This window comes from Nelumbo lutea, chromosome 5, assembly GCF_056320005.1.
Source record: "Nelumbo lutea isolate HS-2025 chromosome 5, American lotus-T2T, whole genome shotgun sequence".
Lineage (NCBI taxonomy): Eukaryota > Viridiplantae > Streptophyta > Magnoliopsida > Proteales > Nelumbonaceae > Nelumbo > Nelumbo lutea.
In genome coordinates, this window is record NC_142688.1 from 37,482,141 (window position 1) to 37,547,816 (window position 65,676).

Sequence of the window (65,676 nt, forward strand, 5' to 3'; positions counted from 1 at the left end):
TGGTACTATTTGGTTGTTCATTTCTTCTGGAATGAGATTCTTTTATTTGAAGGAATGGTCATTTATTCATTGCTCTTTTTTTTGGAAATGAAAATCAATTTCTACTGATTTCAATTCCTATTTTCATTCCTGTCTAAAACAAATAGATTATAGGAATAAATTATTTCGATTCCAATTCCAATTGCGGATGGAAACCAAATGGACCTTTAATATATTTATCTATTGTAACAGGAAGAACCCCAGTTCTCTATTCTTCATCCTGAGAAAGGCTGAAGTCGTTGCAACATTATTGTGCTGTAAATTCACTGCAATCTTCACGTATTGATGCCGCTGCAAGCAATCGATGACTTGAAATACAGCTCCGGAGCAAGATGATCATGTGTCTGTAATTATAGAAATAGGGAATAGTAGACTAGATATGATCTAACATTTGAGTTCCATTTGTTTGCTATGTAAAATTCATCTACAATGTACAACAGTATAAAGTGCAAATTCTAGTTCATTTTTGCTATTTTTGTTTTCCATTTTGTTTAATTTAACTTCAAGCTTTGCACAAGTTAAAAATCAAACCAGACCTTGAGATTTGCACTCACGCTAGTCTTCTGAGTTTTGCCGTGGCAACAAGCAATGGCCCCAAACGTAAATATCGAACTGGAGCCCTAAAACCGAGTCTATGCCATTTAGCATTGCAACATTCTTATAAGTCAATTAATCATGGTTTTCAAAACCGGACCAGACTGGACCAGATGATCGGACTGGAAAAACCAGGAATTGGTCAGGTGATTGATTCTGTTTTACCCTAGAACCGTTATTTTGTCAAAAACTATTGATTTGGTCAGTAAACTATTGACCCAGGCAGTTAAATTATCTAAACCGTTTGAACCGTCCAATGGTTTTGGCCATTTTTTTATTCTTTTTTGTTAGAACGGTTCATCCGTTTGGTTTGAATGGTTGGACCACTCGACCTGGGAATCAGACCCCTGACTGGTTCGTTATCCAGTTCGGTTTTAAAAACCTTACTATTTAGAACATCCATTGAATAGGCAACCTCTTTTTTTAGGGAGAATGACGGTTCAGCCTAGGATCAGAATTTATAGGCCCAAAGTACTGTTGGGGTAGGTGTCAGCTCGGAATTGATGCCAATTCATAGGGGGTGTTGGTGCATAGAGTGTGGATTATTGACATTTTGAATGTTTATAGCTCTACAGTAAAAATCAGAAATCTGCATTCTCCAATTTTTTTTTATGCCCAGGTTGAAGGTAGAAAATGTAACAGCAAGAAAGAGAAACCAACAATTGTAAAAGCATTCTAACATGATAAGACTAAAACAGATAACTAAGAACACCGGAGAAAACAACTCAAGAAATCTATGCAAAGGGCACAAATTCAAGAAATGTCAAAGGGTCAGCTAAATGCCTCCAACAGAGATGAATTCAGCAAGTGTAACTCACTATTATGCGGGACCTAACCAAACAATGCATAGCCCACAAAAGAGGGATAGAGGACAAGGGTGCCATGGCACCCCTAATCCATGCGAAAAAAAAAAGACAAGCAATCAGAATAAATGTGAATGCTGAGAGATCCAAGAGCTTCTCCTACAAACACAATGGATATGCCCAATTTGCTCGAAATCCACATAACATTCTATAGAGATCACATCCCCACCCCATATTTCATCTCTGCCGTATTGGGAACATTTTCCGATAATGACATCATCGATTCTGATGCATAATTAGGAGATATTCCCAATACATGAGGGGATGTGCTGTGAGGCATTGTGGGGGTGGCCCCTTGTAGGGCGGAAATGTGATCTCCATTCTATAACCCGCCAAACATTTAAGGAATGGGCTTCACAAAAGCAAGAAATCTGGATAACACTTCGTAACTGTAGGGGCACAAAACACTCTGTAACTACCAAAGCCATTGTAGAAACCGAAACAGTTGGAATATGGACATTGCCGGAGAGAACTCGAAGGTTGCTTGTAATGGTGGAGAACAGTAGCATCATGTGCGGAGAACAACTCCGGAAATGCCTCAATCCAACTCACTAAAAGCCAAGACATTGGAGAAAAAATAACATCGTCCTCTGTGTTCAACATCAAGAGTAAAGAACCATCCAATAAGCCTGGAAGACGAGAAGCAAACACATTAAAAGGGCAAACCACTTCAAAGAAAAACATATCTAGACCATCTCTAAAATAACGTTTGAAGTGTTGAACGGAAAAACAAACAGATATTGAACAAAGTTGATGAGGAGTAGAACCAGAGATCTGAAATCTTTTTCATGGGCTTGGATCAAAACTGTTGTTGATTGGACAATCGGACCATTCTGTCCAAAATCATCACAGATAAGTGGTTCCGTTTCACCTTTAACCTGTATTTTGGTCAGTAACTCATTGATTTTGGTAGTCAAACTGTTGACCACTTGACTTGTTTGACCCAAACAATAGTTTTTTATCATTTTTATTTTTTATGTTTATAAATTTGAATGGACAGTCCATTCAAATTGGACAGTTAAACTACTGACCCAGAAAGCAGTCCAAAGAGGTTTTGGTTTCGGATCTGTTTTTAAAATATCGGCCTTTTTAGTAGAAAAATAGATTCGTTAAAAAAACAAAAAGATACGGTCATACAATGCAAAGCTAAAAGCAAACAAAACAACAAATTATTGCAATTTCTAAGTCACAAAGGAAACAAAATCATGACGAGGCTGGATCTGCTCCTCACACCTGGTGCCTCACACGCACATCCTGTCACAATCATGACTAGCCAACAAGTGAGATGTTCTCAATGCACGGTGGTTGTGACGGGATCTGCTCCTCATAAATGGGCACCTCACAGGCATATCCACCGTGCATTGAGAACATCTCCTGTGAATAATAATAAATTAGTAGGGGATGTGCATGTGAGGAGCAGATCCGGTCTCAATGGTACCAAACATAACTGATTTTACAACGTATTATTCTTTCATTCATGAGATGGACTTCAGTTTTGGCCCATCTCTCTACCCCATTTAATCTATAAGCTTCAGAGGGGGATTGGGCCATGGGCTTGAGCTTTGGTTTGATCATGAAGGATTTCACTTTTAGAAGTAGAAGTTACGAGGTGCAACTTGGATGGGCGTAGGTTGGAAATTTGTATGGGCCTGACCCAAAATATGGGGCGCAATGCAATGTAAATTCTTCAAATCAAGTACACAATTTACACCCCAGACACAGATGAAAAATAGGGGCTTGTCTGTTCCACATAGTGTGTTAAGACCAAACCAACACTATTGTATAGAAAATTGTGAGAAATATAATCGGATTCGGAGAAGAAATAAAACCATTTTAGCCATTACCAAATGATGATGGCTCAGTTGGTAAGACCTCTGACTCATAGCAGAGACCTGAAATCAAATCCGTTGCCACCAGGATTTGGGTGAGGGTGGGGTTATGTGGATGGGGTATGGACTACCCTAGAGAAGATGTTCAAACAGCGCCCACTGTATTATGGCATATAATATTGATAAATTTAAAAGGCAAAACATTTCCCTAAGTCTAGGGTGGTGTTAAATAGGGTGTATTGAAAAGTGCAAGGCAAAGCATTTTTCTAAGTATGGTGTTTAGTTGGAACTTGGCAGGTTGATTTTATTTTTACATGGTTTTAAATAGGCAAAGAAGCTAAATTCATGTATACTTTCACCGTTCTAGAACCACAATCAAAGGTCACCTCCTTTCTAAAAAATACTTTTCTTTTTGAAAACCAGTAAATTGGTCCTCTCTCAAGAGGCTCAATCAAAAAAAAAAAAAAAAAAAGGCATTCTCTTTCAAAAATGAAATATTTTGCTTTTTAGAAAAAGAGGGGCCCTGCTTTTTCAAAATAACCACACCCACCAACCAAGCACGCCTTGTCACATCTTAGTTGGTAAACACGATTATGGATATGGGCCATATATAGCACTGAACAGAACAGAATGGCAATTTCTTAATCGAATTCATGCAATGATAATGTTGATGGTGGTGATGATGGTAATTGGTAAAGAGGCAATAGTGAAAAATATATTTATATCAAACATTTTCTTTTAATTAGGGATAATGATATAGGTGAATTTATTATGTTATGATAGAGTTTGAGATTGACTAAAATAGACTATATAGAGGTTTAGACAGTGTTTAAGAATTCAAAATTTGAATAGGTTTGATCTGTCTTAATCTATAAACATGATGTAATTAATTATTATATTAAAAATGAAAATAATCACCCTTTCTCTGAAATCTATTACCTTTGTATTTGTATAGAATATCTTGACTATAATGCCTCTTGGACTTGTCTTAACAATAAAGAGGGTTTTTCCAATGTGAATTATTTTTCTCAATTGAGTTGGTTTAAAAACAAATCAAAATCACCGGGTTTCAAAATAAATTGGTGCATAAAAGTAAAACAAAAGATGTTCTTGTTATTTTATTGCTTCCAAAACTGAAACCCAAAGGATATTGTAAGGTTATAGCAGTGTTACAAAGATAACAAGTTAGCAGGAAGGGGCCTTATGGGACATTGTATTTTTAATTAGAACCAGAGATACTCAAGAAGATGACATTTTATCCTTGGTTGATACATGTTTTTCAGAAGAGGACTTTTCAGCTATTTGGAGATAGTGATGCAATTTAAAACATGGGTTTCCAGCCATTGATGCCTTAATAGCTCGTAGGAGCTTGCAGTGTTGGTTTTCAGGATTTGACCAATAATTCTTTCTCTTGTGGAGTAAAACACACTGTTCAATTAAGTTGGTGAGCGTAGAAGAATCAGTTGTTGTAATTGGTCATCACGCAGTTCTTTTTATGGAAATTTACAGCCTCACACAACAAAGAGTATTTGTTTTGAAACAATCACATAGTGAATAGTGGAAATAGATTTCCCACCTGTAAAGATGATACATTGTGGATTAAGCTAGCCTTGTCAAAAGACTGAAAACCATAAAAGGAACACCTAGTCTCATGGAACGGAATTCCAAACATTGAGAAGCTTGTGGTTTAAAACTATTTGTTAGAATCAGTTAGCCCTCTTTGTTTATGAATTAAGTGATGCAGCATTTATAGTGAGTTGGAGGGATTTGTGGTTGGGTAGTAGCATTCTATAAATTCTAGCTCATGCGTCACCCTTCCTTATATTTTACTTTTGTCAGTTGTATTAGCTTTTGGGTGTTATTTATCGCATTTTCTTTGAAAATTTTCCTTCTTTTCTCCTTTTCCTGAAAAGCACGATTTGATTAAGTAGGAAGAATAAAATAAAACCGAACAATCAAAGGCTGACACAGGAAAAACATGATGATCTCTTATATAATTAGGGCCAACGTTTATCGGAACTCACGGTGCACGATCTGATAAGACAGTTCGGACAACGAGGTAGTGAGGCCGTTTAGTCAAATTGCAAGATAAGTATGTGAGAGTGTTCGGGATTTTTTACCCCGTATGAGCATTCTGATAAGGTTTAGATTGTAAAAGAAATGAGAGAGCTGGGTCACATGTGCCTTATGAGATTGGAGGCAAGGCCTTTATATAGGCAAACAGTCATGGGCCTTACGATGTGTATTCAAGATCCTCAACCCATCTAGTCTGGAGTTGGTTTTACACCTGAAGATGGACTCCGTGCAAATTGATAAGGTTTATCCATGTTCGTACAAATCGGGCGGGAAAAGATGAACTCCACTTATGTGATGCTATGATCTTGAGGAGATCAAAGACAACTAACTTGCTTCTAAATTGAAGTTATGTGGCACCTCAGCAGGTTAGTGCATATAGTTGAGCTATTCACACTTCAGTATAGCTAGATGAATCAAGGTGCGCGAGGTGATTCACTGACTGAGATTGCTAAGGTCATCGAGGTCGCTGAGATGTCATCACATCATTCTGTCACTCATGTATTGTCACATCATTTGATGGGCCAAATTATCTCTGATCAAGAACCAATACCAATTGGCCACCGGTTTTTGGATCAACAGTTTAAACGTCTGATTTAAACAGATCATCCTGTAGTAATTAAAAAAATTAAAATAAAAAATAGACAAAAAATCATTGTCCAAATTGATGGTTTAACCGCCCAGATTAACAAGTCATTGACCAAATCAATGATTTGGGGTTAAAACCAAACTGGTATCCTGATTTATTTATGAGCCAAAACGGTCCAGTACGGACAACTAGTTGGATCTTGCTGGACATGACATTTTGATCGTTTAATCACCAGGCAAACCACCCAGTTGAATCATTAAACCGGCCACCTAGTAGATCTAACATGCATTAATGTGAATTAATTTGCCCAGCCTACTTCAATCTAAGTATGCATATATTGGGCTTTCTCATGCTAAGTTTGGTCTTATAAACTCAACCAGACCTAATCAGAAGTTGGTGGACTTGGATTGAGATCTTTGCCTACCCAACTCAAATATGTTCCTTCAATTGGAGCGCCAATTGTCACCTTGGAAAATTCTGAGTTCGATATTAATAACTACAGTCTACAATTTTTTTCCCAACATATAATATTATATCCTAATCAAATGGACTCAAATCTAGCTCAACCTCGACCCAACAGGCTGAACCCATGTGTCTAGAGTTCACATCACCGCCCCACAACGTTCTACAGCATATCTCTGGCGTGTATGAAGAACATCTCTCAATGATAGTATAAAAAATGATGATGTTATCATTGAGAATGTTCTCAAATACACAACAGGGATATGCTTTGAGATATTGTGGGGTGACCCTTTGTCGGGAGGAGATGTGAACTCATGTGTATGGATTGCATCCATCGTTGGGTTGATGTTGGAATCAAATTACATTCCTGATAAGATTAAACGGGTGTTTGATAATATGAATGGTTTTAGAAAAAACAAAAACAATTGTTGCATCAGAGAACAGTCTAAAGAAAAAATTCTGAGGTATTTTTGTATGGGTACATATTGTTTCTTTCCAACCCAAATTACTTTGTGGAGAGCCATGAACGAGGTCTAGATTGTAGAAAGTAATTTTGTCAGACGATCACTGAGGCAACAATACTTATTAATTTAATACATTTATTTAGAGTATTGTTCGATTGCATCAGCATTTCTAGGTAATAGGACAATCAAAAAACAACTTTACGCTGCATTTGGCATTCTTTATTTTAAGGTTTTATCTTTTTTTTTTGCAGTTAAAATACCTTTATGAATACTGAAGTCTTAACTGAAAAAAAAAAAAAAAAAGAGTAAATCCTTAAAATAAAGAATACCAAATGCAGCCCTAGTTGCCACTTCCCAATTGAAATCAGTCCAATTAATCATCCGAAACCCTTTTTATGTTATTGTAATTTTGATGTCATTTGTGAAGGACGGGCCCATGATGCTTGCTGAAGTAAGACAAATGGAATCTCTCTCTCTCTCTCTGTGTAATGGCCTATAGAAAATTATCAAATACAGTAAAAGGTAAAAAGGAAAGCTGTTTCTTCTTTTTCTTTTTTCTACTAGGACTCCAAATAGACATATTCTCATTGGAGAAGGAATTGACCTACTTGCTTCTCATAAATTATATATTTACTAGGAAATAACAAAACCCAGCCATCAGTTGTTATCTCAACACCCTTGAAGTGGCGGGGTCTTTATTTATTATTAAAAGTCAATGAATTTAAGAAAATAAAAACAATAAATAAATGACAAAAAAGCGACATCCCAAACCCTAATATTTGTAAAACTAAAGTACTCAAAAGAACCTCAGCAAGTTAATTTAAGCATCCAAAAAATTAATTTTGAGATGGCTACGTCCATAACTAGTCTGCATACATATATGATCTGCATTCTAGTGAAGGTTTGGCAGAGGAAAGAAGACAATTTATTTGTCAAATAATTAAAAAAAAAAATCTTTTATTAATGATTTTTTTCCTGATCTAGATAGGTTGGTGGCCTGGTGGGTCCTCGGTCTCTTTGCCTTTACGGAGAACGCATTATGGAAACTTATTGGGATGATCGGTCCCAGCACTTGGTCAAAACCAAATCAAGGATGCTATTTACATTTGATCCTTTTCATACTTGCGCCAACAACTCATTTTGTTCAAACTTGCACCCACAGAATGGTCAGAACCAGCATTGACTCATTTACATGCAGGATACAAAACAACAGGCTGAAGGGGTTACAGGACTAAAAATCGAGAGAGAGAGAGAGAGAGAGAGAGATTACAGGACTAAAAATGGGGCCTCGCGCGGATTGGATCAAATTGGACAGCCCCATCTCATTGACCTTATAGAACTCGTCCAGACTGAAGTATATAAAGCAATGGTGGGAACTGAAGCAAGATGGATCTTTACCAACTAGATTCCTGGTAGAATTTTGGTCTCTCTAATTTAAAACTTTTGAATTAACATTTGGATAATGCTCAACTAATCTGACCCCAGTGATTATTATAAACTTGTGTGCTGATTAGAATTGAGCTCACTTTGGTTCTTTAAGCCTTTCTTCTTGATTAAGATCGGATACAAATTATTTGGCATTCGAAGTTGAAATTCACAAAGAAACAACTCCCAAAAGTCATGGATAACCATGACATCCAGTACTGGACACTAGATAGAGATTAACAATCTGTTTCAAGTTTTCTTTGGGCTCCTATTATCATGGGTGAAGATATCCAGATTGACCTAACTAATAACATGCAAAGTTCTGACTTAAAACCAAGATGACCTCCATCAGCGCAAGATGGATCTTATGGGTTTGATAGTCAACCCTTTACTTCTATCCCGCATAAATAACGCAAAATGAAAATAACAATCTAAGTTATTTTTCTGCAATTTTTAATTTAGGAGTTGTACGCTGATAGGTCTGATTTCATTCTTTGAAAACAAAAAACGATTGTTATGTTAGAAAAAAAAAAACAATATGGTTTTGCTGATGTGGCAATTGCATTTTTTTCAAAAAATGAAATCATATATATTGGCATTTTGCTGATGTGGTAGTTATTTTTGTTTTGAAAGCAAAACCATATATATCTAATTTGGCGAATACCCCCTTAATCTTGTGGGATTTGAGTCAAATTCCTTAACAAATAAAATTAAAAATAGGTTTTTGACATATGGTATGGACAAGAAATTAGTTTTTGTGAGTTCCTTTATGATGTTTCCAAATATGTCAACCCCTTGAAAAAAATATATTAACTTTTCTCAAGAAAAGCTTTTTTTTTTTGAAAAATAAAAGCTTTATCAAATAATCATGAAAAGATTTAGTTATTTTTCTTATTTAAAGCAAATATATATTACATAAAATATAATAAAGTGTTTACTCTTTCATTGAGTAGGGAGATTTCTTACGCAAGCTACATGCCATGCATGCAGAGGGATGATGTGGCATATCAAAACCATCAACTGGACGTGACGGACCATCTAGATTGGCCAGTGATTCTGTCCTTCTGTTCACATCAGACCTATATACGTTTGGATCCGGTGTAAAACACAATCAGTGTATATATGGGTAACCGTTACATTTTGAAAATTATGATAAAAATAGTGTAAAGTTTTACATTAATAAAATCGATGTAATATTTATATGGATTATTGATATAAAACTTTATACTTGATGAGATTTTACATTGATTCACAATATAAAACTATCATCTCCATCCAAACGCCAACAAATCTAAATTGGAATAGAGTTTTATGTTAACCAAAATTACACATTTCTTCCAAATGCCTATAAAACCGAGCTGATATAAATGCAACCTTAAGGGGGACCCAATTTGCATGCTTTTAGATTTTTAATATTATACCTAGTCCTTGACGAAGGGCTTACTGAGTTACTGTGGATGTTTTTTATGGAAAAATTTTGGCTGTCTGTAATCTGTATTACCAACCACTGTGCTCTCTCTTGCATCCATGGCATGTTAATCCATATAAACTCCATGAAACAGTAAAGATGTTAGAGACAAGGCCGTATGAACAAATTAATATATTTCAATTATATGATTAGTTCTACACTAATTTGTATTTGATCAATTCAAAACATTTCAGGTAGAAATAATAATCTTATCAAACACAACCTTAATTTCAATATAGAACACAAGGTTTAAAATATGCCGGTATGGATGTATTGGGCAAATCGATACTGTTTCTTTTTTTAGTTTTTTTTTCTGCAACTAGTTCAGGGGGGGGGGGGTTAGGTATCTTCCATCCCCTGAATTGGTCAGACCCCCGATACACCCACTATAGAGGCATATCAGAGGAGTCCCGGAATAATACATATTAGCCGATACTGATCGCCAATACATATCGATACTTTGAACCTCAATAGAACATTCTTACCATATTTTGAAGTTCATTAAAATAGACCAAATAGGAGGGTTGCAATTACGTGAATTTTTTCTGCACCTCCATATTCAAAGGGATGCCAAGTAACCATCTCAGCTAGTGCGTCATGAACTCTTACAAGCCAAGCCTCTTATTATTATGGGCATGTTAGTAGGAATTTTTATAGGGCTGCTATCTATGGCTAATGTCCTTGAATGCAACAAATTTGTTTTTTTTTTTTTTTGTTTTTTTTCTATATCCATATCCCTTTCCATAGAGCTCAATGTTTATCCATTCATTAATCTATCTATTTATTTGTTTATTGTGGAAGTATTCAAAACATGTTTTTCCTCTCCTAGTAATGGTGGATCCATTCTTTTTAGGTTTTACAAAGTTTGGTTCTATGGGATAGAAACTGAATTAAACAACTTAGTGCTTTGTCTTTTAATTGATAAAATAATTAGACAATAAAATATTATTTCAAGGGATACATAAATCGTGATGGATTTCCTAGAGGTTAAGAGCAAAACCTCCACACACTTTGCAAGTATGGGAATACTGTTGCAGATTGAAAACATTTTCCATGAATTTAATATACATTTACGGAAGATATTTTCAATTAATATACAGCTGACTGATATATGCAAAGAATTTTTGCTTGCAAGAGATCTGGGCTCATACTAATCTATCTAATTTGGACATCAGATCTGCTACCCTCTTTTTTTGGTACGCAAATGGGCCGACTACACAAGATGAGCACCTAGAGACTTTACCAAACCCTTACCCCCACCCCTACCCTCAAACCCTGTAGAAGGTGGGACTCAACACAGTTCTTCATTACAACGAACTTGAGACTTTACCACCAAGTTAAGCTGGCACCTTCCCCAAATGACACTAAAGCCATACAAAAGAAAATATTTATATGCTGTTGTTCATGGGAAATATTCTCAGTGTGCCACTGTCATGTGGGTAGCAGATTCACACTCCCCAACCTTCAGCCCTTAAGGAGTCGATATCAAACGGCCCATGACTGGTATTTATTACATTAAATGTCCCATATATTAGGAGTCCGGATCTGCTCCTCACACTAACCTCACAGCATATCTTTATCGCACATCTCCCATCCGCACTATATGAGGTGCAGATATATAAATTATTTTTAAGGATTTTCATTAAATAATCAAATTTTTCCTAACATTAAATGCTCCCATAAGAGGCAGTCCTCATAAGAGTCATTCCATAAAAACAGACCGCACAGTAAACAATCACCCCAACTACTCCACTAAGAAAAAAAAACATATCATGAGACGAGGTCCAATGATATTTGATTACAGCACCTAGGAAAGTGGAAAGAAAAGGGTCCATCAACTGTAAATTGTGAAGTCCAATAAAACCCAGCCTAGCCATCCTCCAATAGCTTAGGACTAAGAATAATTTACTAGGATAATGAAGGCGCTTTTAACCATTTGATTGGTGCCACGTGGACTCATGCCACCATAATGTGGGGTATGGGTGTTAAGTAGACTCCAATCAGAAAATATCAACTTGGATATATCAAAATAATCTTCACAGTTACAATGCCATTTCATGGCCTTGATTCTTAAGGGCACATTTACATATGGAATCATATGTTATAAGTCATCTATCAAGCCTTACATAAAGGTAGCCCCCAAACCCCAACTTACCCACCTAGGTCATGTCCAGTATCTGGTCAGTTTTGCGTTCGGCATGGTTTTAGAATGAATAATGAGAACTTTCTTCTTATTTTGAACTAGTCAATTCATCTTATTTATTTACCAAAATATGGTCTGCTGATACAAGCTTGACATCACATGATCCAATATTGATCTCCGCACAAGCAACATATAGTCATTAATTATTGATTATTGAATTTTTTTCTCAAATTTCAAAATTAAAACCCCTATTTTCAGGTTCAAAACCCAACCAACAAATGGGTTAGAGAATGTATTGCATGGTCTAAGAATCTGATTAAATTTCATTTTTCAAACCATTAAAACCCAATTTTTCAACAGGCTCATGGATCTTCCAAATCACAAACCAAACACCACCTAAACAAAAACAAGAGGAATGAGCTTATCTTATTTTGTAAAATCCTTTTATTGCTATTTTCTCTCCTAGCGTCTGTTTGGCATCGATGCCGTTGCTCCAAAAAATGGCAATACATTAGTGCCACGTCGGAAAAAGTGGTGCTCCAGGAATCACTTATTTGTTTGGAACCGTTTTTCCATAAAAAAGGTGTTCTAAGCCACGTTTTGGAAATCAGGAAGACGTAGCTTGGAGCAACGCCGAATTCAGTATTTCCTGGAGTTGCAACTCGTTGCTGCCAACTGGGACATGACGTGGCTTGGAGCAACGCCGAATTCAGTATTTCCTGGAGTTGCAACTCATTGCTGCCAACTGGGACATGGTGTGGCACTGGATAATAGGTACCAGTGCTAAAAACGTTTCCTAGAGCATTGGTACCAAACAAAAAAAAACGCTATTGTTGCTCTAGAAAATGTTGTACTTGGCAGTAATGTTTCCAAAAAAAAAAGACACAAGAAAACGATGCTTCCAACCCATACATGCATTGGTACCAAACAGAAAACGCTGTTGTTGCTCTAAGAAATGTCGTACTTTGTAGCAATGTTTCCAAACAAAAAACAAAAAAGACACCAGAAAACAGTGCTTCCAACCCACATATCAACAGCACCATTTTCTGAGAAAATAGTGTTGTATCTATAGCATCTATGCTAAACAAATACTTGGCATCTGTTTGGCATCGATGTCGTTACTCCAGAAAAACGGCGACACATCAGTGCCACATTAGAAGGTGTTCCAAGAAATGGCTATTTGTTTGGAACAGTTTTTCGATAAAAAACAGTATTTCAAGCCATGCCTTGGAAACCGAGAAGGCATGGCTTAGAGCAACACCAAATTTAGCATTTTTTGGAACTACAAGTAGTTGCTGCCAACAGGGACATGAGGTGGCAGTGACAAGAACATGATGTGACACTGGATAATAGATACCAATACTAAAAACATTTCTAAAACATACCAATACTGAAGCATTGATATCAAACAGAAAACGTTAATATTGCTTAGAAAATATCCTATCTAACAGCAACTTTTCTAAAGAAAAAAAAAAAAAGACACCATCTTCTCATAAAACCATCCTTGCAATCCACACATCAATCACCAGCATCGATGACAAACAGACAGTTAATTTGAAGTCCATTAACCTGTGTACTGGATAAGGTAGAGATGTCAACTGAGTTGGGATTAACAATAGACAACTTGGACTTCTTGTGTATTTCCAACTCATGCCATTCAGTGCAGAAGGCACTCGAGAATCAAGCGAGTTAGTGCACGATCTCACCACTGAAATTGACTTCATTACTCATCTGATTCTCTTTATCACAGGTTAGGTACAACCATACTTACCCACAATTGTCAAGGTTTCGTTTGCCATTTCACAGCCACAACCACAGGGAGTTGATACGCGGAAATATTTAATAAGCGATCATTGACTTTTTAATAAACAGTCATGATTCCCAGTTGAGAAAAATGGACAAAAAGAGCTCGCCATTGATGCTTGATGCAATGTGTTCGCACCATGTTTGTTTCCCGGACCCTTCATCCAAAGCCACACATATTTCCCCAACAAGACCCATCAGATGACACGGTCTGACTGACTGAACGGTTTGGATTTTGATACTGAAACAGTCAGCTGCCTCCAAGGTCACTTAACTTCCTTCCTGTAATTGTGCATACATCTGCTGTTGTTTGTTTATGTGCCATCAACAGCATCAGAGACGAGTGGGTATAAACGTGAAGACAATAGGGAGTTGATAACTTGGTGGGGAAAACTGGAAAAGACAAAGAGAAAAGTAAAACTAGGGGCAGAGGGTAAGGGGATGAATAAGGAACGCAGGAGATGGAAAAAGTGGGTTTGATTTGTGAAGCTCAGAAGGTTCTTTGAAAGGGATTGTTGGTGAGTTCTTTTCTTCATATACCCAGAAGATTGGGTTTTCCTGGAGTAGGCTCTTGGTTACGGGTTTTGGAAATTTGATCTGTTCAGATTCTTGAATTGGGTTCTGAGACTCTCCAACAAGGAACTCACAATTTTCTTTTCATTTTACTCTTTTATATTTTCTTATAGCGTTTAAAGCGTGTGGTCTTTTGATTTCTTCATATTTGTTCTTCATCCGCCCATTGTTTTGCTCTTCATATGTGGCGTTTCCTTTTTTAACCACTCAAATCTGCAATTTTTAATGTAAAAGGTTCCTTAAAGGTGCTTTCTTGCTTTAACTTTTTTGCTTATTCTTGTGATTCCATGGTCAAAACCCAAATTTTGTCTTCCCTCCGCCCATTTTTTAGGCTTTTCTTCCATCTGGGTATTTCACGTTTCGGGATTTGATTGCTGATACGATCTCAATCTTGATGTCTTCCTTCTGTACCAGGTAATCTACCATGGTTTTCTTGGATTAGCTTCAATATTTTCACTTTTTTGTTTCCCGTCTCGTGCTTGTAGCTTCTCCTCTCATTTTTCTTTTGTTGGGGAGAGGGGGCGTGTTTGGATCTATTCTTTTCAGATGCATCTGAAGGATCTAAATTGTTAATTTGACGTAATTCTACAAAATTCACATGATAATAAGTTTCTTTGCTTATTCCTAGATCGCTATGTTAGATATTGATTCACTTCTGAACAACTTTCGACTAATTTATTCCTTGGTAGCACCTTTCCTTTGAGCTTTTTACTTCTCTTTAACCTGCTTATTTCTTATAAACTTTGTTAGTTTTCCTTTATTTTACATCATTTTTTGTGGTATGTTTGTTGGCTTCAAGAAATCTTTTTTCCTCTATCTAAAAAGTCAGCTAGATCTAATTAGTTATTGCTTTCAGCTTCAATTTTCTTAGTTTTGGGCCACATAGCTACGCATGTTTCAACTTTCAAGAGAACATAATCAGTTAAAAAAAATCAGTGATAATTTTAGAATAAATTTCATGCTTTTGGTAAATTAAGTAGAGCTTTGAATCTCAAGCGAATTTAATAGATGTCCATCTTGATGGCACTTGCTAGCTATATGAAAATTATGAGGTGTTCTTAGAGGCTATATTTGGATTTGTGATTGTCCTGTTTTGCATGCATAGAAAATAATATAAAATATACTGGTCTACATGAACCATTCTTGTGAAATTTTTTCCTCATTTGTCAAAAAGAGTCCCCTCACCTTCTATTGCCTTGATTTTTCATTACTAAATTGCATTCCATTTTCTCAAAGAAATTAGTGGATTAACAATGTTTCACCTGTTTGCATGATATCAAGAAGTAGCTTCTAAGGTTGTACAAGAACCTTGAAGAGGTATCCTGTAACAAAAGGAAAATCACAAAATTTAACCAGCCCGCATCGTTTCTGCATTGTTTTACATGATTAAATTTGAACTCTCCATGTACTTGATCACACAATATAAACTTATAAAATGTATGTATTTTAGTGTTGTGAATCTGGACATGCTATACAGTTTATATATGAAAACTTGTGGGTCTAGGAGCCATGTCCCAAATATCTTAAACCAAAATTTACAATGAAGATCAAAGGTCATAATCATGATAGAGAAGAAACTCCTATTCCAGTGCTGAAGTGGTGGTGATAATGAGAGACACCTGTAGTGGCCAATTGACCATAGTGATTTTGGTTGGGGAACAATGGCAGAAGTACAATTGCACAAGAGGCAATAATTAAGGAAAGAGTTAAGTACAAATCAGTCACAATTGCATGACTGATTTGAAGAAAAATGAAATTGAAAATGGAAAAAATAATCAAAACTTTCATTTGTTTTGGTCTTTTCATAATATAGGATTATACACGTGCCTAACAAATGCCATTTGATGTGGAGTGAAGAAATAACATACTACGGTTCCAGAGCAGGAACCTTATTCCACTCAGCATCTAAATAATATCTTTTCATCCTATACTTCCTTACCCATTGGCCATGTTTATGAACATCTGCAGTACTGATATTTCTATTAATGGTTTGCACATGCTGTTATAGTTTGCTGAACTAGCATTCTAACCCATCATTTCTTTTGTTTGAGTCCAGGCACCTTAGTGGCTCCAGAGGATTCTGGGACCATATATAACCATTTCTACAGACTTGCTGATATTTTAGCCAGCTTGAAGAAAAGAGGAGACCCATTTTGTTCTTTCTGCCCATTGGACTCAGATTCTTTATTCTACAAAAATCTTTCCCAATACTTGTGAGTGGTTTAAAGGGATGCATGTCTTTAGTTAGATATCAGATCCATTGCTACTTCATACAGCGAAGAAAAACTCTACAAACTCGAAGGCAGAAGCAATAACTCCAGTTTATACCCTCAAACATTTAGTTCAGCCAAGCAAAAGTTCAAGTAGAACCCAGTTCCTATAGCTGTGAGAGTTATAACCAATCAAACCTCACCAGCTCTCCTAGAGAAGAATTTCTTGCTTCACAGATGGAGTTTCTCCGTCCTGCTAAGTCTGCCATTCCAGGAGCTATGTTCCGTCCTCAAGGTGGCTCTTCTTACCAGCTTATGACCACATCAAGTTCTTCTGTCAGTACACAGAACTCATTTAATTCCTCTTTCACATCCATGAGACATCCTGTTGCCTATCAATCTCATTCTTTGTCAGAATACTTAGATGAGCAGAGCCCAGATAATGGAACACTAGATTATGATGATGATAATGAGGTTAGGTTAAAGCTCCAAGAACTGGAAAGAACACTCCTCAATGATAATGATGCTGATGATTATGTGTTTGGTATGGACCAAAACATGGATATTGATTGTGAGTGGATTGAATCTATCAAGAATCTCTTACTCCCCAATTCACCAAAGGAATCTTCATCCTCAGACTCTAATATCAGTAGCTCCAGCAGCAGCAAGGAGTCACCAGAGACCCCTACGATACCTCCTGTTTCCTCCCCCCACTCTTCTAGAATCCTAACCCCTAAACAGTTGCTTTTTGACTGTGCTGCTTCAATTTCAGAAGGCAACATGGAGGAAGCATCATCTATGATAACTGAGCTTCGGCAGATGGTCTCAATTCAAGGAGATCCTCCCCAGAGGATAGCAGCATATATGGTAGAAGGGCTTGCAGCCCGGATGGCCGCATCAGGAAAAGGATTATATAAGGCTCTGAAATGCAAAGAACCACCCTCTTCTGATCGGCTTTCAGCCATGCAAGTCCTCTTTGAAGTCTGCCCCTATTTTAAGTTTGGGGTCATGGCAGCCAATGCCGCAATAGCAGAAGCTGTCAAGGATGAATCAAGGGTCCACATTATTGATTTTGACATAAACCAAGGAAGCCAGTACATTCCACTGATACAAGCTCTTGCTACTCAACAAGGCAAGCCACCACACATTAAAGTAACTGCAGTAGATGATCCGGAGTCTATACAACGTGCAGTTGGTGGCCTGATGATCATTGGACAGAGGCTTGAGAATCTTGCAGAGGCTCTTGGAATGCCTTTTGAATTCCAAGCATTAGCATCCAAAATTGCAGATGTTACCCCATCAATGTTGAATTGCCAGCCTAATGAGGCAGTCATTGTCAATTTTGCCTTCCAACTCCACCACATGCCTGATGAGAGTGTATCAACAGTAAACCAAAGGGATCAGCTCCTTCGCATGGTCAAGAGCTTGAATCCAAAGCTAGTGACAGTGGTTGAACAAGATATGAATGCCAACACCGCCCCATTCTTTACAAGGTTTGTTGAGGCATATAACTACTACTCAGCTGTATATGATTCACTTGATGCAACACTTCCAAGGGAGAGCCCAGACAGGATGAATGTTGAAAGACAGTGCCTTGCACGAGACATAGTCAACATCGTGGCATGCGAAGGCGAAGAGAGGATAGAAAGATATGAGGTTGCAGGGAAATGGAGGGCAAGGATGATGATGGCTGGCTTCACATCATGTCCTATGAGCACTTATGTCAATGAGACAATCCAAAAACTACTGAAGCAATATTGTGATAGGTACTCGGTGAAGGAAGAGAAAGGGGCACTACTTTTTGGATGGGAGGAAAAATACTTGATCGTGTCTTCTGCATGGAGATGACCGGTTTTGATCGTTTTAGGTATTTGTTGCAACGTCCAGCGCAAATACCTTACATTTCTTACTATAATCATATTATATTATCATTGTATATATATTATATATGCATCAGCATCACATCTATAAGCTAAGTTAGGTTAGAACTTGGTAGGAAATAATAAATATTTTCTTTTTTTTTTCCCTTTTCTTTCCTCTTTTCCTGTTTTGTTGAAGACCTTGTAGAATGACCATAGATGCCAAACTAATTTAGTGCATTTGACAGCTAAATATATTATATCATGTTTGTTGCTTCATGTGTAACAGTTCAACTTCATGATGAGTTCAACCTTCCAACTTGTCTTCTCTATGTTTGACTATCCAAATTCAAGATGCCATCTGATTCCTGGAAGATGCATTAGACCTTTCAACTTTGATGGCCGCGTCGCAAAGGATAAGTCAAGACCCAAGTAGAATGAAATTCTGAGATAGTTGGGGAACTTTAGAATTCAAATTTCAAATATGGATGGGCATAAGAGAGTGGCACCATCTCCATTCTCCAGCATTAGAAATTATTCCATACTGCCTCCATCCGTGCATGCAATTAGAGCACTCGAATTTCTGGTCCTGGATTTGTAACATCGCTAGCTTCAGGATACCACTGTGTTGAGTCTGTTGACTACGCGAATTGCAGACCCTACATAGTACGGCCAGCCGCCAGTGGACCTAACGTGCACCAACGCCACCAACCATTACCGACCAACTGAAGTCTGACCCAACAGTTGTAAATATGTAATACTCGATTTTAGCAAGAAAACTCGGTGCTTGAACATTATTTCACTGCATCAGACGGCCATCCACTCGATTTCAGGATCAGTTTGATTCACAGTCAAAATCTCTCAGATTTACCTTCCCCCTTCACCTGTTTGGTTTAGACAGAAATCGATATCAGATTTCATAAGATTTGCAGTCTCAGAGATTCTCATTTGATTTAGATAAAATTGCCTCTCATCTCCCCTCACCTGTTTTTACCTTCCCCCTTCACCTGTTTTTAAGTCACTTGTTTTTGTCCAGTTGAAATGAGATTCTCGTTGCTAAAGGGAGAGGCCAGAATGGCCATTCCCTCAGATGGGGATGTCACCCAACCAAACTGCTGTGCTGAAATCAGATTGACCCATTCCAGACACCTTTTACTCTGTTCGCAAAAGAACCATGAATTAATATACCCTCCGGAGCAAATGAAGTGTATTGATCCAAATTATCTCCACCTAATTATTTAATTATTAAGCCAACAACGTCGGAGTGGAATCAAGAGTAACGGAATGTATAGTATCACGGTTCTTTGGGGATTATAGGTCCAACCTCTTCTGCCATGTTTTTAGAATTGGGTGCTAAATGCTAGTAAACGTGATCGTTCCTGATGGAATTCTGTATGGCCATGTTTTTAGAATATTGGAGACGCAGCAACACAAAAAACAATTTCATCATTAGCACCGTAATCAATACATATTATCACCTCATGGGTAGCCTCAAATTGTGAGGACCCTATGCATCTGTTTTCTAATGGAATTAGCTGCTTGCATGATGAATAGAATAAACAATACTATGATACAAAGCATCTTCCCACATTAGAATAACCGAGCAAAGAATTCGAACTGTCCAAAAACGTTTATCAATGCTTGATACTTGCAAAACACAGAGCTACTTCAGCCTGGGCTTGGAGCTCTTCTAATACCTTCACAAATTTTTCGCGGCATGTTATGGACTCACTCTGTTCCACAAGCATTTTCCTCAACCTTCATGCCATGCACAAGCAATCAGCAGCAACATGTACAACAAGAATAATGGACAAAATGGAGATTAGAAAAAAGCAATTACATAACGTACTTCTATCTTATCTGCAATTGGCTCAACAAGCATGTTATGTCTTTTTTTTCATACAAAAATCATTACCAAACTACAAATCTTAAATGTAGTGGTTATGACTGTCAGTCTGTGACAGTCAACTTTCCTAAAGCCATGCTACTAAGTTCTGATATCATCTAAACACCAAATCATTTCTTACTACTTCAAACCATGTCCACCAACTGAGGGCTGGCTCATTGGTGTATTCGCTGGTATGTTCCAGCTTCAACACCGAATCAAATCCTGCAACCAGCACTTTGGGGGGAAAAGGGGTGAAAGGGGAAGTTATGTATGGTGCAGGGCACCGAATATTCAACTAGTAACAGTTCATTTATTCCTAAGAGTGCTGTAAATGGTCTTCTCTGCATATGACCAAACCATGTCAGTTTATTCTCTCATTTTATTACTTATTGGAGCTACTACTAGGTTCCTTTGTATGACTTCATTTCTCTGACCCTGTCTTTTCTAGTTTTTCCACTCAACCATCTCAGCATTTGTTGTTCTGCTTCTGCTACACTTTTTTTCTTTGAAATGTTTCTTAGTTTCTCGATTGCCCAAAACTCTGCTCCGTACAACACTGTTGGTCTTACAACCATTTTATAAGCTTTTCCTTTTGACTTTAAGTAGTACTCTCCTACCACATAACACTCCAGATCATAGTTTTCAAGGCGTCAAGGCAAGGCTAGGCGACTGAAGGGCGCCTTGTTGCCTAGTCAGGCACCTAGGTGTCGCCTAGGCAATGGTTTTTTTTTATGTTAAAAACATAAATCCTAGGGTAGTTCCCTAGGTACCATAACCATATTTCATTAATAATTATTCATGATTTTCAGAAAAGTATAAATTTCATATTAAAGTATAGATAATCAGCATATTCATGAGAAGAAAAGGAAGAAGAAAAATAAAATTCAAAAAATATAGGGGTTGAACCCTTATTTTTGTTATAGGAAAAGAAGAAAATAAAAGTATTGGTAGTAGTAGTAGTAGTAGTAGTAGAAGAAGAAGAAGAAGAAGAAGAATATACGGAAGAGGAAAATGTGCTGATTATAGAAAATTTTAAGTTCTTCCTTATTGGTTCAGGTTTTTATGTTTTTGAGGGTTCAATATAGCATTTAGCAATGTTTGTGTTGATTAAACCCTAATAAATAAGAAAATAATAAAAAGAAATTAGTATATAAACACACAAAATGATTATTTTAGTTTAATAATGTCTATTTTATAATTATAATCTCAAAAAAGAATGGATAAAAAAGTATTTTATAGTAGAAAGTAGAAAACTGCTTGGCAATTAGGTGAGGCGAACCTCAAAGGGCGCCCTCTTGACAACTGTGCTCCCGATGCACCTCTCCATTTTGCCCAATAATTCCATAAGATGGATAGCTTCCTAAGAAAGCATTGTGAAGCTAAATACAGATAGCGTCATGTGGTAATTATGGTCTATGCAGGGGAAAGGGATATTTCATATTCAGCTTCTGCCTTTTTTCATGTAACATTTACTAATGTAGTGGTGGGAAGGTCATAGATTTACAGCTGGAGGAGCTTAGAACAAGCAGGTACCTTTTAGAACACCTAGATACCAGTATAGGTTAGAATTTAGAAGTCTACAGAAATTTGGCCGCGCTTGGCTTCAAAAACCAATTTTAGATCAGATATCTATATCATATCCATGTACTGGGTCTTGGTAAATGGATTCAAACCCCCTTTCCTGTATCCAAATCTATGTCAGTATCTGCATGTGGGTATCATATTAAGGCAAACAATGGTGGTGATTCTTCACTGGAGGTAAAAATTATTGCATAAGCTATAGAACACCATGTTGGCTTTGATGCTGGTGGAGTATTTTTAGAGATACCTTAGAGGAGCATGTTTAATCATTTGGAGACAAGGACTTGGTCAAGGAAAGAGGCTAGAAGATGTTCTAGTGAACCTAGAAGCTACCTATGAAGGAAGAAAGAATTCATATCTAGAAGTCTTATAGGGGAATGTCCAAGATTAAAGATCATTATAAAGTTGTGTCTGTCAACTTTTTTGCGGCAATTCTTTTTCTTTTATTTCTTTTAGGGTTAATAATTGAGTTCCTTCTTGTGGCAAACCCCCCATATGGTCATGATTACACTATAGGGAACTCGATTTTGTAGGGATCAGGTTACACCATCCTGTCCCAATTGCCCAAAAAACCCAAGAATATCTTTGTATTGGTATGTGCTATGATGCTGTGAGCTGGAGAATAGTCTCAAAGTAAGGCATTCTTTTCAAGTCCCTCTTACCTAAGTCTAGTTTTAATTAACAATAAGAAAAATAAAAGGTAAAGCATGAAAAATATACAAGAAATGTGAAGCAGTAGAACCAATATGATAGGTATAACCAAAATTTACCTTTGGACAATTGATGTATCTCCATGACCAGTACATACAATAAACATAGTATTAATAGGTAGCATATCATAGAGGCTTTGAATTCGAGAATCCATGCAAGTTAGTATGTCCTTCAGTTCAGAGGTCAGACTGCACTTGATGCCTTTCCTCTTTGTAGAGGTGTTATGACATGTAAGCAATGACATCATCTCTGCAATTTTTGCATTCAATTTCTCTGTGTCCTCTGCTTGTCCCTTTAAATAGGAATTCAACTCTGAAAATTGAGTCCAGATGAAGTGTACCTTATCATTCTTCACCTAAAATCACAAATAAAAACAGATTTAAAGAAATATTTCTCAATTGTTTCCACTTAAGCTACAAAGACAAACGTTTCCAAGTAGATAATTTATATTGAAATTTGTATACAATTATAACATCAACCTCCTTTTTAGCCTTCAAAAGAGCTTCATCATCTGAACATATAGGAAATGAATGGCATGAACCAGCATCATATCTTTTCACTATGGAAACATCATCAATAAAAGAACAAGTTTTGCCATTCTCACTCAAAACGGTAACCAGTTTCTTCCGCATGAATGTTGGAGGTGAACCATATTCAGGCCCTAATGCCAAAGCAAGAGTGACCAAGCAACACATTAGTAGATCTTCTACTACATGAGAAATTAGAACACAAATAACAAATTTAAGAAAATAGAAAAGGACTTCAGTTGCAGTTACAAGGACAAAGTTGGGCTTTTTTTATCAATAACAAAGGATTTAATTGATCAATAAAAAGAGTACAAAGGGAGGAGATAACCTCTCTTATCTCCCCCAAACAAGAAAAAAAGAAAAACAGATTACAATTGAGTCCAAAACAAATTCCCCCTATTCACCCCTTGCTTTGCTATCCCATCAACAAGGGAGTTAGCACATCTCTTAACCCAAACCACTTAAAGAGAACAAAGTGGGTCATATTTTCTTTCTGCTTCAGAAGTTATGATACAAGACAAGCTATCTTGTATGAAAACTAACATGCTAGATCATATGATACAAGCACATGGCAATTTTTTTTCTTTGATTGGTAACTGTGAACTTTACTAATTGTAGTTCATACAAGCCTGCCAAGCGGCCCTCTGTTTAGGCTAACAACTGCAATCTAACCCTCTCTTTGGCTGTTCATAGTTGATTTTACTACAGTCCCTACAAAAATTCACCTCTATTGACCCCATTCTTGGCTAATGAATTTGCCAATTAATTAGCTGCTCTATATACCCAAGAAACAGTGGTCATCATTCCCCTTTCCAAGCTTCTTATTTCGTTAAGTTCCAACACTGCCATGGTTCATTGTTGTTTCCTTTTAACCATCCTACTACCACCCTTCAACCCCCCTCCCCCCCTTTTGATCAATAACAGTAAATTATATTAAAGGATTGAGAAAATTACAGAATGAGGGAGCTAAACACTCTTAACTCCCGAATACAGCCATGATACACCCAAAATATACAAGCAATTACAACAGAGCCCAAAAAATAGAGTTTCTGTTCACCCCTTGCCTAGCTAGACCATCCCACCAATGAAATTGCACTTCTCTTTACCCATGTACATTGAACTTCAAGGTCCTTAGTCAGCCACTTAAATTTCCTCTTTTCATTGCTGTAATTTCAAAGCCTAGAGTTGTCCTCTTTTAGCCAGTTCACCACAATTTCAGAATCTCCTTCTATGATCAGTTTATTGATATTCATGTCTTTAGCCCTTTGTACCCCTTCAAGAGCTGCTAGTATCCCAGCCCTCAAGGAATCTCCCACCCCAATTGCACCAGAATACATGGCTAACAGGTTCCCTTTTTCTTCTCTTATAACTCCCCCCATACCGGAGAGCCCTGGATTGCCCATACTGCTGCCAATCCTTAGGTCATGCAAGACTGTCTCAATGCCCTCAAGGAATCCCCATGTTCCATAGGTCTTGAATATATGGCAAGCATTGTCCACACACCATTTCTAAAAGTATATCCTATTGCCCAAGCTGCATCCATCAAACTGATGGTTCCCAGAGATCCATGATTACAGCCTATATGTAGGGGAGGATGCTAATAATTACCATACTTTAAGATTGTGATCCACAGAAGAGGGGGAAAAATGTCCAGTGTCTTTACCCAATTGACCACTTCAATAGAAACATTTTCAATGAGAGCTTCCTTGTCCAGAGGATTGCAGCCCTTCTGCCCTAGTACTTCTTTATAAGGTTCTCCCCCTCTTCCTTGGTGAAATAAGAAATGAAACTTTGAAGAGGCTCTTCACATCTGCAGGAGGGATCTGCCTGCTACAGCTTTGAAGAGGCATTCAAAACTTCTCCCCCTTCCAGTGTATTAATCAAATTCAAAGCAAGAGGGGTTTTAATGTTCCTTAACCCTCTTTGAAAGCCAAAATCCTAAAATATTGAAAAATTGGACAAGGTAACAAAATGATAGACAGATTTAGCTTTGTATGAGAAGATAGAGAATAAAGTAGGATAACATTCTTTCAAAGGGATATTCCCCAAGAACAAAGGAAGCAAACTTGAGATGGCTTTCAAGGAGAAGCTGCTTTTGCCCTTGCAGTTGAACAAGCATCATATTTGCAAATGGTAGCCACTACATCATGCGATATATTGTCCTATTGCAGACATAACATAATTTTTGTGATAATGTTTAAGTTCTCCTTTTCTTTTCCACACAATTTTCATATACAAATTATATAATCAGAATGCACATCCATGCTTACCATGCATAGTGAATGTATTAGATTTATAATCACACCAAACATTTTCCTGAACTAATTAGCAGTAGTGTTGGAAATTAAGTTTCCATGGCGAAGCAAGTAATCATTTTGTTTTTATATATGGTATTGCCATTTGTACATAAAAATAACTTTTCATCAGAATATAAAGAGGAAATGCAAGGAAATAGACACCTCTGCAGAACTCTAGTAGATTTTACAAGTTTAAACAGTGAAAAGATAGTTTAGTTCATGCTAATGCATACAAAATTAGATTGCCTACCATGTCTAATCTTTAAAAGTGCTAATTCCATTGCAGCTCTTGCATCTTCAACACTGTCATGCCCATTTCCTGAACCCTGTATTTCCCTGGAGAGGAACCTCCTGGCAAGAACTCGCAAAGCAGTCTTGAAATGTCCACCACGAGGGTGCTTGTATAACACCGCAGTATCAATCACCATATCATGAGAAATTTTCAGTGCCAACAGATCATTCTCCAAAGAGTGCCCAACAAGGATTGTTTCTTTGTAAACAAGCTTTAGTAACTCTTCCTTTTTTGGAGGGTTGGGGGGAGAGTGAGGGGAGGAAAAACTGTGAGTCATCATGAAAACAATATTGTTGCACTTTGAAGACAAAACATAAGCCTTATAACTGAGAAGGAAAAATATTTATTGCCAAACCCAAGTTTGGCAAGAAATGAAGAGAGAATATTAAATAACCTGAATATCTTTAAGAGTTGTAGTCACTCCATCCAGCATCTCAGCAGTGATTCCACTGTATCTGCACAATCAAGAGAAAAATTAATTGCACAAAACATAATAATTAAAACTTTCCCCAAGAAAGTTAGAACCCCCTAATGTGAGAGAGTATTGCACAGAATTCTATTTCTCAGAAACTCAGACACATGGTGGGAATTGGCAGCAATGTTCCTGAGTTATCCATTACAGATTCCACAGGCAATGCTTGTACATAGTTTTTGTATTCCCATTACAAGAATAAGTGAAGTATGGCTAATGAAGAATTTAAAATAGATTTCCCAAATTCCATGCCCAATGAAAACTATTTTAGACCATAACCACGATCAGCTATCTATCAGCCAGATCTTTTGCATTGAGAGTGATCCTAAAGGATCCTTTAAGGCATGCTTACATCAGCATTGAAAGCTGAGGTCCTGTTGTCCATCCCATCTCCCTCATTACGAATTTCATTCTCCTTTAAACATAATATTCTTCCAATGGATTCAACACTAGTGTAGCAAGTGCTATAGAGTGAAAAGGCTCATTAAGAGGAAGATCCGAAGATGTCCCTCTCAAGTTAGAATTCTGTATAAATAAGCAAGGAAACAATCATATTCTCCTTCACTTTAGGGATTCCAGACAATGTGGGATCATTTATGGCCTCTTTGGGTTCAACTGGTGGACCCTGAAGCCTCTTGAACATTTTTCAGGTTTGCCTATTGGTGGCCCTGATGGGAAAACTCATTATGAGATTATTGCTGGACCATGTGGAAGGAGGAAAGAATCAAATGTTTGAACTGCTTTTGTTAAGTTTGCAGTGGCTTAGCAAAGTCAGTTCATTGGTTATTGGTCCTGAGTTAGTTTAAAGGATTGAGGACCATTCATTATTCCTCTAGCTAACTACCGTGCATCATGAAGATAATTAGTTCATATTTGTGTAGCTTTAATTGAAGATAATTAGTACATATATGCACCTAGAGTCCATAATTCCAAGCATTTACAAGAAAGAGATCAGGTAGGTATTGGATAGTATTACCATAGTAGTTTGTAATTTGGTTTGCTAGTACATCTAGTTCTACAATTGCGGCTGTTTGCATAGATAAGAAACACAAAGTGCACTACATGGGCAGAAAATTTGCAAATAAGAGAAGTAAAGGGAAGCTCTTTTATTCTTATTTATTTATTTGTCTGCTTGTTGATAATAGGGCTGTTCATAAGAATGCCCAACCCGACCAAACTGACCCAACCCGAGTCGGTCGGGTTTTCATCAGTACCGGTTGGTTTCGGGTTGGGCAAATATATAAACCAATATATCGGGTCGGTTTTGGTTTTCTTGTGTGAAAACCGAAACCAACCCGACCCGAACCAAACTAGTCTTCTACTAGTTCGGTAGTTCCTAGTTTGAGTAGTTTCCTACTTAACTATAACTAGCCTTCTACTAAAACTAGAAGGCCCATTAGGCAATTACAATTAGCATAGGCAATTTATCCAAGTTTCTAACCTTCGATAATCTTTTACACCAAATAGGCAACCCATTAGGCAATTACAATTAGAATTCAATTAGGTGTCCTTTTGTACAGGAGCAAAACCAAAACCGACCCAAACCGACTCAAACCGACCAGGTCGGTTTGGCCTATCAGTGGGTCGGTTTCGGTTTCCACCTCAGGTAACCCGACCAAGTCGGGTCGGTTGGGAAAACCCCAATAAACCGACCCAACCCGACCCGTGAACACCCCTAGTTGATAATTAGAAAAGGTCTTTTAATTCACTATTTTTGTATTCTTTAGATAATACTAAGCAGTCCAAAGGACCATCATAACCCCAGCTTTTCCCTGTGTAATCCAGATTTTAAAAGTGCATGCTTTTTTTCAAAGAGGTAAAATTGTATTAATCAAAAAGGAAAGTGTACAAGTATATCACGTTCACTGTACAAAAGTTTCCGTACATATGAACACCATTAAGAACTCCCAAAAAAGTCAACAGCCAAAAAGGAAGACCAAAAATCCTCTTTGATATGTACATTGATGCTCAACCAGCCTCTCAGAACTTCAACTATTTGGCTTATCAGCTTCTATTGAGATTGTTTTTGGTCAAAAATCCTCCTGTGTCTTTTGCCCCGTAAAGCCCACAGGAACAGCAAACCACAGAATCCACCCCTTACTCATTCCTCCAACTTTCCAGCTTTCCAAAAGGGATTTAACTGAATTAGGCATGCAACTCTGGTAAGAAATGGCTACAAGGAAATTTGGCCAGACTCTGACAGAGAACTCGCAGTAGAGTAACAAGTGATTAAAAGTCTCTGCTTCTTTATTACATAAAGCACAAAGGGTGTCAGGCGAAGCAAGCCTTTTATAATCAGCATTTCTTTTATGAGGTGTTTTTCTTCAACAGCTACCCAAGAGAAAAATTTAACTGTTGAACGAGCAAAGCCCTCCTCAAATGGCTTTACTAGGGAAGGGTTTGGATGAATTAGGCCTCAATCCATTGTAGAAAGATTTAACTGAACAAGGCTCCGGATTTGGACCATTTCCACAACCTTTGATCTGGAAGCTGAGGATGTATTCTTAGGTTTTGCAACGTGGAAAGAAATTCTGCAACTTTGGGCACCTCTCGATCATTGAAATTCCTTCTAAACAAAGGCATCCAGATCAATGATTCTCCCTGTCTAGTATAGGAAGCAGCCACTGAAATCTCTTTATCAGATGCCAATGAAAACAGATCCGGATAGGCATCCTTTAGGGTAATGTCGCCACACTAATTATCAATCCAGAATTTCAGCCTGTTATCTGCCCCCTACTTTATACTTAATTCCTTTCAAAAAATGAGAGTAAGCTTTGTAAATCCCTTTCCAAACTCCACAGCCATATGGGCGATTAGAATCAGCTGCATCCCAACCTCACCATGATACCATGGACCACCTCAACCATGCAAAAAAGATACAAGTGCAAATCCAAAACCAAGAAAACCAACCAAGGAACCTTCCTCAAAACACATTTAGTAGTTAGGAGCATAATTGCACATAAACAAGAGATCATAGTTAAGGGACACAATAAAAAGGGGCAACCCAGTGCACAAGGCCCCCGCCAATGTGGGACTAGGGAGGGACAGATGTGCGCAGCCTTACCCTGCACATTAAGGGACACAATGATAATACTGTAATTTGACCTTCCACATTTTAGATGGCAAAGAGGAGGCACTAACTAAATCCATCACTACTAAAGGTGGCTCATTGCATAAAATCCTTGGAGAGCTTCTTTCCTTTTCAACAAATGACATCATGAGAAAATGGAAGTAGCAGGTACATCCACAAAAAAGATTAAGATCTGTAGAAGTTGGAAACCACCAGAAAGTGTGTTCATAAAACTTAAAATTGATGGGAGCAATATGGGATCCCAGGGCCATCAGGGGTGGGAGGTATTTTTAGAAATTAGGAGCACGAACAGCATATTGTGTCTTGGAGATTGAACCATACTGCTAATGAAATTAAGGAAATTCTGTCTCAGGTGTATTGTCCTTTTAGATGGATCCCTAGAGAGCTGAATGGTGTAGCAGAAGCTCTTGCAAAATCTGGGGTGGGAAGGGATTTCTTGTACAAAGTCTATCCTTGTACATGTTTGGGTGGGCCTTTTGTTTTTGTTTTTTTTTATTGGTGGCTGTTGTGATTGGATGTTATTCTCTTCCATGTCCCTTCTTCCCTCTTTTTTCTTAGCAATGAAAGTAACCTTTTCCTTCAAAAAAAAATTTGTCGCAATCTTCCTAGGGCCAATTGGTATAGGAGACTCCCGAAGGAGTAAGGACTGAAATCATGAAACATGGCAGTAATGGAGGGTGTGAAAAGGAAAAAAGGAATATGGATATGAGTATATATATATATATATATATATATATAATTGAAGAAGATTCAAGTTTGGTGATAGGATGGTTGAAGGATGGTTGAAGAGTGAAGAGGCAGCTCTATGGACTTGCAGAAATGAAATAAAGAAATTTAGGTGGTTGACTAGAGATATAGAAGTGAGGATTCAATTGGTACAAAGAACAACAAACAGTATGGTTGATACAAGGGGTGGGGAGAGATGAAGTGTTCCAGGCGTAATTGCAAGGAAAAAAGAAAGGGTAGAGATAAGATGTCTTATCTCTCAAAAGTCAAGAGTGCATGCATGTATGTACATTTTATTGTTTTATAATTAGTAAAAGGGTAAATAACAAAGAATTACAAACAGCCAACCTATTAGGGGTAGTAACACTTGACCCCCCCGAACTTTGTTTTGCAGCAAAGACACCCTGAACTTTCAGATTCCAACACTTTGCCCCCGCCATTAACATTAGACCCCCCTGAACTTTCAAATTCCAGCACTTTGTCCCCACCATTAACATTTGTTTTTGATCAACAATAGAAACTTGTATTAAAGAATCTCCCACCATTAACATTAGGCCCCCCCACGAACTTTCAAATCCCAGCATGTTGCCCCAATCGTTAACATTTCATTAGTTAACCTCATGGAATATTCCTTTAAGCATTTCTAAAACCCCAAACTACCCTTATCTTATTTTATAAGACCATTTTACTGTTCAACTTAACTTTTCTAAAATCCTAACATTAACATGTTTCTCTCAACTTTCTTTGAACAAAAGTTCATCTTGACAACACCTTGAGAATGATTGATTCATGAACGCCTTGAGGATGAATTCTGCTTTAGAATGGTTATTTTCATCATTTTGATATTTGTTGTTGTTAGTCCATAGAATCTCAAATGGGCACTTTAGTAATTTTACTTTCACCATTAACCTTATGAGTGGGTAAGGGGACAAATACCCTTAACAAAATTGATGGTTGTTGATAAAATAGAAAAAAAAAATGCTGAGGTTTTGCATTTGTCATTGAAACCACCTTTAGAGAAATGTCTTCCGTTATCATTGACATCACACTATTATTTTTTTTGAGCAAGAGGAGAAGGCTGGCCTGGAATATTGTTCCACCAGTGGTATTTTGGTGCATATAGCAAGAAAGAAAGACCTAGGGTTTTCTATAATAGAAGTTGTTCTGTTAATTCTGTATTCCAGAAAATGTTGGGAAAGATGTTTTCTTGGTTAGCAATACATAAATTATTTAAATATAGATTCTGTAACTCCTTTTAATGCATGACGGTCTTTCTTAAAAAAGCAGGGTTTAGAGGTATATTTGTATGATGTATCTTCCTTGTGTACAGCTTCTTTTGTACAGGGATCTTTTTTGCTTTTGAATAACATTTTTTTTTTTGATAAATTTTGCTTTTGAATAACATTATACTTAACTTTCTTCAAAAAATATTATACCAACTTTTTTATCAATAACAAGTAAGTTTCATTAATCATTAAGAAAATTTAAGTACAAAGTGGAGGAGATAAACTGTCTTAACTTACCCTTAAGAGGCTAGAGCCCTCAAAAGAAAACAAAAGACAAAATTAAAAATGAGCCCTGAACAATGATTCCCTATTATACTTAACTTTTTTCTCAAATTAAAAATAGAAAACACAAACATAGGAACCTAAAATACTCCAAAATTAGGAGCTTCCTAAATTTGGCACCCTGCAATCTCTCCCCCACAACAATCCCCATCCCTAATTTCCTACTGCAGGTTTTCTTGATGTAAGACCTAATGCAAAATAGACCTAAAAGAGTCCCAAGATGATAGACTGAGGTGCTGATAAAAGCATGAATGATCATGGAATATACGATTACAAACAATATCTTCAAGAACAAATTTGTACATCTAACTAAAACACGGATGGGACATTAAAAGCATAGAAGACAACAGAACAGAAGCACTTGAACAACTTACATACAGTTTGAACTTTGAACATGAAAAAACAAAAGAGAATTTCAACCAGCAACTACCAACAAAAATATAAATAACACATACCTAGTGTTGTAGTCTATTATATCATTGGAAGGTTTAACCAATTTGTCTAACACAACCTACAGAAAAATCAAGAGTGACTTAGTTTATAAAGAATATTGAGCAAAGAATTTTTAGAATTAACTAGAACTTTCTGAAAGCACAATAGTTCAAGTTCAAAAACAAGCAATGATGAAATTGATTTTTCTTTTTTGTCATTTAAGGGGATGGAATAAATGGTAATTTATTAACAAAAGGGAGCCAAAAACAGAACCCATATCAAAACAACAATGATCAACAAAGTGAGAAACAAATAACAAAGAGGAAAGGAAATCAAGGCTGCTGCTCCGGTACCAAAACAAAAACACTGCAGCATACCTGTATCCTGGTAAAGCAGAACCATGTCCACTCCTCTTGCCAAAGAATCAGCTAGAAAATTTGCTGATCTCAAACACAAGAATGAGATGTTCATTATGGATGTGAAAGTGCTAGCTTCCCTAATCAGAAATCTAAGGCTCGAAGGACCCTCTGCTCATCCATCCTCACAACCCCAAATCTCCCTTCAGGCCTCCATCTGAATCCACTCCTACCCAAAGGCAAAGCTTCATCTGAGACCTTCTATGAGAATACTCTGGGTCCATCAAAATTTTACTTAAAAGGGATTTGGTCACTTTTCCCCATTCTTTAATAATTGATTCAGTTGATATCCGTTTAAATAGAGATTATGGTTGACTAGTAGGGTTAATCTCCCTAGTTCGACTGCTTCCTCCTCCTCCTCCTCTTCTTCTTCTTCTTCTTCTCTCTCTCTCTCTCTCACTCTCTCAGAACAGGACTGGTCCGAACCATTAAAACATGATATCAGAGCGCTAAACAAAGGAGAAGAAGGCTGCAGCTTCAAGTATCCTGACTTGCGATCTCTTCTTCTTCTTTTCTTCTTCTTTGGGCTGCGCGACCTAAGGTACCCAGGTAGGTGGCTGCAGCAAAGTTTTTTTTAATCCAGGACTGCCGCAATCCTCATGGTGACAGCCCTAGCAGTCATGTGGTGGTGTTTTTGGTGTTCCAGACCCTCTATTGAGCAGTTTCAAGAGGGTTCTTGGTGGTTGTTTAACAGTCATGGTGGTTGGTTTTCAGTGGTGGTGTGAAAAAAAAAATTGGGCTGAAAGAGTGCCCGAATGTGTCTGAATGGTAGTTCAAACCCCCTAATTGTTAAAGTGTTAAGGAGGTTGATTGAGAAGGGAAAATTCAAGAAGCTTGATTAGTGGATGGAGAGTGGGGAGGGATAGGGTTCCGGTCACTCACCTACAATTTGCAGATGACACTATTCTGTTTTGTGATGGAGAGGAGATTAGTTGGGTGAGTAACTTGAAGAAGGTGATTAAGGTGTTTGAACTAATGACCAACCTCAAAGTTAACCTTGGTAAAAGCTGTGTGATTGGTATTAATATGAGTGAGGGAGAGGTGGAGGAAATTGTTCGAGTGTTAGGTTGTGAGATAGCTCATTGGCCACTGAAATATCTAGGGTTTCCTTTAAGAGATAATCCTAGAAAAAGGAGCTTTTGGAATCCGGTGATTGACAAATTCACTAAAAGGCTAGCTTCCTGGAAGAAGAATTATTTGTCTCTAGGGGTAGGATTACACTAATTAAGTCAACATTGGCAAACCTTCCAGTCTATTTCATGTATGTGTTCAGAATACCTAAAGGAGTCTATAGGGTGTTGAAAAAACTGATGAGGGATTTCTTATGGGAACCCGGGGAAGAGAAAAGGGACCATAGAGTTAGGTGGGATCAAGTTACAAGATCTAAAAGTGAAGGGGGTCTAGGGTTGGGAAACCTGTAGAAGAAGAATGAAGCTCTTTTAGAGAAATGGTTATGGAGGTGGTCTAAAGAAAGGGAGAACCAATGGGCCAAAATAATCCTAAGTTTTCATGGGCAAGAGGCAACTGGCTGGGATCCGGGACTCTCATCTAGGGCTTCAAGAGCTTCTCCATGGAAGTCGATCCACGCCATCCTTCAATATTTTCTTCCCTTCATCAAGTATGATCTTGGCTCTGGCTTGTCAGTAAATTTTTGGGAATACATTTGGGTGGGGGATTCCCCCTTGAAAGAGTAGTTTCCCTCTTTGTTTGCTCTGTTTAGGTTTAAAAATGAACCTGTAGCAGCCTTAGCTACCTTGTCTAATTCCGCTATTGGTTGGAAGTTGGGTTTTAGAAGGGCGCTTAGAGATCCTGAATTTTAACCCATTTTGAATTTGCTTAAGATCTTGGATGAGGTAGTCCTTGAGTCCATTGGGGACTCTAGGGTCTGGTCTCTTGTCCCTTCGGGTATCTTTTCTTGCTCCTCCTTTTTCAAAGCACTAACACAGCCTAGTCCGATTCCGAGGTCTTCTTTTCCATTCCGGGAAATTTGGGGTAATCCAATCCCTCCTAGGGTAGGCGCCTTTTGCTAGGAAGCAATCCTAGAAAAGTGTAACACTTGTGACCTACTTCAAAAGAAAAGGCCTAATTGGTGTTTATCCCCGCACTGGTGCATCTTATGTAAGAAGAATGGTGAAAGTTGTTATCACTTGTTTGTTTCTTGCCCTTTTGTTTCAGATATTTGGTGTTGGTTTTTTTTCTCTATTTGGTTGCAAGTGGACCTCCCCTTCTAGTGTGCAAAGCTTGGTTAGCTCCACATCAGTGAAGGGTTTAAAAAGAGAGAGAAAATATTGTGGAGTTGTGCTAGAGCTGTTGTTTGTTGGATGGTCTGGGACGAAAGAAATCAAAGAGTATTTCATGAAAAAGAAAAAAGTAAGGAAGCTATCTTAAAATTTATATATGTTAGGGTGGCTCATTGGGTCAAGCCTTTGAAGCTCTTTGAAGATTATTTAGTAGGAGACATCATTAGAAAGTGGGAAGAAGTGGCTCGGTCAGCTCCCGTGTCCACTGCTCTTAGACCTGTTTGGACTCCACCAGATTCGGGTTTCATCAAATTAAACTTCAATGGTAGCAGTGAAGGAAATCCAAGCCATTTAGGTATAGGTTGTATCTTCAGGGATGAGGAAGGTCGAATCATTACTATGTTCTTAGGACCTATAGGCTGGGGGGACTCACTGAGAGCTGAAATCTTGGTAGCTCTAGAAGGATTTAAGAGAGCTAAGCAGCTGAATATTAGTAAGTTGTTGGTGGAAGGTGACTCTCAGTTGACTATTAGATGGTTGCAGAAGGAAGTGTCCAGCTTGTGGAAGTTCTCTAATGAAAGAAAGAAAAGTATTCAGTTAACTCAGAATATGATTGTAAGTATGGGCCAAGAGGTGTACTAACTCCATGGCTGATACCTTGGCTAAACAGGGGGTGGGAAGAACAAATCTCTTTTGGGCTATATTGTAACATGTGTTCTCAGTTTTGTTAGGGAGGGTTAAGACTTTTTACCCCTCCCTTCTGGTTGTAATTTCTGTATCTCTTCTAATAAAATTACTGTTATTGATCCAAAAAAAAAGGATTTCATGAAACAATACCAAAATACAACCAACAAACACCTTCACTCAACCCAAAGCTTCAACTCCAACACCATGCAACAATGAGAACACAATTCAATCCCCCCTATTTTCCACAACCAACAGTAGAATTATAACAGCTCCAAACACACACAAAGAGTCACCCACATGTTCAAGAACAATAAATTCAATTACTACAGTTCTTACAATATACCAGTTTCAGCTCAAAACCAGGGTTATATATCATACTCACGCAATCCGCTTTGATGTTGTGACAAATTGGCATTGCGGCATTTAGTCTCGACTACAGTAACAATCTGCTCTTCAATTTTGGTTACTGTACTGGCCTTCCCAAATAGCTGAGCATTTGTTCAATCCAAACGTGGTAAACAGAACTACAACATACAAGCTTTAATATCAAAGAAGCAATTCACTTGCATTAGAAACTTCCAAGAATCCATCTGATTTCATCAGCCCAAGTACCAACATACCTAGTAACCAGACAACATTTCTCTGCCATTCTTGACCAAACAGCATGAGAAGAGCAACATTAAAATAACAAATGCTGCAGATTTTCAGCAGGGCACTTGCACAGAATACAGAGTGTTGTATAATCTGAGTTGAACAACTATTCCATAGTTGGTAGCTACTATAAACACAATCTCCAAATAAGACTATGGCAAGGAATGCTATGCCTGAACCAAACAATATTCCTCCAGAAGACTTCAGATCTCCAATTTCCTAATAAAATCCTAAGCACTTTGAACAGAAAACAACCTGATTTGCATGCTGTCCATTTAACTTCATTAACCCCATGACCTGTGATCCTAGGAGCAACTTGCAAACCCTTGCCATACCTCAATCAAATAAGGAGTAAACTACAAGTGGGCGCCATTCTCCACCATGAAACAGGAAACTGACAAGAGCATTCCTATTCAGACCAGAACCATACCTTACTCTATTATTGGACCTGTTCTTTTTTTTTTCATCAGAAACGATAACTTTCATTAGAGATAAATTAACCTGAAATACAGAATTCAACCCTTATTAGAAAAGGTTGATCCAATAAACATCAAACATTACAGCACTGCCCAAAAAAGGCTCTCCCTTACAGTCCCTTGTTTTGCTAGGGCGTCAGCAAAACCATTTGCTGATCTCCTTACCGAGTTGAACCACACCCACCTCCCTTGTTATGCTAAGAATTTCCCTTATCAGCTGTCTATATTGCCAAATTCCCAGCTGCCCTGATTGCATCCACCCAATTATCAACTTGGAGTCTCCCTCTATCTCAATCTGTTGTAGCCCCAACTGTTTGACCAGTTTTATGCCTTGATGTAGTGCCAAGATTTCCGCTCTTAAGGAATCTCCAAGTCCTATTGGACCTGAAAAACAAAGCCATTATCTTGCCTTCATTATCTCTGAAAACACCTCCTATACCAGATGGGCCTGGATTACCTATAGAACTTCCGGCAAAGTTCAGTTTCACCCTTTGTTGTGCCGGTTGGGACCAAGCTTCCTGTATCATAGCTTTGGAAGTAGTAGTAGATGCCACAATACCCCAACTTCTATAAATGTCTTCAACTGAGAAATCCTTAAAAAGATCACAGGATTTCAACCAATGGATAAACTTAGTAGTTATTCCTTCCACAACCTCTTCCTTGGATCTACATCTGCCTTTAAAGATCCTATTGTTTCTTTCCTCCCACACTGACCACAATACAGCAGCTCTAGTGGCTCTCCACATAATCCTTCCACGAACCATTGGTTGCCTGTAAAAAGTTGGATCAAGGAGGTTCACCACGCTTAAGGAGGGAGTCCACCTACAGCCAAAGAGAGAAGAGAACCAAGACCAAATAAAGAACACAAAGGGACATGAGATTAGTAAATGTGAAATTATCTCACCAGAACCCAAACAGAGGCAACAAACATGGGGGGAGAGGCACATATTTGGCCTCTTTTTCTGCAATAAATCTAAGGTGTTGATTTTTTGGAGTACCATTTTCCATCAAAAGGCCTGAATTTTAGGGGGTATAGGGCTACCCCACACCGCCTTTGAAGGAAAGTTCCCTACAAGGTTAGAGGTCTGAAGCAAAATGTTATAGAAGAAGAGCAACTGAAAAAACCAGAAGGGGAAGGTTTCCAAATTCTGCTATCTCTACAGGGCTGATCAAGAAAGACTTCCCCTAACTGAGTGATCAAATCATCAACCATCCCCATTTCAGAATCCCTTAGACCTCTTCTCAAGCCCAAATCCCAAGAGTTATCAACAAACACTGAAGATATCACTTTTCTTTTGTTTTCAAACAAGGAGTAAATAGAAGGAAATCTATCTCTAAGGGAGTTTTCACCAACCCAAACATCTTCCCAAAACAAGACTTTATTTCCAGCGCAGACATCATTTGAAATAAGGAAGCATAAAAGGCAAAATACCCTGAATAGCTTTCCAAGGAGAACACTTAGAAGCCCCAGGGTCGAGTCCTGCATCCCATTCGTTATCTGCCAATTCAAAAATACTAACAATCACTCTAGACCAAAGTCTGTCATGTTCCATCGGTAGTCTCCAAATCCATTTCCCCAGCAAAGCCATGTTTCCTAATCTTATATTTCCTAACCCAAGGCTTCCATCATCCCTACTCCTAAAAACCACCTCCCACTTCACTAACTGGTTAGCTACTTTCATTGGTACTCTAAATGTAGATAGGAAATAAATTGGCATGTTGGCTAAGGTTGACTTGATTAAGGTTATCCTACCCCCTAAAGAGATGTAATTCCTCTTCCAATTTGCTAACCTCTTGGAGAATCTTTCAATTACAGGGTACCAAAAACTCTCAACCATTGGGTTCCCTCCCAGTGGTAGCCCCAAATATTGTAAAGGCCAGCCCCCCACTTCACACCCCAAAATCCTAGCTGGGGAATCCACCTCCTCTCCCCCTAGATTGAGCCCTGCCACACAACTTTTTCCCCAGTTCACTTTAAGATTGGACTTCCTTTCAAATTGAAGCATTAGACTCTTTAAGTTCCGTAATTCCCCTTCCTCCCCGTCACAAAACAAGATGATGTCATTTGCAAATTGTAAGTGTGTGACCACCACCTCCTCCCTACCAATCCTCCAAACTCTTATCAAATTGTTAGCATCGGCCCTCGAAATCATGGCACTCAACACATCAGCTACTAGGGTAAAGAGGAATGGGGACAATGGATCTCCTTGCCTAATACCCCTCTTTGCAGGAAAGAAACCCCTAGCTACACCATTCACCAATATTGAGAAATGCATCCTTTTACCCAACTACACCATCTCTCCCCAAACCCTCTCCGCTTGAGAACCTCTAGTAAAAAATCCCAATCCACCATGTCATATGCCTTTTCAAGATCCAATTTGCAAACTAACCCCTTTTCCTTTCTCCTCCTCTTCACCTCAATACATTCATTGGGAATAAGTATTTGATCTACAATTTGTCTTCCTTCTACAAAGGCCACTTGATATGGTGAGATTAGAGACGGGAGGATCTTTTTTAATCTTAGCGCCAGGACCTTAGATATGATCTTATACATGCTTCCCACCAGGCTTATAGGTCTGAAATCCTTTGGTTGGAGAGTGTCCTTCTTCTTAGGAACCAAGGCAATAAAAATTGCATTTGCTCCTAAGTTAAATTTGCCTCTCTCATAGAACTCTTCAAAAACCTTCAACAAATCCTCTCTAATTATCTCCCAACAATCTTGATAGAAGGCCATTGAAAAACCATCAGGCCCAGGAGCTTTAGCTCGATCCATGGAGAAGATTGCATTTCTCACTTCTTGGGCCTCAAATCTTCTTTCCAAAGATTCCAATAAGACACTATCTTCCACCCTCCACTCCAAGTCCTCTAAGCTCTCACTAGGTTTCCCTGGGTTGTCATACACTAATTTGAAGTGATTAACCAAAGCTTGAGCTGTATCATCTTCCCTCGTCAGCAATTGCCCATCCCACTCCAATTTTGAAACAAAATTCTTTCTTTTCCTCCCATTTGCCAACGAATGAAAAAACCTTGTATTGATGTCCCCTTCCTTTAGCCATTTGCACCTGGATTTTTGCCTCCAACTTATCTCCTCCTTCCTAAGAAGATCTTCCAGTTCCTATTTCAAATTCCACCTTTCCACCCTACCCTCTTCCCCCAGCCTTCTTTCAGCTTCTAGTCCATCTTGCTCCTGCACTCTCTGATTGATTTCCACTTTTCTTTGCTCTAATCTACCAAAAACCTCTTTATTCCAAATCTTGAGTCTAGCTTTCAAGAGTTGTAGTTTCTTGTAAAACCTATACCCCTTCCATCGGAATTCCACATGGTCCACTTCCCACCATTCTTTTACCTTAGCTAGAAACTCTGGATGAAGTAACCACATGTTTTCAAACCTAAAAGGGCACAGGCCTCCATTTAGTCTTTCTTGAGACAACCTGATTGGGCGATGATTTGAAATAGGTCTCGGCAATGTTGTAACACCTATCCCCCATTCATCTTCCCAATCCACTGTAAAAAGGAACCTATCCAATCAACAACAGGTAGGGTTTTCATGGAAGTTTGACCAGGTAAAATTTGCTTGCTGAAGAGGGAGGTCCTGCAATGCAAAATTCTCCACAAAGAGATTAAACTTCTTCATGCTAGATTCAATCCTACGACTGGGGTTACTGGACTCGTTTAAGAATCTTATTACGTTGAAATCCCCACCCAAACACCAAGGGCCATCCCACAAACCCCTAGCAGCTGCTAGTTCTTCCCAGAAACCTTCCCTTTCCCTATAAGAGGTGGGACCATAGACATTAGTTAGCACCCCAAGCCCACCCATCTTCCTTTCTCTTCAACTTTATTGACACCGAGAAGTTCCCAATTAATTGTTCTTCACACTCCCAATCTTCATTTCTCCATAAAGTAATAATTCCCCCTGAAGCTCCCCAAGATTGTGCAAAGGCCCAAGTCAAACTTCTTGTTGACCAAATGCTCTTCACCCATTTCTTGTCCACCTCAGACAATTTTGATTCTTGTATTAAGACCACATCTGGCTTTTCTCTTCTCAAGAAGTCTTTGATCACCCGCCTTTTCTTTGAACTTCCCCAAACCTCTTAAATAGACAAATATTTCAGGTAGCCCCAACCATACCACCCTCTTTACTTCTTTTTTCTATCCTTCCTACCCCCACTCGCTTTATCATAAGCCTCACTCAGCTTTTTCTTCCTCTTCTTAGAAAGCTCTCCTACCTTCTTACTAGACTCTTCCACCTCATTTCATTCTAGTTTCTTACCTGACCCCTTCTTTTTCCGTTGTCCTTTTGATTTTCCACTGTATCCACTTTTCTCCACTGTATTGGAAATTGAATAATCTCCTCCTCGACCCTACCCTCTTTCACATTCAGCTCCTCTTCCATTCTGATTCTAAATAATTCCAAGACCAACTCCCAAATTTTGTCCCCTAGTTCTCTCTCTTCTGCTTCTGAATTTATCTCCCCCACTACCTCTGTCACTTGTCCCAAATCACATTCAGCTCCTCTCTCTTCTGTTCATCAATACCCCCAAAGCGTGCCAATTGTCCAGCCATAGTCTTGTCCCACATCCTAACCGCCACAGAGATAGGGCTGCAATGGTTGTAGTCAACTTTGATGCTACCAAAGGAACACCCAAGTATCTGACCAGGAGTTCTCCTTCAGTAAATTTAATTATAGTTTTTAAGTTAGCCCCCTCCTGTTCATCCAAAGAAGATAACAACTTAGAATTATCAACTTCCAAGCCTGACATGACTGAGAAAGTTGATAACACAGTTGCTAAAGCCCGCAAATAAGCTTCCCCCTTCATAAACAACATTAGGTCGTCTGCAAAAGCAAGATGGGACAAACCAACAGCCCTGCATTTTGGAATGAGATGTCATCTGCCCTCCCTAATGGTATCATCAATCAATCCAATATTGGAAATCCCATTTTCCATAGAACCCTAACAACAAACTCCAATCTTATAGAACCATAATCTTTGTTTAGGTCAATCTTCAGCACTGCAGTTGAACTGTGATTTTGTCCATCAAAGCCTCTCACCACATCACAACATAGTAAAATATTATCCAAGATAGATTTGTCCCCAATGAAAGCTGACTGGTTTTTGCACCACCTTCTTCAATCAATTTGCAAGAATCTAGGTAATGAATTTATAAGCTACATTCCACAAAGAAATCAGCCTGAAATCTAAAAAGAAAGAAGCACCCTCTTTTTTGGTATCAAACACAAAAATGTCGAGTTTATCTCTTTCAAAATGCATTATTGATACTGAATAAGTTGATTTAGCTAAAGGAGGTCTCCTTTTTACCTCCTCCCCTGTCCCTCTAAATGAAATTCCAATGAATCCTTACCTCAGGTCTCCCAAGATATGGTGCAATCTTTTTTCTTGTTGGCTTCACAATGTAAGCTAACTAGTGGTATCCTAAAAGGGAACCTAAGATCATGCAACTTCCATTTATCTACTAGAAGGTATCCCCTTCCCTGCTCTTCGGAATTTTTTGTAACTTCTTATGATCTTATCTTGCCTTTCAATCTCTCTCACCCTCCACGCCAAAAGATCCCTGTCTTGTTTTATTACTTATTAATTCCAAACTGAATCTAGAGGCCGAATATATTGCAAATTGCCTACAACAAAAGCATGTAATATGCATGATGATCTAAACCAACTACTTTCAAACTAACCACACATAAATCATTATCAATTAAAACCAATCTTATGAAACATGATATAATAAAAAAATGGGTAAAAATACCTGTCCTTCAATATCTACCAATGTCACTCTTGTAAGTTCAAACCCATTCGCAGTGACACACTGAAAAATAAAAAGGTTAACAAATGGTATTTTAGTCACCATCCAACAAGAAATACTTCCCTACAGTATCTGACTTGAGAGTTAAAAACAGTCCAAACTTAAAGACTAAATTTAGTAAGAAATATTCCCAATGATCATATTAGTACCCATCAAAAGATGCACGTTGCCATCCACATTGTTGGATATAGGAATCATTATGAAAATAACGAAAATATTTTATCAATTAAGATAACATGACAAAATAAAAGTCAAAAACAGGCAGGAACATCTAATAAATGTTTGAAAAGGCAAAGCATATTTTCAAATCTGTAATCGAACAAACCGCATGCCAACTACAAACCAAACTGAATTAACTCAACTGGATCAGTTTTCAGTCAATCACCTAATAAATTGGCCATGAAAGCTTACTTGGAATGCTCTCACTCTTGTTCTAATGAAAGTTTACTTGTACTACAAAAAGTTGACTCAAGTTCTCATGTTTAACTCCATCTAGCCAATATACATTAACATGTGTCCAATAGAGAGGATCATTGCCAACAGATTTACGTATGTGAATCAAGGATCAAAATTTCATCACGAATCGGCCCGCATCGGCCGATACAGATCGTATCGGAGCCTTCCCGATATGCCCCTACATGGAGTGTTTCGGGCCAGCAAGTGGTTCAGGGGCTAGACCAGCCTTAAACCAGCCCCTCTGAACCAGTTTCAAAAAAAATAAAAAAACAGTACTGATACAGGCCGATACCCCCTACCGGTGTATCGCCCTGCATCTATACTCTGAACCTTGGTGTGAATATTGATTTCATAAGATGGATCTATAGTCCTTCTATCGTTTACACAAAACACAGCAAACTTCAACATGGTACACCGGTAGCATTTGCTACATTTCTGATTTTTATTTTCTTTTTATTTTACATCTGTAACTTTCCAAGTCTTTATTGCATAGAACAACTTTGAATATAAAGAACCAAAATTGTCATCTCTTGCCTCACCATCTCACAGTCAAGTCCCAGCATCTCATATGGGGAAGATCCTATAGGAGCAGGAAGAGTTGAGACAAAACCTGCATTGAGTAAGTTGAAGAGTCAAGGACTAAGAGTTGAATGCATGCAAACTAATTAATAGTCATGATACCCAGATACATGTGCAAGGGTGCTGTACCATGTTGGATACTTCAAATTTTAGTGTACATTTTGTATCCAACACCTTGTCCAGCTATGTCCTTGCTGTATCTGGGCAATATGGATTAATAGGACTCCTTGACCAAAAACCTATGATACCCAGATACCTGTTCAAGGGTCTGTATCATGTCAGATGCTTCAATTTTTAGTGTAGATTTCATATCCAAAACCATATCCAGGTAACATAGTCAAAAACACTTTTAATATCACATACCTAAATCACCTGGTTCCTTGCAACAATATCCATTATCTTCTAGCTCTTTTGCTGTAAGTGTGTAATATGAAACTGGAAATGGTAGATCCTTCATACTTCCCAAAGAGGAAGGATTATGTGAACTAGAATTACAAATACCTGCATAGTAGCATCAATTTTAAGGCATGCAATCATGCATAAAGGAGGAGGAAAGGTCCAGAATAAACAATAAACTCATTCTAAGTGTTAAAAGAGATTCCCTCATTTTTTAGCAATTAGAAGAAAACACATAGCAATGATGTTTTTTCTGTGTAAATCCATAAGCTGTTCATATCACACTGTACATGGGTCATCAGTCATGTCCTGTGACCATTGTACAAGTGTATAGAACAATCCAATACAAAGTTCATCTTATTTATCAAACAGATATATGGAAAATTAATAACTCTGTAGAGAAGATGGGCCGAATGACCCATAGGCTGTTACTGTATGTTATCTTTATGTTCTTCTCTGTAATGGGCCTTATTCTGGGCCCATACTCTTTTATATTCCTCTTTTGTAATTTCTTGTCCAACTAAGGACCTCTCTTGTAATTACTAAAAGATTAACTTAATAAAAGTGTATTAGAGAGTTAGAGGGAGGAAGGTTCGAACCTCTAATCCTCTAACTCTTCTTGCCGCAGCTCTCTCTTCTTCTCTAATCTTCTCTTGCTAGTTTTCTTTGTTTCAAACACAGTCCCTACTTCTAGGACTGTTTTTCAACTTGGTATCAGAGCAGGCCACTGCTTGGCGTGTCTCTCATGTGGTTCTAGTCCAGCCAACTACATGAGGAGGTTCTAGGGCTGAGAGTTTACAGTCATCCGCCTTATTCTTGGAGGTCATTGGAGGGTTCCCAAGTTTCTACACACTTGGAGAAGGGTTCGGTGACCAGGAAGAATCAGAGAACAAGTTGCTTTGCTTGATTTAAAATCAGAGAAAAGGGTTTTCAAAATCATCCTAGAGGACGAGTGTTTGGCCTGGTTTATTGTTCAAACCAGAGACTCTCTTACTGTAAGTCTTTGCTCAGTTGTTTCTGGGTTAATTTTTTCACTATTTTGGACTGTTAAAAGGGTCGAAGTTTCTTTGGAAACAGTACTGCTATTCGGCTATCCTCTGGTCTGATTTAACCCAGAGATTCCTGGGTTGTTTTTATCTCTTTTCTGGACTGTCAAGTAGCCGAAATACCCCTGGAATCACTGCTGCTGAGACTGCTTCATTCGGCCACTGTTGCTGGACTGCTCCTACCCAAAAATTTATGGGTTGCTTTGGAGGTCCTATTCAGCTGATTATTGGGTTGGGAAGTTGCTGAGACTATTAAAACTAAGTGGTACTAGTCTCATCTTCATTCCAGCCCCTTCTTGAAGGCTGAAACAGTAAACAGTGCCCTATACTTTGAAGGTTGAAACAGTAAACAGTGGGCTGTTAAGTATTGCACACTGTGTGTTCGACAGAAGGTCTCTCAAGGACTGTAATCTTTTGTCTTCCTCTTTGGGACATCGGCTGTTAGAATCTGAAATACCTTGTGTTTGGAGGTTGTTGGGTGTCTTTTTGGAGGCTGAAACAGTAAAGAAAGAACTATCACCGAACTTTGCATGATGGATTTCTCAAACTTTGAAAACAAGAATACTGCTGAATATGGGCAGATTTTGGGAACCCCAACCGATTCTATATTAGCTGTAACTACAGTCAAGCTTGATGGGACCAATTACTTAGCTTGGTCACAATCAGTGAAAATCCATATTTGTAGCAAAGGAAAATGGGGTTTTATTTCTGGGAGCAAGAAAGCTCCTTCAGAGGATGATCCATCTTATGAGAGATGGGTACAAGAAAATTACACTGTGATTGGGTGGCTTGTGAACTCAATGCAGCCACAGATCAGTCAACATTATCTGTTGATGAATTCGGCTAAAGAGATCTAGGATAGTGTTGCAGAGACTTATTCCCAGAAGTTGAATGTTGCTAGAGCTTACAAACTGAGAAGTGATGTGAAAAATCTAAGACAGGGGGAGAAGTCACTTGCAGCATACTTCTCAATCTTAAAATCTATATGGCAAGAGATTGATTTGATAGAGGCTGTGACTTGGGATACTCCTAAGGATGCTGAAACATATAGGAAATAGGTTGAACGGAATAGGGTGTTTGAGTTCTTGACAGGGCTGAATTCTGAATATGATATTACAAAGCAAAACATCTTGTCCAAGGAAGATATTTCATTGTCACAAGCATATACTCTGGTCAGCAGTGAAGAAAGTAGAAGGCAAGTGCAGGTTCAAGGAGTTGGTATTAATGATCATTTTGCAAATATGAGAATTAAACCCAAAGGGGTTACAGAAGCTCACAGTGGCACAGGAAGGAAAGAAGTGGTGTGTGAATATTGTAAGAAGCCGAAACATTCAAAGGACAAGTGTTGGAAGTTGCATCCCAATCTTGTACCTATCAGATTCCAGAAGAAGAATGATAATAGAAAGACAGGAAGTGCACATGCAACCACAGGCACAGATACAGAGGTTGAATCTACCAGTGCACAGTTGGCAGTCATGAAAGCTGAATATGAGAAGTTTGGAAAGATGATCAGTCAGCTAGAAGGTGCATCTTCATCATCCATCCCTTCTGGAAGTTCAGCCACCATTGCATTTGCTCACTCGGGTATAAGGGCTTCCGCTAACCATGCATCCACCTCAAGTAAACACAAAACCCCTTGGATCATAGACTCAGGTGCTTCTGATCACATGACCAACATTTCCACTTTATTTGTTTCATATGATTTACTTCCTGGCCATGACAAAATCACCTTAGCTGATGGTTCTCTTGCCCCTATTTCCTACATGGGAACTGTCAAGGCTACAGACTCCTTACTCTTATCTTCCACTCTTCATGTGCCTAAATTAAATACCAATTTGTTATCTGTAAGTAGCCTGACCAAATCATTGAATTGTTGTGTAACCTTTTTCCCTTCTCACTGTGTGTTTCAGGACCTGAAGTCTCAAAAGGTGATTGGGAGTGGCCATGAAGCGAATGGAATATACTTGCTCGACACCCCTAGCCAATGCTTTGATCATCCCAAGAATATTGCTTTTGGTTCTACTTTTTCAAAGTCTGTTAGTCAAATCATGTTGAGTCATTGTCGGTTGGGTCATTTACCTTTTTCTGCTTTAAGCCATTTGTTTCCAAAACTGTTTAAGGAAGTCAGTGTGTCCAGTCTCAATTGTGAGTCCTGTCAGTTGTCAAAGCATTGTAGAAAAAATTACCCTGTGAGCAATAAAAGATCCACTTTTCTTTTTCATATTGTGCACTCTGATGTGTGGGGGCCATACCATTTATCCTCAATGGGGGGTTACAGATATTTTATCTTGTTCATTGATGACTTCTCTAGATTCACCTGGATATACTTAATGAAATCCCAAGATGAAGTCCCAAGACTTGTGAGGCAATTTCATGAGCTTGTTCTAACTCAATTTGGTACCAGAATTAATGTTTTCAGATCTGACAATGCAAAAGAGTATTTTGAGAAGAGTTTATCCTTGTATCTTTTAGACATGGGGGTTATTCATCAAAGCTCATGTGTTAGAACCCCTGAACAAAATGGAGTTGCTGAGAGGAAAAATAGACATATTGTTGAAGTTGCAAGGAGCCTTTTGTTTGCCTCACATGTTCCCACAAGATTTTGGGATGATGCTATACTTACTGCTACCTATCTCATAAACCGTATGCCATCCAGGGTTCTAGGGTTTAAATCCCCCTTCAGTCTTCTTCATCCAGACAATGATATCTTCCCAATTCCTCTTCGTGTGTTTGGTTGTACCTGCTATGTTCACATTCCAAGTGTGCAAAGACACAAGCTTGAACCGAAAGCCCACAAATGTATCTTCCTTGGTTGCTCCCCCACACAAAAGGGTTATTGTTGTTTTGATCCAAAGACTGGCACCCGACATGTCTCTACGGATGTTACCTTTAATGACCTTTCTCCTTTTTATGGTTTCTCTCAGGATGAACTTTGTCCACAGGGGGAGAGTCTGTCACAAGTTTTTGCTCTTCCTCTTCCTGTCCCAGTTGAGTCTCTTGACAAACCTGTATCCTCACCAAATGAATCAAAGGAGGATCAATCACTTCATACCTCTTATCTCAGGGACCCTTTTCCTTTACCCCCTCGCCCTATCCATAATCCCAAAGTGTATCAAAGGCAGAGATCCAGGAATGAGCAAGTGGTTTCCTTTACAACAGATGAAGCTCATACATTCCCAATCACAGATGAGATAACAGGTACTGCTTCAACTCCTTTGGAATCATCTTTTCCAGACCCTGATGTCCCCATTGTTGTTAGGAAAGGGAAGCGGAAATGTACTGCACACTGCATTTCCAAACACCTTTCTTATGACATGCTTTCTCCTTCATACTTTGCCTATCTCTCTTCTATTGCTTCTAACCCCATTCCTAGGTCTGTCTCAGAAGCTCTTGGGATTCCAGAATGGAGAGATGCCATAGAAACCGAAATGGATGCTCTACATGCAAATGGTACTTGGGAGGTGGTGGATTTGCCTGAAGGGAAGGATCTGGTTGGGTGCAAGGGGGTTTTCACCATTAAATACAGGGCTGATGGAACTATTGAGAGGTACAAGGCTAGGCTTGTTGCAAAAGGCTATACACAGTCATATGGGATTGACTACTTAGAAACTTTTGCCCCTGTTGCCAAGATGACATCTGTGAGGGTTCTTTTATCTCTGGCAACTCACTTTGATTGGCCTTTCTATCAGTTGGATGTAAAGAATGCATTTCTGAATGGTGACTTACATGAGGAAGTCTATATGTGCCTTCCCCCAGGGATGTATGGGAAAGATATGCAAGGAAAGGTATGCAGATTGAAGAAATCTCTTTATGGTCTCAAACAATCTCCTAGAGCCTGGTTTGAGAGATTTAGAGCTGCACTTGTTAAATTCGGCTATGTTCGGACACAGTCGGATCATACTCTGTTTGTGAAGAAAAGTAGATCTTTGGCAGTGTATCTCATTGTGTATGTTGATGACATTATAGTGACTGGTGATGATGCCTCAGGCATTCTAGCTCTTAAGTCTTTCTTCCGTAAAGAATTTGAGATTAAGGATCTGGGGGAGTTGAGATACTTCCTTGGCATAGAAGTTGCCAGATCTAAGGATGGGATCCTTATTTCCCAAAGGAAATATGTTCTTGATTTATTGTCTGAAACTGGAAAACTTGGTGCAAGACCAGCTGCAACTCCCATTGATATGAGTCACAAACTTTCAGCTACAGATGGAACTCTGTTGGAAGACAAAAGGGTTTTTCAGAGACTTCTTGGGAAGCTCGTATACCTATGCATGACTAGACCAGATATTGCGTATGTTGTCAGTTGCATTAGCCAATTCATGCATGCTCCTAGAGGTACTCATATGGCAGCAGCAGAACGGATTTTGTGCTATCTGAAAGGCTCTCCAGGGAAAGGAATCCTATTTACCAAGCATGACCACTTGAAACTTGAAGCCTATACTGATGCTGATTGGGCTGGAAATATGGATGACAGAAGATCTACTTCAGGATATTGTAGTCTAGTGGCTGGTAATGTTGTCTCTTGGAGGAGTAAGAAACAATCTATTGTGGCCAGATCTTCTGCAAAAGCAAAGTATAGGGCCATGGCACATGGGGTCTCGGAATTGTTGTGGCTAAGGTCCTTAATGGAAGAACTTGGGATTGATCATGACAGACTCATGATGTTGTACTGTGATAATCAGGCTGCCATCAACATTGCTCACAACCCGGTACAACATGATCGAACCAAACATATTGAAGTTGATAGACATTTTATCCGAGAAAGAGTCTCCTCCGGAGAAGTGTGCCTTCCATTCATTACCACTGAAAGACAATTGGCAGACTTTCTCACCAAAGGCATCTCCAAGGCAAGACTTCATCATGACACTGGCAGGCTGGGCATGATTGACATCTATGCTCAGCTTGAGGGGGAGTGTAGAGAAGATGGGCCGAATGGCCCATAGGCTATTACTGTATGTTATCTTTATGTTCTTCTCTGTAATGGGCCTTATTCTGGGCCCATACTCTTTTATGTTCCTCTTTTGTAATTTCTTGTCCAACTAAGAACCTCTCTTGTAATTACTAAAAGATTAACTTAATAAAAGTGTATTAGAGAGTTAGAGGGAGGAAGGTTCGAACCTCTAATCCTCTAACTCTTCTTGCCGCAGCTCTCTCTTCTTCTCTAATCTTCTCTTGCTAGTTTTCTTTGTTTCAAACACAGTCCCTACTTCTAGGACTGTTTTTCAACTAACTCAATGAAGGCACATAATACCCATCAAGATCCTTTATCAACTAAAGTATCATAACTCATAAGAGGATGGCAAAAAGTTGCAAATTACACATCAACAAGGAGAAATGTACAGGCAATTTAGACCCCACCAAACCTAAACATATAAAGCTTAATTTTGATGGTTGCAGTTTTGGAAACCTAGGAAGATCTGATTTGGATGGTTTCTCCAGAGATAACAATGGAATGATGAAGGCATTATTTCAGGACCTGTAGGTCTCGGTGAACCATCAGTAGCATGCATTAGATATTGAAGCTAGGGAAATCATTAAATTGCAGAAATATCATGGAAGAAGGTTATTCTTGGGTAGTAGTGAGCCAGATTGCACAAAACAAACCAGGACCATGGCTATACAAACACAAATAGGGGGAGATAAAGCACTTAGTAACAGAATTAAGGGCTCAATAGTAATACCTACCCTTCACTACCAACTAATAGGATGCTGACCAAGACAAGGTCAAGTATACTATATTGGTTCCCAAACATAAGCTGGGTATTACATAACTATAACAAAGAGGAAAAAAATTGCCAGTCAAGTATATTATTTAAATATGCATGAACCATGGGAACAAATTCCCCACTAAGAACTTCAATACACAATGCACAATGTAGTAACACATAAGAACTTTTTTTTAATGGGCGGTAATACATTGAACTTTGAATAAGTAAAATCTTTGAAATATGGCATGAACCTTGTTCACATGTTTGATCACAGATCTGGGAAACTGGATTGATCTCTCCACGCTTTCTTTTCAGTTTGCATGTTAGTAGTGCATCTATTGTCTGCATTCCATCTGATACACAGCTAGCAAATAACACATAGGAACAACCATAAACATAGAATACAGGAAGAGAGAATCAGCTAGAAGGAAAAGAAATTGCTTGAAATACTATATGATGGAAGGAATAAATTATTAAAACTAATCAGCAACTGTATTGAGCGGCAACAATTTAACTGCTTAAGGATCATTACCAACCTAAGGGCTAAAACTGCCCTTGGATTGCCACAACTTTCTCTAAGACCAGTAAATAAACTGGAATAGGCCATGTACGTAGCTGCATCAAGGCCCGGGATATAAAGCAGAACCACTTTTGGTATAAGAGGCTTGTTCTGCAAATGACAGGAATACTAATTCAGTATGCAGAATAACAAATAAGCAACCACAGACAAAGATACATGGAGAAAGCATCTGACAACAAAATTAACCTCTATATTGCAAGAGCCTAGAATTTAAGTTTAACAAAGGAATTCAATCTGCAGAAAGAAAACGAGAGAGGGGGAAGAGGAAGTCTTTCAAAGTATCAAGAATAATCAAAAGGGAACGAAGCCTGTACTTTGATAAAGACCCAAGATGGCATAAATCCTTCACCAAGCACCCATGTGACAAGTCCTTGAACATCCTGTCTCACAATGGAAACTACAATTTAGAGTCCTTTTGGTTAGTAAAAGAACTGAAAAATAAAATATTCAACTGTCAATAATACCTGTAGATTTAAGGTTGAGTGAGCTTCTGGGGTTTTGAAAATAACATCTGCCTTTCCCTGCATGGACATATCAGGTCAAGCATCTTCCTTTTGTCAATATTTCCACCTTTTAGATAGCAAAAGAATTATTTGAGTAGGAAAAGAAAGCATACAAGTATAAATAAAAGGGAAAGGGCAAGAAGAAAACAAAAACAAAATTCCAACAGACTCCAAATGACAACATGCACATACCACTAAACATGAAACCACTAGCAGCACCAAAAAACCAAAATAACAACTTTTTTTGGAAAAAGTAAGGTAAGTTTTATTGCAAGACAGATAAAAATACAACAAGGCCCATCCCTGCGCAGGGCAAAGCCATGGGAGAAACAGAGAAAGAGAAAATAGAAGCAAAATACTAAATGTTATACAGACTATTCTCTTTCAACAGCATAAAAGTGTTCAAGGAAGCAAACTCCTTAGCAGCAGAGCACCAGGAAGCAATCTTGCCCCTTATCTTGCAAAGAATTTCATCTTCCTCACAGGCCTTGCTTTTGAAGATCCTGTTGTTTCTCTCCAACCATATAACCCATATCACCACAGCTGGGATCAGGCTCTACTACTAGGGCCCCCAATTCCCCAAGAGCTTAGCAGGGCTAAGATAGAACCAGGAAACATCAAAACATACCAGTGGCCTACATAAAGTGCAACCAAACTCTTTGAGAAAAGCTACAATGGATGATAAGATGATTGGCAGTCTCCAGAGAGTCCCCACAGAATACAGCCTTGAGATCAGGATATCCCTGGTCAGATTTCTGTCCAAAGCTAGAGAACAGATCAAGCAAGAAACTTTTTGAGGGGGTGTTACTTCCAAATTAACCAATGGGGGTCCAACCTTGACCTCTTGTTGTTTTGATTTGACAGCACGGCACAGGATCTCCCTGAAAAGTACACTTCTGTCACACTTCCACATCCAAGAATCTTCACAATCTTCCACAATTGAATGCTGTTTCAGCAAAGACAGAAAAGACGACCACTCTCCATCTCCCAGTCTTGGAAGTTTCTGCAGAACTAACTTAGGGGGGGGGGGGGGATCCTTACCGACTTTCCACCGATTCTTTGACTAGTTTGGGCAACTGAAAGGCCTTTGTTATCCAATTAGAAGTAAAGGTGAGAGAAAGCATGGGCCAGAGGCAAAGGCCCACATCAGGTATCATGCCCAGAAACTCAGTCTGGCCCCATTACCAAGCTTGAAGCCAATACCCTGCAGGAACACCTCTTTTTCTCTAAGAACTCCTTTCCACAGCAAGCTGCCACTGACATTTCCCACATCTTTAGAGAGCCAGTTTCCTCTTTCTGTACTGTATTCTTTTGGAAGGCAAGTGTAAAAAGTATTTCATTCAGTGAGAAAGAGGGTGAGCCACCTTCAACAACATGTACAAAAAGAAAATGATAGAACTCCAGCTATTAAAGAAACTGTCCAACAGTGTGCCACTGAACTGAAGAGAGATAAAACCCATGCCAACCGCACCAACAGCCACTCTATTTTGCTGATAACACCTTCGATTGGCACTGCCTTATTTTCAAAAACTCAGCTATTCCTCTTTTTCTTCCAGACCCCCCAGCAGAAAGCAAAAGGAAGAAGACCGCATAAAACTTTTCCTCTAGGAGATAAACCCACTGAGGACCAAGATGCCAAAAGAGATGGAAGGTCAGGAGGACTAACCCAACTTCTGGAGAATAGCTGGAAAAAACGTGCCCACACTGAAAAGATAAAAGAACAATGAATGAGCAGATGATTCACTGCCTCTTGCTCAGACTCACATAGACAGCATAAACCTTCTACCAGCATGCCTCTGCTTTGAAGGTGATCAGAAGTTAAACAGTTAAAGTCTTGTCTCTTGCTGCAGTCCACAAAAAGAAAACCACCTTGGGGGGAGAATGGGCTTTCATCCAAGCCCAGGGAACAGTGGGAACTTAGAGAGATAATACCAGATTGTAACAAGACTTAGCTGAAAACAGACCTGATCTGTCCCCAGTTCAAAGTCTGTGACCTGCCTCCTCAGGACAGATGTGGAAGGCCTGTAACCTGGTCAATAGATTACTAAGGTCCTCCACCTCCCAATCGTTTAAAGTTCCTTCAAAAAGAGGGGAGCCAAACCAGCTGAGAACCTGAAATCTCATAACAATCTTCCACAACAGCATCCCTATTTGAGGCAATAGAGAATAGATTTGGATATTTTTCACTCAAGGGTCTCTCAGAACACCATATTTTGCTGCAATCAGACCTGTCCATCAAATACTACCCTCCTCCCCAAACATCCACAGACACTTAGCAACAAGAGCTAAGTTAACTTGGTGAGCTTTCTAATCCCTAAGCCCTCCCCAGTTTCTTTGGGCTTGCAAGGCAGAAAAAAGTGCAAGGGCCATTTTGCACCTGAGAAGCAAGGCATAAGGCGAGGTGCACACCTATTTGATGCCAGGCACAAAAATGCAAAAAAATAGATAAAAAATCAAAAAATGCAAAATAATAAACACAATATTAATAAAAATATAAACTTAAAACTTAAAATAAATGTTTCAAAAAACCTATTGTCTCATATTAAAGTATATAAATATAACATGTACAACATATTTAAAATGAAATTTTGAAAGTAAAATAAGCATAACATATAAACATACTCAAGCATGTAAACTCATAATCTCTTTATTTTTTTCCCACTTGCATTACTTCAAAATTCAAATAACTAATGTAATGTTAAACATTATGCATTCCTAATTCTACGAGCTGCCTTTGTACCAAGCCCCTCAAGGAAATCCCAAATAAGTCTTTATCAGGATCTTAAATTATTAATCCCCATAAAAAAAAAAAAAAAAAGTTTTTTAAGTGTCTTTTAAAAATGTCTTTTATTAGGATGAGTAAAAGGCATAAGCAAATATGGAGTTTTCGGTGAAAAAATGCACAAATTTTCAAAAGGCACGTGCCTGGGCTGAAGCATAAAGCGCACGCCTTTTGCAAGTGTTGCACTTGGGGCCTAGGTGAGGCACATAGCCTAAAATGTGCCTTGCCTATGCGCCTAGGCGTGCCTTTTAAAACACCACCCCAACCAACCACATGAATTTTATTCTCCTCTTGCCAACCTTTCCACAAAAAGTCCATTTGAAGCTTCTCAATTCTCCTCATACGACAACTGGAATGGAGAACAGGGACATCACCAACCTGCCAACCTACTTTCTGTTGGTTTTCCGAATCCCAGGCAAAGTAAAAAGCAAGATTGAAAAACTACAACGGGATTTTCTTTGGGAAGGGGTGGTGAAAACAAGTGTCATCTAGTAGGCTAGAAGCAGGTTTGTAAGCCAAAGGAAGTTGGTGGTTTGGGACTAGGACATATTAAAGAAAGGAACTTCGCCCTTCTTGGAAAATGGCTTTGGAGATATCCCTTGGAGATGGAAGTGTTGTGAACAAAAATCATCAAGAGCAAGTACGAGAAACATGCCAACGGTTGGGATAGCAAGGTCCACTCGAACCGGGTCAAAGCATCAAACCCTTGAAAAGGGTAATAGAATCAAATTCTGGTCTGATTTGTGGTGGGGGGAGGACACCCTCGCTAACTCCTATCCTAGAATCTTTAACCTGTCCCAATCCAAAGAAGCCACAGTAGCCTCTAGCTCAACCCCTCACCCTCCGGAACAACCTGGAACTTAAACCTCAAAAGGCCTCTAAGGGAAATAGAAATTGCTGATATAGCTAGTTTGCTAAACTCTCATAATGAGTCTCTCCCACTACCCCTGACCAAAGAATCTGGAAACCTAACCCTGTTGGTAAGTTCTCCTCTAACTCCTTCTTCAAGGCTCTAATATTAGAAGACCCGAGGCCTCCTTTTCCGGCTAAGAAAGTCTGGAGACCACACATCCCCTGTAGAGTCTCTTTCTTTGTGTGGGAAGCCTGTTTAAAGAGAATAAACACATGCGATTTGCTGCAGAAAAAGTTTAAAGGCAGATTATGCATCTCTCCCCATGTTTGTCCTCTTTGTCTTGGCAATGGGGAGACAACTGGCCACATCTCCACTGCCCGGTCACTAGAAAGGTTTGGTACTTCTTCCTAAACCTAGTGGGTTACAGCTGGGTGCTCCCGGAGAGGGTGGTGGACATTTTGTGACAAGGCAGAGAGCTTGGAAAAAGAGGAAGATTTTACTGGAATACAGTGACCCATGCAGTCTTGTGGCGTATTTGGGAAGAAAGGAGCATTAGAACCTTTGAAAATAAAGCTAGAAATATTGAAGATCTAACTTCCTACATCACATATCTCTGCAATCTTTGGGTAATTAACTTTGAAGTGCTCAAGGGGCTCTCCCTAAATGATCTCCAGAGAAACCTACCAGAAATCCTACACTCCTCTCCAACATCTGAGTGGACTATAAGACAGGCTCCAAGAGAAGGAGGAGGAATGACTCTAAACTTTGATGGTAGCGCCCAAGGTTCCACAGGTCAAGCAAGAATTGCGGGTGTAATCCGAGGGAAAGGGGGAATATTTGTTGGGCTTACAGTGGTCCGGTTGGGAGGGCTGATGCCACAAAGGCTGAGGTTTTGGCTGCACTCACAGGAATTCGCCTCGCCAAGCAGCTAGGATTATCCTCCTTAACAATTAAAGGGGATTCTGCAAATGCTATAGTTTGGTTACAGGATAAGGGAAGGCCCTGGAGATTAGCCCACTTTTTAGCTGAAGCCAGGGACATCCTAGACTCTATGAATGTGAAGTTGGTCTGGATTCCTAGGGAGCAAAATTCTGTTGCTGATTTCCTAGCAAAATCAGGGGTCCCTAGAGATTTCTTGTTTAGTGACAGTTGTTTGCCTTTGTAATCTGGCCAAGCCTCTCTTGGCTTCAGTACATCCTCTCATGTACTTCTGTTTGTTTCTTCTTTAATAAAAAGTTACCATTGCTTCAAAAAAATAAAAATAAAAAATACATAGGGTGATTAGCTAAGGAACTTTTGATCAAGGTTACTCTTTTTTTTTTTGATGAATTGATCCAAGGTTACTCTTCCCCGCTTTGAGAGATACAAAGATTTCCAAGAAGCTAGTTTTCTTTCAATTCTCTCCACCACAGGATTCCAAGCCAAAGAGGAGGTAATATTTGCTCCGAAGAGCAGCCCCAAATAGATGATAGGGAGGTGACTCATTTTGCAGCCCAATACCTCAGCCAGGGAAAGCAGTCCTTCAACTACAGGGATGATGGAGTTTCTGCTAAGGTTCACCTTTAGGACTGAGACTACTCCAAACCAGCAGAGAATACCAAGAAGATATTCAAGCTGCTGACTAGAGGCATCCAAGAAAAGCAGGGTGTCATCAGCAAATTGAAGGATTTGAACACTTTCCCCATTCTTGTCAATTTCAAAACCCTCAATTAAACCACCCTCCGCTGCTCTTCGAACAAAGACAATGGAAATTTCCAAGACACAAATGAAAAGACAAAACCACAGGCCAAACCTCATTGCACCACATTGAAACACTATCCATCTAGAGATACCACCCCTGACCCCACCTAGGTCCCACCCCCACAATCCAGAAAAATCACAGCATTCTACCACCACCGGTATTACTCATGACCAATACACACACATCTCAAAAACTGAAACTTCCATGAACAAAAACTGTATTAGCTTTGAGATGGAAATGGTTGTAGAATATACATGCCATTTTTGATATTCTACTATTCTTTGGTTCTGACAACTACTTCACTTTTGAGAATCAGAACACCATATAAACAAATAAGATAACAAAACTACATGGTATAATACATGCAAACCAAGTGAAGCAGAACCGGTATCAGAGTAGGTAGAGAAGATCAAAACAGCAATATGAATTAACTCTCATAACTCCAAAAGGTCCCTTGAACAGGTATATAGATTTTATAAGTTATTTCTATGTTCATAACTTTGTTTTGGTCACATCTTTTTTCCAGCTAACACACTGATCATCTTTATCTTCAACTTCTTCTCTTCATCTTCCACTTCAAATATTTTTTTGAAACAGGTAAAGTTAATATTCATTAAAGGCAGAAACATGTACAACAAGGATCTGTACACAGAGATTTACAAAAAAGCTGCACAAGCAGAAACTATACCCCCAAACCCTGACTTACAAAAAGATTTCCAGCATCAAAAAAGGAGATAAAATTTCTGTCCTTAAACACATTGTTTACTGCTAACCAAGAGAACATTTTCCCCAAATTTTCCTGAAAAGCTGTGTCTGAAGAGCCATGTATATTCTTGAAAATCCTTACATTCCTCTCCTGCCATATGCACCAAAAAACTGCACCAGGAGTCAGGTTCCAATGCCAACTTTCCCTCTTTTGTGAGGTCTTTGACTCTCCAAATCTTCACAAAATCTGCTACCAATTCAAGGAAGCAACGGTTCACCTCAAACAAGTTTCTGACCTTATTCTAAATCTCATAGGAAAAGCAACAATGAAGTAACAAATGGTTGACTGACTCGGTATGATTCTGACAAAGCACACAAGCAGTTGCGTCCAGCAGAATACCCTTCTTCTCCAGATTATCCCTAGTTAGAATCCTGTTCAGGTAGGCTGTCCAAACAAAAAACACCACCTTTGTGGGCACACTCCAACACCATATAATGTTAACTGGGATTGGCTCATCCTCTGATCTAGAAAAGTAGTTGTAAAAGGATCTAACAGAGAAGACCCCCGAGTTCTCCCACTTCCAGACTCTTCTGTCCTCTCTCCCTGCATCCACTTGAGTACTATACAGCATGTGCAGCAACTCCACCAGAGATTCCACAACCCAATCATTCAAATTTTTCCGGAAGAGAGGCACCCAAACAATGCTTCCATTTTGCACCTGCAAATAGTCTGAAACAAGAGCATCTTTATCCAAAGCTACTTCAAACAAAGTGAGACAATTAACCACCAAGGGTCTGTATATCTTTCCAGAGAAGAACTCGCCTCCCATTCCCAACCCCAAAGAGAATTCCATTTGAATAAAGACCATTGACTTTCCCCTTTCCAAACAGAACATCCATAGGATTGATTTGGTTCCCCCGTGACCCAGCCAGAATTTCTATACCCATACTTAGCTGCTATCACCCTCCTCCACAGACCACCTTGATTCTCACCAAATCTCCAAAACCACTTTCCCAGTAAAGCAGAGCTGAGATCCTTCACTCTTCTCACACTCAAACCCCATTGAAGTTTGGGTTTGCATATCTTAGACCAGCTAACCAGCATGAACTTTTTCTTCTCATCCCTCCAGCCTCTCCACAGAAAATCTCGAATCTTCCTCTCTAAAGACTTAGCCGTCCCATTAGGAATTGGGTACAAAGAAAGCAATACAAAGGGAGGGAGGATAACACACTTTTTAGCAGAATTATATTACCTCCATATGATAAATACTTAGTTTTCCAAGAAGCCAATAGGCTCCCATATCGATTTGGAGTTGCACCTAGCACCTAAAGGCATCCCCAGATATTTCAGAGGGAGTTTACCTGTTCTACAACCCCATTCCTCTGCCAACCTCTCTAGCTCTGGCACTTCCCCCACAGTGACCAATTCACTTTTTTGCAGGTTTCCATGAAGGCCTGACACAACCTCAAACCACTGAAGCACTGCCATTACATAACCAAGTTGTTCAGCTGAAGCATCACAAAAAATGAGAGTGTCAGTCTGAAAACTGCAGCAAAGAAACCTCCACCCTTAAGCTTCCACCATAAAAACTTCTACAAAGCCCCCTGGTGTGGCCCTTTTCATCAATCTACTAAGAACTTCAGTTACACAAATAAATAGTAATGGGGAGAGAGGGTCCCCTTGCCTTAAGCCCCTAGAGATCCTAAAGCGACCACAAGACACTCCGTTTACCAAGGCTGAAAAAAGAGTATTTAAATAGACTTTCATCCAATTTCGCCATCTGCAAGTCCTCATTACTGATCATCTTCCTATAGGTTGTACCCTCTGCATACCCCCTCTCTCCACAACCCCCTCGGCCTTTCTTGTCCTTAGCTCTTGTTTTGTGCAACTGCCATCCATCGACACCTCTGCATACCCATTTTTCTAGCAATTCGCATAACCATTAAGCAATTTTTCTTAATGTTTCAATGTTAATTAGTTCATCCAAGTAATGTCATCCATTTCCTAATTCCATTCCATTCCAATTCAGGAATCTAAACTCTAATATCAATTATATATCCGCCTAAAAAAACAGACCTTTTATATTTTTCAATACAAAGGGGCATGTCAACATGGATCACACACAATAAATTATAGGCCTTATTTACCAAAAAATGCAGACTAATAGGCCCTCTCACCTATCCTATTTTTCGCCACTACCCTCTCACCTAGTTTTGCGTTGCAACTTGCAATCTTCACAACTATGCTTGACATCAAACAATAAGATTTTCTTTTTGCAACAATATAGCTGACAATACAAAATAGTTTCAGAAAAATTCAATATACATGTATAAAAATAAACCCAGAAAAGGAAAAAGGGAAAGAAGACATACTTCCGGTCCATAGACATCAAAGTATGCAGTATTATTGGTCTTGTCATTGTTGTTCTTGCTATCACTATCTTCTTTTCTTGTTTGGGTTTCGCGTTTCTGGCACGAAGAAGTCATCTTGGGCATCCGCCGATAAGATAGAAAACTATCGTTGAAACAAAAATTGCAAGCGAAAGGGGCGTAAGAAGCATACAAGGGACCAGTGAGAGGAAAACCCATATAAAAGACCGCCGGCGAGGGAGGTGGAGGGGAATTTTCTACAAGGTTTTAAAAACCGAGCCGAAAATGCAACCCTTTTTTGCCACCGGTTTGTGGGTCATCCGTTCGACCGTCCGGGTCAAGCGGTTCGAACGTATTAAAAATTTAAAGGGCAAATTTCTTGAACTTTTTTTTTATCAATAGCAAACTTCTTAAACTTAAACTATCCTTGTAGTTTAATTAATTGACTAACTTATCCTTACTGTTTACATATTATTTTAAAGTACTATTTCTGATAATTACATCGTTGTTAAGTGCTAATGGAAAAAATAAAATGTCAAATTTGCTCCTCAATATTCCTCAAATTTTTAAAATAAAACCCAATGATAGGAAGTTGATCACTACTCCCTCTCTGTCTTCATCTTCATCTTCGTTTCCGTCTCCATCTCTATCTCTACCTCTATATCCGTTTCCATCTCCATCTCCACCTCTGTTTTTGTCTCCATCTCCGCCTCTACCTTTGCTTTTTGTCTCTATCCCTGCCTCTATATTTGTTTTCTGTCTCCACTTTCATCTCCATCTCCATTTCCATCTTCGACTCTTTGTTTCTGCCTCCATCTTCGTTTCCATTTCTGTATTCGCCTCCGTCTCCATCTCCATCATTGTTTCTTTTTCCATTTTTGTTTTTGTTTCCGTCTCTGTCTCTATTTTCATTACTTGTCTTCGCCTCCATCTCCATTTTTGTCTCTACCTCCATCTTTGTCTTTTAAGCTATGTTTGGTTTAAAGGAAAATGTAGGGAAAACGAAGGGAAAGACAAGGAAACCAATACAAGGGTTGTAAAGGTTTCCCTATTTTTCCCTTCCTTTCCTTACATTTTCCTTCAAACCAAACATAGCCTTAAGGTTTTCAGCCTCCACTTCTCCTTCCTCTCCCAACACCACTTCTTCTTGCATGCTATCTACTACAATTTCTCTGGTCCTCGCTAAAAGCTCCACTTTAATCTGCATATGAAAACTTGTGCATGCCATTAATGAAACCAAATGGAAGAGAAGAATCCTCTCTCTCAACTATTACTTATTATTAGTTTATATTTCCTATTACAATTTCTTCTATGGCTCAAATAGAGTTCTGACACAGATGAAGCCAAATTTATCCAACTATATACATAAAGAAGAAAATTGAAAAACCAATAAAGAATTGCTCCAGCCACTCAATTAATGAGCAAAAAAGTCATGAAATAATCCTTAGTTGCTAACATTTGGTTTAATATGTTTCATCTTGGTGTAAATAGAAGAGATGGACTGGAATCGCCTTTTCTATGCCATAGAAATCACTATCTCTTCATCGACAATCTAATGGGTGTAGCTTGTACAGGTTTTAGTCAAGGAAGAAATGTTGAAGGAGAGGAATTACATAGCTCATCTCTTTCCATCATCTCCTAGCACCAGAAAACCCCACAAAATCCACTATATCCACTAGCCATTTCAAACCCACCATTGCTTTGGCTACCAGTAATAGATTTGAAACGCCCCTTATGCATGAGTGAAGCCACCAGCTCTAAGTTTTTGCTACTGGTGCCCAATGTCATGCCTCTAAGGCTATAACTAGCTAAAATATTTATTGGGGGTTGTGGGTTTTGGTTGTCCCATTAGTTTGCTTCCATAAATGATCTCACATGTATTGAAACTAAAGATTAGTGACTAGTTCAACTACTAAAGGGCATCTTATGGTAGAATCTTCTTGCCCAAACCAAAGAGGGCATTTTCGACCATAAAGGTTAGGGATTTTTGAAAAACATAATAGTCATGTGATGTTACATGCGAATAGTATATGACAAAGCATTATCGGTAAGGGAGGTTTTAGGCAATTGTTATAAATAGTAGGCGCGGTGCAAGACAACAGTTAAACAATAAAGGTATACTTAGTCAATTAGCTAAACAGTAAGGGTAATTTAAGAAATTTGCCCAAATTTAAAACTATGTCATATTAGAATAAGATGGATATAAATGTTATAAGAAAGGGGTTGAGAATAAGAGTGAGAAGAGGGTTGTTGGCTAAGAAAACTTTAAAAAGAAATAAGGTTGAGAGGAAAAAAATTGACCTGTAGCGGTGATGGCAAAGGCAACCTGTAGCAGCAACGGTGATCTAAAGCAACGACCATAATGATCTGATCTCTCTCTCTCTCTCTCATCTCAAATCTATGAATGATTAAATCTGATATCTTTCTCAGGTCTAGGTGTGAGATCATTCTCCTTTCATTCTATGTTTCTCTATTTTATTATTTTTTGAAAATTTTAAATAAATTATATTAAACTGCGAATTGTTGTCTGGGTTGAACAACTCAGTAGTCAGACCGTCTAAATCAACAGTTTGTTGACCAATTCAACAGTTTTTGGTAAAATAAAGGTTCAGTATTAAAATGGAATCATTACCTTGGCCATTTTCAGACCAAATGGTCTGAGCATCTGGTTTTCAAAACCATGCTTTCTACCTTTAAGCAACTTTAAAAAATGACATGGAAATAGAATGGCTTTTGTCATCGGTTTCTAAGTCAATGGTTCAATCACCCGGGTCGAACGATTTAACCTGTGATATCATAAATATAATAGTAAAATTATAAAGCATTTTTTAATATAATAAATTTCATCACAAAAATAAACATAAACAGGTTTGGATCACAGTTGCAACCCATACTAAAATGAGAATGAAGATGATAATCTATCTATTAGCAAGAATACATCGTCTAACAGGAACGACACAAAATCAAAATCGGTGTGGGAGGTTAAGATTCAAATTTGGAAACTTCAACTTTTCTCTCTTCTTCTTTAAACAAAATCAAAATTGGTGTGGGAGTTAAGATTCAAATATGGAAACTTGATCTATTCTTCCCCAAACAAAATCAAAATCATTGTGGGAGGTCAGTATTGAAATCTGGAAATTGAAACTTTTCTCACTTCTCCAAACAAAATCAAAATCAATGTGGGAGGTGAAGATTCATTGTAATCCTTGAATCACCTCTACAAATGGCATAGCTACAACAGTAAAATGAAACCTCAAGCTACGTCATTGTTGCAAGCCTAAGCCCTCTAAGGTTGTCGTTGCAAATGATGGTCATTGATGCAAGGATAGAGGGAGATTGGACATAGGGCGTCGATGTCTTGATGGTCTCCTTTAAAGCCATAGGTCGCTGTTGAGTCTGGTCGAGAAATATTTGAGATTTAGGAGTCTTTGTGAAACAAGATTTCTGTAAAAAGGTATTGGTCAAATGAGAAATAGGACTGAAATGTCCTTTTCATACGTATATAATTTTATTTTATGTTTAAAGTAATGTTAAAAGTGACATGCGAACCATTGCCCGGGTCAAACAGTTCAAATAGTTGAACCATCTAGGTCAGTGGTTTTATGACTTTTTTTAATGTTTATTAGCAAAAACCAGGCTAGTGCATAATCAGACTGGGAATGACAACAGGGAGGGTTCAAGGCAAGGCATCCACTCCCCATCAAGGATAGAAAATCCTCGAATTCCCCCACCCTGACCAATCACCTAAAATTACATCTAATTTAAACATATTTTAAAAATAGGATTATGAGAAATTGGGGTATTTTGGCAATTAAATTATGGCAATTTGGGGGTATTATAAAAATGGATTTATGGGATCCTAGGGTTTTAGGAATTTGGGAGAAATTTAGAGGTATTTTAGATATTAATATTAAACATTTTACTAGTTTACCATTGGGTTCAGAGTAAGTTTGGGCAATTATATACAAAACCCCATTCCTTCCCATCCCAGTTTGGACTTTGGAGAAACATTATTTTCCCTATCCCTGCTTCATTCTTGTTTAAGATTGGGGAAAACCTGCCTTATTTGAGCTAGAGCAGGGCCTCAGTTTTATAGGAAAAATTTCCATCCTTAATCTGACCCAAAACCTCGACCAATTCCTGGGTCAAAATGGCCCAACTGTCCAGTCTAGCCCGTTTTTTTTCAAAATAGTAATTTTAAGTCTTGACTTTTGACTTTCGTGCACTCAGAGACTCCCTTTGCTCTAAGTAGGGGAATAAGTCTTATGAGTTGGGTTTATAGTCAATCCAAGCCCAACCTAAGATTTGGGCCCTAAATCCCTGTGCCCAAATTGATCCCCATATATTAAGCCTGACTTTTGAAACTCAGAACCAGCTAGCACAATAATTTGATGTATTTTGTTGGGCCTATGTGTATGTATATATGCATTAATACAAATGATCATCACTATTACTTATGTCCTATACTAACTATATCAATATGCATTAATACAAATATGTATGCATAATTGAAGAGTGCCTTTATTTAAAAGAAAATACAACACTAAGCTTCCAAGCAAAACATAGGCCCCTTCATGGGGGAACAAGGCCTCATAGGTGGCCATCAAGAAAGGAGCTACTCATGCATGATTAGCATTGTTACAGTAAAAAGATTGAAGAGATCTCAAAGTCTTGGAGGCTATTGAGTGAGATAGGACATTGTACTAATGTCACAAAAAACGAATAGGCTGAGAAAGTTGGGTCGAAGCTTCAATATCTCTTACAATTGAGAGGAAAGGAGAAAACACTTGCTTCTAACCCAGGAGGTGCTGAACCATTGCTTTAGCATCAGATATAATGATTGGATTCCAAAGTTCAAGCCTAGTCACCTCGGACATGGTCAATCTAATGGCCCTGAGTTCGGCTTCATGAGCGGACCCACAATCATCATTCCACCAATAGCACAACATAAAGATCTTGAACTCTGCACAATTACACACACAATGCCAGCTTTCTGAGACAGACGATTGGGAGAAGGCCACATCACAGAGGATATAATGATCATAGCTGCCAGATGGATAGAAAGCTTCTTAATGCATGATATGATTAGTAGGGTATTTACCATTTGAATAGATTCAAGAATATTTCTAGAATTTTTTAAGGACAAATCACTGGAGCATATATAAGCAAGGGTCCATGAAAGTAGGGGTGACCATGGGTAGGGCCGGGTTTAGCACTAATGATAATTACTTTTTTCCTAGGCTTGGGCCTAACTCGATCCTCACCCCATGCCTAGTTTGCTAGCCCAAGCCCGCCAAAAAAAATATGGCATGAGCCCAAGGTAAATTGGGCTTGGTAATCTTTGGGCTTATGCACCAAAAAAGGCATGAACCTCATTTAATTATCAAAATTGATTGGCTTGGCTTACCTATCCTTTTATAAATGAAGGCAAGACCTCCATTCCCATTCTTGAACAATGTCGGAATTAGGACAACACTAAATAATGAGTGTTACCAATAAGTGTTTTCCTAAATCCTACATAGCTTAAGCAATGAGGATGGCCTTCATTTATATACAGCCCTCCCTAGGAGGACAATTTGCATACTTGAGTTGGCTCAAGTGTTTATTTATATGTTAAAATTTAAAATTTTTATATTTTATATAAAATAATAAACATTTAGTATAACATAAAATATACTTGTATATATA

At 38.6% G+C, this 65,676-nt stretch overlaps 2 protein-coding genes and 1 long non-coding RNA gene across 4 annotated transcripts in view; 2 read left to right on the forward strand and 1 right to left on the reverse strand.

Moving 5' to 3' along the window:
• The window catches only part of LOC148851776 (uncharacterized), an 838-nt gene extending 318 nt beyond the window's left edge, over window positions 1–520 (forward strand). Inside the window, exons 1-2 of the long non-coding RNA XR_016098721.1 lie at window positions 1–2; window positions 232–520. The exon at window positions 1–2 is cut by the window's left edge and continues 318 nt beyond it. This is a non-coding gene — a long non-coding RNA (uncharacterized LOC148851776). The remainder of the gene's footprint in view (window positions 3–231) is intronic.
• Window positions 521–13,527: 13,007 nt separating this feature from the next.
• LOC148851777 (scarecrow-like protein 1) lies at window positions 13,528–18,673 on the forward strand. 2 transcript variants are annotated; one of them, XM_088944959.1, is made up of 2 exons: window positions 13,528–14,739; window positions 16,382–18,673. In XM_088944959.1, exon 2 carries the CDS (start codon window positions 16,773–16,775, stop codon window positions 18,381–18,383), a length of 1,611 nt encoding a protein of 536 aa, XP_088801085.1. In that variant the 5' UTR covers window positions 13,528–14,739; window positions 16,382–16,772; the 3' UTR covers window positions 18,384–18,673. The 2 variants fall into 2 exon arrangements, with proteins under 2 accessions (XP_088801085.1, XP_088801084.1); XM_088944958.1 differs by having other exon boundaries at window positions 13,611–14,270.
• A 1,140-nt stretch (window positions 18,674–19,813) lies between these two features.
• Window positions 19,814–60,243, reverse strand: LOC148851778 (Polynucleotidyl transferase, ribonuclease H-like superfamily protein). Its single transcript, XM_088944956.1, has 14 exons — window positions 59,992–60,243; window positions 51,499–51,555; window positions 51,349–51,414; window positions 50,991–51,124; window positions 50,706–50,818; window positions 43,671–43,808; window positions 43,268–43,338; window positions 42,216–42,275; window positions 32,003–32,058; window positions 26,085–26,145; window positions 25,649–25,916; window positions 23,054–23,235; window positions 22,634–22,929; window positions 19,814–20,152 (listed from the first exon to the last, which is right to left on the reverse strand). Exons 1-14 carry the CDS (start codon window positions 60,205–60,207, stop codon window positions 20,029–20,031), a joined length of 1,842 nt encoding a protein of 613 aa, XP_088801082.1. The 5' UTR covers window positions 60,208–60,243; the 3' UTR covers window positions 19,814–20,028.
• Window positions 60,244–65,676: the final 5,433 nt, after the last annotated feature.

Bases quoted from the DNA above. Each gene is read 5' to 3' on its own strand.
- LOC148851777 (XM_088944959.1), top strand. From the start codon at position 16,773: ATGGAGTTTCTCCGTCCTGCTAAGTCTGCCATTCCAGGAGCTATGTTC.
- LOC148851778 (XM_088944956.1), bottom strand. From the start codon at position 60,207: ATGGGTTTTCCTCTCACTGGTCCCTTGTATGCTTCTTACGCCCCTTTC. The intron at 51,125-51,348 runs GTACAGGCTTCG...TGTCATTTGCAG, and splicing joins CATCTTGGGTCTTTATCAAA to AACAAGCCTCTTATACCAAA. The intron at 25,917-26,084 runs GTTATTTAATAT...CCTCCAAAAAAG, and splicing joins CAACTCTTAAAGATATTCAG to GAAGAGTTACTAAAGCTTGT.